This window comes from Parasteatoda tepidariorum, chromosome 4 (assembly GCF_982258835.1).
Source record: "Parasteatoda tepidariorum strain Cologne lab strain chromosome 4, Ptep-v5.0, whole genome shotgun sequence".
NCBI classification, from domain to species: Eukaryota; Metazoa; Arthropoda; class Arachnida; order Araneae; family Theridiidae; genus Parasteatoda; species Parasteatoda tepidariorum.
In genome coordinates this window covers 40,906,626-40,978,714 of record NC_141758.1, presented here as the reverse complement: position 1 = coordinate 40,978,714, position 72,089 = coordinate 40,906,626, and the positions used below count along the sequence as shown (strand labels likewise).

Genomic DNA, 72,089 nt, shown 5'->3' with positions numbered 1-72,089 from the left:
CTCCACTTGCTTTTGAAGTTGATTCTTGACCTGTGACTGTGAGTTTTTAATTTTCTGATGATTTTGATTGATTTTCTTTTCGTAATTTGTTTATTATTTTGAATGTATCTTGTTTTTCCTGGACCTCTATACAAAACCATCGGGGTACTGAGGGAGATATTTTAAGCTTTTGCTTCTCCCTCAAATAGAAATGGTTTTGTTTTTAATGGCTACCGAGGCCGGTACCCCCTGAAGACGTCGGCTTCGGTGGTCATATTTTTATTTTATTTCATTTGTTTCTTGTATTGATACTTTTTTCTGAAATTTCTGCTGCTTCTTAGTGCGTTTTTTTCAAAGAAGTTTTTTCAAAGAAGTTTTATCCTTTTGATCTTAATTATTTGTGTTTTCTTTCAGTAAAATTAAATAAATACGCATATAATATTTGAAATGCATCAAAAAGAATCATACTTAGATTAAGAATTTTTAAAAAAAATGCACGAGCCATAATTGATGTCTGATAATTTTTCAGTTTAATGTTTCAGTTTAATGAATAAATACTAATTTAATTTTCATCTACATTTTTTAAAGCCTTTGATGTGTATCACATGTAATTATTATGTAAAACATGATGTTATTGTTTATTAATACCTCGACCCGCCCTATTCAGGGCACACGAGAGTAGAACAAACATTCTACAGACAAAACATACATAAAACATACATAAAACACATAAAATTACAACAAGAATATATGACTTATACAGAGAACAGAAAATGAAGCTGAAAACAATGTTGAAATTTTTAAGGTAAGAATAAAAATTATGAAACTAAAAAGCATTCAAACACTTAAAAAAAGAAAAGGGAAATTTAGAAAAGAAAAGAAAAATTCTAGACTATAATAGAGAATTATTATTCTTTTTTTTTTTTTTTTTTTGAAAAATAAAAAAGAAAGTATTTTTTTTTTTTACATATAATTTTTCGAATATGAAATTTATCAAAAGCCTAAAATTGAATCCAAATTAGGAAAGTCTATTAGTTTAAAAAAGGATGGAAAGAAATATTATACTAAGATAGAGAAATTATAATAATTATCATTTATTTATTTTTCTTTTTTAATGAAGGAGTAAGAGCAAATAAGTTTATTTTTTTCTTTTGAAAAAGAAGGAAGTGTCAAAAGAAAAGAAAAAAAGAAAAACAGTAAAAAGAAAATTAAAGAAAAAGAAAGAGAAAAAGGAAATTAAATCTAAAATTATTATTATTAGTTATTTTTTCTTTCTTCAGTAGAAAATTTTGGAAAAGAATGCTTAAATACATAAATAAAGAGCAAGCGAACCTATGGAACGAATTGTTAAATTCGATGTTGAACCAAATTTTTAGATAGAAGTTTTTAGTGGAGACATTAAAATAGAATTAAACTTATTAATACCACACCTTATTTTTATAACCCTTGTCAAAAATAAAGATTAAAATCTACTTCAGTGGATGTAGTAAATTAAAATTTATAAGGGAAAAAACAAGCATATAAATTTAAAAAATATTTAATACAATATATTGATAATAATCTTTATAATAATAATAATAATAATAACAGGCCTGCTTAATTGCTAGGTGAATGTTAAAGTTTTTAATTTATAAAATTATTTAATTTGATAAAAAATCGTTAATCGCCTTTTTACACTCTCTTTACTCAACAGTGATTTGTTTTCGATTGTTAAAATTCTAACGTGTGACCTCTATCCGTTCTTTTTCGCGTTCACTTGAAACAAAATTTCTTTAAGTGCATATTAAGAGCGGTCATTCCGAATCACCTGCATATTATTAAATTGCATATTCAAATACATTAATGTTGTAATTTTGCGTATAAAAGATATTTAAAATAATAGAAGATCGTTACTTTCAGTGACTTTTATTAAATTAATTTTTCAAAAAATTTTAAGTTATTTTAGTTGGAAAGCTCGAGGCTCTATAAATTTAAAATTTTTTTACAATAAATATAAAGAGTATGTGACCATCATTTCTAGCACTTCATCGTAAGTCGATTTAACGTTTACTTTGACAAAAAAATTTAAAATTTACTTAAATGTTTCATAATTAAGTGCTTAAAAATTGTTTTTAACAATAACAAGAATAGATGGTACATATTTCTTAAAAAAGGAAAATCGTGAAAAAATTCTGATATAATATTAAATTAATATAAACTATATAATATAATTGAATATTATTGCGGAATGGCTATGAAAAATTAAAAAAAATTATTATAAAATCTATCTGATAAGATTGTGTTTTGTTGCACATTCAAAAAAAAAAATCGCGTTTTCTGCTGAAAATTTGACAAGAATTAGTAAGAAAATTTACAATTTTCATTGAATTTTAATGACCCAAGTATTCTTATCTCCCCCCCCCCCCAAAGAAAAAAAAATAATTAAAAAAAAAACTGAAAATTAAATGAAAACTAAATTTTAAAAAAAATTATTAACGTATTTTAAAAATAAGGAATAAATATTATTCTGTATTCAAAACCGTTTTTTTTTAAATTAAAAATCAAATATACATAAAAAAAATACTATAGTATTAAATCAAAATTTTTAGTGGCTCTTTAAAAGCGGGAAATTTTGTAAAATTGTAACTTTTGGCTCTTTCATTTCAAAAGGTTGCCGACCCCTGCCATAGCCCAAACCAGCACCATATCCGAGTCCAAGACCAGCATGGCCAATAGCTCCCCCGTAAGCTACTGGAGCAGCAGCAATCATTGGAGCGGCAATACCATGTCCCATCATGGGTGCAACATGAGCGATGGGTGCAGCATGAGCGATATCAGCTGGGGCGGCGTATGGACTAGCGATGACAGCAGCGGCTGGTGCACTGTGAGCGGTACCAGGTTCGTTGGTCTTGACAACAGCTCTGAATCCATGTCCATCAGCAACGTATTCAACCTTTCTTGCTCGTCCATCGATGTCAGCGAGAGTGTATGATCCCTTCTTGTTTCCATGAGCATCTCCTACTTCTGATCTGGAGTTGGTGGCGCCTTTACCGTCCTTAATGTCATATCCGAAAGCATAGTTTCCATGTTTCTAGAAGAGAAATTTTATGTTAATTGAAATTTTACTTAATACTTAGGCTGAATTAAAAATTTGCATAACAATATATTGATTTATAAAAAAAGGCAGACAGTAGAAATTCATTTTAATAATAAAACTTTTTATTAATAAAGTGTATTAATAAAGCGTTTTGTAAAAAGAAATATTCCTTTTTCATACAGACGAAAAAATAGTTTTGAAAATGTGAAATTTAATTTATTAAACTATATTAAATAAGAAAAAAGTTTATGAAATGAAGTAAATAAATTAAAAGGAATAAACAGGCATTCTTAACAACCCTATTATAGTTTATCATTATATTATTACATTTTATTTTTACGATTACATATTATTACTGCTACATTTTTATGTACTAATTTATTTTGTTATCATAAACAATGACGAATTTGTTCTTAATCTGAGTACAAAATTTTGATTAATAAAGCAAAAGAGAATAAATGTATTTAAAAATTGTCAGGATAGTAAAGTATATCAATTATTCAAATTATCGTATGTTTTTACAAAATATAAATATCTGCAATCACGTTGCTAATTGAAAGCATTATTAAATTTTTATGTATATATGTTATTTCTTTATTAAGCCTACTAATTCGACTGAACAATAACCCCCTTTATAAAAAAAAAAAAAGTAATTACTAAACTTACATCTTGTACTTGAGAACGAGCGTTCACCCCGGTGTTAATCAAATGAATTGGAGCCAATAGCACAACATTATTATGATTTAAGGATTTTCTAAATGCAGTTATCACAAATTGTAATATCACAATTTGAAGAGATATGGATCTATAAACAGCATATGTTAATGTATGGAAGCCAAAGATTGCCTCTTTTATTTGAAAGTAACATAAAACTTTTACGGATAGCTGTTATTTCTTTTCAAGTTTATTTGTTCGAATGTACAAATGACCTCGATCATAAAAAAAATCATTACTAAACTTACATCTTGTACTTGGGAGCGAGCACTCACTCCAGTGTTAATCAAATGAACTGGAGCCAATAGACTGGCGTTGGCAACTCCAAGGACTAAACAAAAAGCAGCTACCTAAAGAAAAGAAAATATATGTTTATATATATTAAAAATAGATCAGTTAGTACTTATTTATTGAACAATAATAAGATCATTGGGAAACAACAACAAATTCGGTTTCTGGCATCCCTTGTATTTTCTATGTAAAAATAATCAACATATCAAGTATGCTTGAATATGAGTACAAGTACTTTTTCAATTAGTTTGAGGGTAAAAATTGCAAAATTTGATGCAGTCAACTATGAAAATTGTATATTTTTAATTGTCTCGTAGAAATAATCAAAAAGCCCTTAATTTAAAATAAAAACATTAGTTTTAATCAGTCATATTTAAAATTTCTTTACTGATGAAAAATGACTAAAAGGAATTAAAAATTTTTGCTTTGCATATTGCTGTGCCACGTTTATCTCTCTAGTATTATAAGCTTTCTAAAATAACAGAAAATTTAAAATACTGTTTGACTAAACTTTATCGTTACATCACTTTCTCAAAAAATCAAAGCATTTAAAGATATTTCACTTAAGACTCTTCCGAAATAAGAATTCTGGAATTTAAAAAATAAACGGTCAATTTTTTTTAAAACGTACTTGTAGAGTTATTGACTAAACAAAACTTATTACAGTTTTAGCTAGTATATTTTATTGCTTAATAAAATATTTTTGAACCTGCGCAATCATTATTTTTTTTTAAAAAAGATCAAGTGCATTATTTATAGGTTCTAAAAAAAACAAGTTCTCATATTTTGCTTGCAAAAAAAGTCAATATATTTTAAAAAGTAAAACACGCCAGTAACAACAATTCATTAGCCAAAGGAGTAGTTGAGGGATAAGGTTCCTGAAATCCGTGATCAATGGCACGGTGATGAAAATATGTTCAACATTACACGCTGTCCGTTTTACTTTCCATACAGACTAGTACCCATCAATCTGAAGTTAGGTCACAAAACTAAGTCAAATTAGCTTGACCTCTAGCTCTTGAAGTTTGACGTTTAACATTAACTTTTATTGTGATTTGACGAAAACTGTTCATTGCCTTAACCTATGTGCCGCTGCGACTTAATTTAACAGTAATAAAAACGAGATTATAAAACCCACCGAAAATGCCGCCATGATTTGTGTGCAAATTGTAAACTCCTTTTATCGTTACTTTTATTTTTTAAAGATTTTATGTAAAATCAATTTACAATGAGAAAATAATTCTAGTAACATTGCCGTTCTAAATAGTAATGACATTTCTGGTAGAATAAACCCAAATTCTGGCTATTAAACTAAAATATGCAGTACTTAAACCCTTCCTTTGATAATTTTTCAATTCACATAGTAGCGATTTTCCGAAAATTCTGTTATTCAAAATTTTTATTACTATACAAAAATGAAAAGAAATATCTAACCAAATAAATGGTATTTATGTTACCCTTTAGGGAATCATAATAAAATTTTATATCATTTACCAAATTTTATCACGCATTATAAATCAAGTTGTATTATTAATTTTATCACAATCAGTACCAAAGCACTTTTGTAAAAATTACCGAGATATTTGGTGTTCCCAGACAGCCAGAAGGATGTAAATTTGACAAATTTTTTTCAGTTTTGACAGTACTTTTTTTAATTGTCAGTGCAGAAAAAATGATATTTTTATATAAAAATTCTTCGATTAATTATTAGTTTATAAAATATGTACTATTAAATGCGCAGGCATCTGCTATAGTAATTCTTAAGGTAAAATAAATTATCCCTAGTTATTGCGAGTGATATACATTTGTTGAACACTAGTTTTAATAGTAACAAGCAACCTAAACCTTATTTTAACAATTTTTACTGAAAGAATAATTAACTTCCAATAACTTCACGTTATTTTATATTTATCCTAAGATTGTCACTTTCGTTATAGTTTGAATCAGAAGAACGTAAAAGACTAATAAAAAGCTGTAATAATTATAAAACAGTAACTCTTACCTTTGAGAACATGTTTACGCAGGAATCAGTCTGATACTACGAATGAGGTATTTTTCTTATGCTTATATACTTAATGAGAAAAGCAAACAAAAACACTCCTGAAAGCCTACATAAACAAATTTCCCATATTTCTCCATGAAATTTAATAAAAAAAATTCTATAATAATTAGTGATTGACATTGGAGAAATTCCTATTTAAATTAGATAAAAATCTGCTCACTACACTATTCGAGGAAACAGAACAAGCTTCAAGTCCTTGGCGAACGTCGCTAACTAATTCGAAATCAATTAAGTAGTTAAGAAAATATTTAATTATCGTAGGAGTGTAATGATTTATCAAAATCAATGAAATGAAATAGAATATTCTGTTTTTTGTATGACTTTATTTTTTTAGTATTTTTTAAAATATTTTTATTTTAACTTAAATTTAAATTTATGTACTTTAATAAAAATTAATAAATAAACAGGCAAAATAAAACCCAAAATATCTATCAAAAATAAAATGCGTAAAATGACAAGTTGACTACATGATTTACTTGTTAAATAGGTCAAATTCTTTTAGTGTTTCTTATTTAGTATGGATATTTTTATTTGATTCGTTAATTAAAATACGCCTGTGACTAGACTTAAATACTTCTGAATAAAAGGTTTTAAATGGAATATAGAAGATGCAAATAGCCAAAAATTATAACGACAATTGTAAAATAATGAAATAAAGAGTTTCTAAATTTTCTATTATATAACATGTTTTCTCTTAAGTTAGAAGACAAAAAATTAGTTCTTAAAACTCAATATTTTATTTCAAAATCTTAATAAATGACAAATACGGAATATCGAAAAATACATTTCAATCCCATGATACACGGTTCTTTTTAAAGATATTTCCAAAAAAGTAACTCACGGAAACTAATTTTTTCGGAACTTACAGAGACTGATTTTAATGCATTCTTTACTATATGAAACCTAAATGCATTCAGTTTAAAGTTTTAATATTTATTATAGTTACGCCCCATTTTTGTATAAACAAGCCAATTTTTTATAATTCATAATTTATAAATTATGCATAATTTTTTTTTAAAAAAAAAGCTTTAATAAACAGGAACAAACCCACCTAAGAATTGAAAAATAAATTAGTATTTTATGGTTTCTTACAGTTCTCGTCCTTATCAGCAAAATTTCGTCCCGAGTAATGGACAACTATCTTGATAGAGGAATTTCAGGAATAAATCTACAGCACATTCTTCATATATACTGTAGTCAATCTGTAGTACTGTATCTACTTCTACTGTATCTACTGTACAAAGTAGTCAGGTAAAGATAATTACTATACAAATTCAGCTTAATCTAGCATAAATGTAGCAAATATTGCAAATATGTATTTAAAAATAGTTCTTAAGAGCTTTAAATCACTTAAGTTTTATTTGAATTTTATACAATGATGTTTAAAAAAAGAGTGAAATAAATCCTTTATGCAATAAAGACCTGTAATCAAGAAACAGAAAAATAATTGTTTACTATTTATTTTAGGGGCGTACTCTCAAATAAGTTTTGTAATTTTGATAGGAATTAAGATTCGAGATGTTTAGAAAAAAATGAGATCATTCATTTCCAAATGCTTTTTCTTTTTTCTTTTTTTTTTCAATTGTGAGATTTAAAAAAACCATCTGAAGATACCGTGGTAATTTAAAGTAATAATATTAGTGATTAATTCCTTAAAATGATATGCATGAACGTTTGAATGGCAATTACATTTTTTTTTTTCAAAAATGCTTTAAATAATGAATATTTAATGAAGTAAAATAAGTTATATTTAATAAATGTAACAAATTTAATGTGTGAAATAATTATTAATGTGAGAAATAATTATCAGACATAATTATTATAATAATTATTAGGCATTATTAGACATTATATATATGTATTTAACTTTAGAAATAATTATTTGGCATATTAGAAATAAAATAAAGATTCGTAAAGCTATGTGCTAGCCTTTTCCAATTGTTCAGAAAATTATCTTTACTATAAAATAGCTTTGAGATTTTTCCATAAAATCAACTACAGGAATTAAAAAACTTAATTTACAAAATAGTTAGAAATAAACATTTAGTTTTTTTGCTTTTTTTTTTTCAATTTATAATTATTGGCAAAACAACATCATATTTAAGGTATAATTTGGTTTATATGTTTGTTTACATACAATAAATAATTTATTATTACTAGCAAGACAACATCATGCTTAAGTTATAATTTAATATGCTATGCATTTATAAATTTTATAGTGTATAACATTGTTTAAAAATAAATTCAACACATCACTTTGCAATTTTAATAAAATGAATAATTAAGTATTGTTTTTCTTATTTCTTACACAGTACAGCCCTGTTCATACGTTCTTCATCTAAGCTTAATACATCGTTTCATTGCCTTTCATGTACATTATTAATACATGCGATGTTAAAATAATTCGAGTATACCATGGAAAAATACAAATTATCGGTTATACGTTGTTTTTGTTTTTTCATTACTTTCAATGCATAAACATTTGCTCTTCAGTCCTGGAATCCAGAAGCACTTAGTAATGTACAAAAAAAAAAGAATATTTTTTCCTAAATGTCAACAACGTCCTAAACAATTCCTAACAATTTCCTAAATGTTAAAATGTCTACAATGTAGGCAAGGGGTCTGAATCAACCTTTTTCCATTTCTCAGTTTCAAGTGTACAAAAAAAAAAAAATAGGGAAGAAATTTTGTTTAAAAAAGGTCAAAACATATCTGAGGAGCAAAAAACTGAGGAAAAATTTAGTAGGATAAGCTTTATTATTTTTGTATCAGGAAGACATATGAGCCACTATTTTCGAAAGTGGAATAAGTACATTTGAAGCAAAACAATCGTTTACCTATTTTTTTACTACAATATTTAATCAAATTATGGTCTTAAAAATATGCCGAAAATTGAATAATTGATTTGCCAACATTTTGAAATTAGTTGTTTCAACACTGATCCTCATAAAAAGCTTTCAAAATTTACTTATTGCTGCATTACTTTAAATATGGGAGAATTTCGGATGTTTGTTGATGTTGGAAATTGAAAAGAGTATAAATAAAAACACAAAATGTCAAAATATAATTAAAGAATCTAATTCACGAATGCTTTTCGACAAATCCATTAAACTAGTCGATAATCCTGATTTACAGATAAAATTGTCTATTTTGCGCACATTTTGCTAAAAAAGAATTTGTTTCATGTAGAAAATTTGCTTTACAAACCCTTTAAAATTAAAATGTGTAATGCAAAAATTGGAAAAATCATCATTAATAATAATACGTTTCTTTTTTCTTACTTGTATTTTCCAATCAAATGTTTTAATTTTTTAATTATATTTTTCTCTGTTAAATTAAACATGAATTATTCAATTAAAATCAATATCAAAATTCAACAACTAATGAAGGGTTTGATATTAATTAGCGATTTGTAATCATGGAAACAATTCTACTGTGGTTGATTTTGAAATCATGGAACAAACTCAGAGGTACATCATAAGGATTAAGAGTTGCATGGGAATCCATGACAGGAAATGTTATCAGGCGACACTAGGGGCGAACCCTTATTATGATCTATTTTTGCGTGTACCTCTGAACAGATACTTTTATTTATCAATATTTTTTTTAATTTAAATATTTTCTAATAATTATTCCCCTATATTAGAAATTTCTCGGGAAAATGGTTAAGTAACAATTTATTTAATTTCTATTTTACCATACTCAAGCAAAACAGTCAAATAACCGTAAATAAGATGGTATTCAAACTGTTAACTTTGAGAAAAATCGTTTATTAACTGCTTTCATCTAATACGGTTAAACAACCAGAATCTCATCTCACCAACTAATCCGAACTTATGAAGCCACTTAGTTCCTTGCAGCTGAGTACATAATTGTAGCCGAGAGGGCTATCTCTCGTTAATCTGTTAATTTCATGGCCGAAAGAATGGGAGTTCGAGTCCCATCGTTGACACCACAATATATCCACTATTCTCTGAAACACATGAAAAGTTTTCAGAGTCCTGCATTCCCAAATTTGCGACCCTGGACTATAAGAATATGACACTCTCTTTCATGCATAGATCCCAGCACTATAAAGTTGCTTAATACAAAATACTCTGCTGCAAAAACTGATTTCCCATCTCTCACGATAGGTGAAACAACTAGATAAACTAATTAAACCACATTCCATTTTTTATTTGATAAAACACATCTCAGCCACAACCTAACTCCAATGCCCATTAACCAACGAAAAGCCTACCACCGATTTAAATTTCTTTTTCGCACTTTTGGAAATCATCATTATTACGATTATATTTGTAAATGGTTAAAAAACCGTACAGTTTTGTATTTCTGGATTTTTTAACCATACAAGTTGTAAACAGTTTCAAAACGATAAAAGTGAAGAAAATTTTTTTTTTCTGTGAGCTTCACTGTTAATTAGATGGACAGACTGCTGCCGCTCATTTTACCGTAATTTTAGAATGAAAATTCTGAGTGTCGGAATTCGCATTTAAATTGGTACAGCGTTATCTGTTTTATCAAAATAAGTGTAATTATTTGGCGACTAACTGCACAAGTTCGCCAAATCATTAAATTACGATGATACAGCAATTTCTGAGTCTATTATTTGAATGTAAGTATTGACAGTTTTTAATAAATAAAAAAAACTAACAGAATCAAGATAGTATACATAAATAAAATTATCTCTTCAAAGGCACACTTAGAAACAATTCATAACACGGAAGCGCCCCTGGAAGCATTGACATTTCTGTCGATGATATACAATGACATTCATGTGACAAAGCCCTTCACTCCCTTCAAAGCTTCCCCATTATTTCAGAATCACCCTATAGATATGCAAGATATGGCTTACTTCTTAGGGATTTCAATTTGATATTTGAAATTTTTTATTTTAACTAGCATTCTTTATTGGAAATATATAAATTAATTTTGATATAAATATATTACAAAACTTTTAGCTTTATTAGATGAAACTATTTATATTTACTGCAAAATTTTCCTTGTTTTTTGTTATATTCAGTTTTTTCTGTAAAAAGAAACCAATATCAATTAGGAAATACTTGTTTTGTCTCACACGTAACGCATAAAATTAATTAAAATATTTGTCGAAAATATATCTATGCCTAAAATATTTCAATACTAATTGTGTATACGAAAATGATAATTTTGTTTTATTCATAAAAAAAATTTATGAGAACTTACTTTTTTTTATTTGTTTCTAATAGTTGCGCAATCACCCTAAAACTAATTAAAATCACGTTGTTCCTTTTCATATTCAGTTTTTACTGTTAAAAGAAACCAATATGGATTAAGATATACTTGTTTTGTCTCACACGTAACGCATAAAATTAATTAAAATATTTGTCAGAAATATATCTATGCCTAAAATATTTCAATACCAATTGTGTATACGAAAATGATAATTTTGTTTTATTCATAAAAAAATGTATCAGAACTTACTTTCTTTTATTTGTTTCTAATAGTTGCGCAATCACCCTAAAACTAATTAAAATCACGTTGTTCCTTTGAACGAATCTTTTAAATAACTCCATCGCTACTACAATTACACTTTGTTATAATTTTACCATTAAGTGCAATTATACTTTGGCGTAACTACATCACTAGTGTAAATTGCACTTTCAAATGTATAAATCTCTAACTTCAATCACATTTTCAAATGAATAAATAAATCACTAACAACAGAAGCACTTTGAATTAGCTGTATCACTAACTTCAATTGCATTTTTAAACAAATGCTACACTAACTATAATTACACTTTGAACTAACTAGATTACTTGAAAACTCACTTCATTATAGCTGCATCACTAACATCAATACACTTTGAAACAACTGTAATAACTACAATTGAACTTTGAAATATCCTCTACGCTAATTTCAATCACACTTTGACATAGCTAAACCTCTAACTACAATTTCACTAACCTCTACACTAACAACAATTTCATTTTGAAATTTCTAAATCACTAATAATGATTTTACTTCACACGGGGAAAAAAATTCTGGCAGAATTACTCTACCAGAATTCTTTGTAATGATATTTCTAGAAAAAAAAACATAATTCTGGTTTTAAAAATAATTATACGATATATAAACCAGTCATTAAGTAGTTTTTCCGTTCATATGGAAACGGTTTACCGGAAACTCTGGTTTTCAAAATGATAGCTCTTATTACCAGACTTTTAGAAAAAAATACAAAACTGAAAAGTAAATGTATCCAATTAAATAGTTTTTATGCCATAATCTAAGATAGCATGATAAAATAACCAAATTTCAACACATTTGCCATATTATATCATAGATTATAAAACCACATTTTATTGTTAATTTTACGATGATCACTCCTAAGCTCGATTAAAATTTCCGAGCTTTTTGGCGTTCTCATAGAAGCCAAAAACACGGTAAATTTTACCATATTCTGTTAGTTTTCATAATTTTTTTTTCAGTATATTGTAACTATATCGCTAACAGGAATTTGCTTTGAAATAACCTCATAACTGACTACAATTACCTCTTCGTTATAACTATAATTACTCTTTAAATCAAATGCATAACTAATTAAAATTATAAAAATAATAATAACGCTTTAAATCAGCTTCTAATAATGTTATTTAATTTCCGTTAATCTTTAAAAGAAATGGTTCAATAAATTAAAATTATTCAATACGTATCCTTCAAGTATATCTATCCTCCGGCTATCAATATCATCAACCATATAGATTACGCATAAAAAATAATAATAAATAGTAACGCAAAAGGAGATCGAGGAAAAATGGATCGCATATTTAATTCAATCTCAACGCTTTGCATGGGCGTGGACAAGTTTTAATGTTGAGCAAGGACGTACTTTCACCAGGTACAATAGCGGGATTTATTTCTTTTTTAAGAAATAAATAAATAAATATTTTTTAAGAAAGAAATAAACTGAATTTATTTCTTTTTTTTTTCAAATAGCAGGATTGAAATCGTATTTAAAAGCAACCAGGCGATGTTAATAGTTCATTAGTTCTAATAAACTTCATCAATTACTAATCATGTTCGTTAAGGTAAGTTCATGATTCATTTAAACTATATTTCTCTTCTAATTTTCAACCTCGTAACATTTTTTCTCATTACATTCAATTTAAAACGTTTAACTGTTCGTTAAGTTCATGATTCATTCAAACCATATTCGCCACTTAACATTCAACCTTAACAATTTAAAACATTAAAATGTCGTTAAGTTCATGATTTAATCAAGCCATATTCTTCTCCTAATATTCACCCCTAACAATTTAAAATGTAAAAATTTTCTCTAAGGTAAGTTCATATGTAGTAAATTCATTATGTTTACGATTTCAAGCATTTTCACCTTTTAAAATTAAATTCGTTATTGTACCTAAGATACAATTATTGCACCTCATCTAGTTTATCTACTGCTGCAATAGAACATTGAATACTCGTTGATAATAGTAATTAAATGGTAATGAAAATTTGTAATTTTCAATTTAATTACAATTTCAAAGCTTTTTATATCTTATAAATTTTATTAAACAATATATAGATGATATAAATTTTATAAATTAAGAACTTATTTTAGCGTAGTTCTTAGCAAAAATGTGACTGTAAAATTTCTTATTATTTTTCACAATGACTTGAAAGTCTTTAATTATCTGTAAATGATTTATTTATCTGTAAATTATCTGTACTCATTATTTAAATGAAAATGTGAAAATATTTGTAACTAATAAAAATATGAGTTAAAAATTGTTTAACTTATTGAATCTTTTGCTCATAAACTGTATTTTTTTTAATGAGGAGCATAATTCAAAGAAAGAAATAAAATTTTATCAAATTCGTAATTGTTGAACTCATTGTCATTGTTAATTTAAAAACGCTAAAATTTTGTTTAATCTTCCACGTGATGTGAAAGTTCATACTGTAACTGATTATGGAATAATAAATAATTTCTAAACATTTAAAATTAATATTCGGATAGTGAAACTAAATTGATTGGTGATTTTAGAACAGTTTTGTTCAATTTTCCTGGTACCAATTTTAAACTCGAAAGAACTATTTTGTTTTAAACGCAGAAGCTTAGCAGAATATTCAAAACCATCAAATTTTGAAAAATAATTATTTTTAAACTAAGCTATTGCGTCACTAATTCTCTTTTCTCCTTCAGGTTGTTGTTCTTTTTTTCGCTGTGGTTGCTGTTCAGACTTCCAGCATAGTCAGCCATGTTGGTTTAGGTGCTCCATTAATCAGTTCTGGCCTCCATGGCATCGCTACTAAATCTGTTTTGGTTGCTCCCGCCACCTTATCTACTCAAAAGGCTGTCATTAACCACGTTGCTCCAGTTGTTCATGGTTCTCCCGCTGCAGTTGGTTATGCTGGTCATGGTTTAGTTGCTGGACATGGCATTGCAGTTGCTCCTGCAACCATTGCTTCACAAAAGGCTGTCATCAACCACGTTGCCGCAGTTGCTCATGGTGCTCACGCTGCAGTTGGTTATGCTGGTCATGGTTTAGTTGCTGGACATGGCATTGCAGTCGCTCCTTCCACCATTGCTACACAAAAGGCTGTCATCAACCACGTTGCCCCAGTTGCTCATGGTGCTCCCTTAGCAATTAATTACGCTGGTCATGGTTTAGTTGCTGGACATGGCATTGCAGCAGCTCCTTCCACCATTGCTACACAAAAGGCTGTCATCAACCACGTCGCCCCAGTTGCTCATGGTGCTCCCTTAGCAATTAATTACGCTGGTCATGGTTTAGTTGCTGGACATGGCATTGCGGCCGCTCCTTCCACCATTGCTGCACAAAAGGCTGTCATCAACCACGTTGCTGCAGTTGCTCATGGTGCTCCTGCTGTAATAGGTCACGGATTACACGCTATGCCTGTTCTACCTGTTAAGGGAATCCACGCCGCTCCCGCAACAGTTGCTACTCAAAAAGCTGTTATTAACCATGTTGCTCTCGTCAGTCATCATGTGGCCGCTGTCCCTGTTGCTGCTCCCGCTGCCATTGGATACGGTAGTCATGGACTCGTTGCTGGTCTCGGGCTTATCGAAGCTCCTTTAGCTTCAGGGCATGGTTTGCTTTGATCTTCATACGACCTAGGCTATAAATCTACTTCTTTGAGCTTAGGATTAGGAAAAACTATTTTATAAATTATTAACTTTTAAACATAATGTAAAATAGGACTGTATAAATAAAATATTTATTTTTGAAAATATAAAGCACTTTATTCATTTTTAATTTTTATTTCTGGTGCTGCATAGTAATGCGACTGGGAACTAATAATGCTATTTGGGGATCACTTTCCGACGTTGTGCAGCAAGTCTTATTTAAGTAATTAACAAATAGCAAGCATATGTGAGACATATTTTTTAGGATACGCTTTGTTGGATTCGTATTTACATGAGTTATAAAATCTCACATTTATATGATAACATTTTTTGTACTCAAATCTGAGTTTTGTATACTCTTTACATATTTTTTTTTCATTTGTATTTTTCAGTAAGTAATATCGATTCGGATTACTTGGAAGTTAGAAATTCCCGAATTCGTATTCTTGCTGTTTTAAGAAATACACGAATCGAAAGTAGAATGTTTCATTCCTAAACTCTTGGTGATATGTACAAGCAGAGCTCTAATCTAGCAGGGCTATACAAGATTTGAAATAAAAGAAAAAAGCACTTTAATGATAATATACTGCCAACCCATTAATATTAAAATATCAATTATGAAATGCCATTAATTTGAAATTAGTTAAACCACAAGATGATCTTTAAAAATGTATACTAAGTCTGGCAAATATCCTGCTTGTTATTATAGGATTATTCCATATTATATATAGTAAGATACCAATGGAATATGGGAAATATAATTGGTTTTGTAAAATTTTTATGATTGCATTGAAATTTCTTTCTTTCAAGAAACATTAAAAATATTTCTAACACATTTTTTGCTCCATTGAAAATGAAACTACATTGAAAAATTAGTAATGCAAACACGCACATACTTTCTCCCATTCCGTAAAAGTTAAGTACCAACTGTTAAATGCTTGTTAACTTTAAATGATAATAGACAAAATATTAAGTAAATTATAACTGAGTAAAACAAAAAGGGAAGAAATATAAAAAAATAGGAAAATAAATAAAACAGTAGATCAATAGAAGAGTCTAAATTGTAAAATATGTATTTTTAAAAAAAAAAATTTCGTAAACTATGTTAATATCTCTCTTTAAACTTTTTAAATAATTATCGGAAAATGAGGTAACAGTTCAGCAAGCAAAGATATTTTTAAAAGGATGCAAAAGTTTCTTTAAGTTATTCGGCTTCTAGCTGTCTTGATATTATTTTATGAAAAGTTTTCAAAAGCAAGAATTGTTAGAAGGGATTTAAATAAAATAAAAATTAAAAGAATTCCTTTGAAATAATTGAAAGCTTTTCTTTACAACCAACGCAAATAAAAACTAAAAGGAACGATTAAAACTTAACTATAAAAATTACTACCATTACTTTATACTTTACATGTTAAAAAATGATGCAATGAAATTTAGCGAGTTGCTTTTGGAGAAAATTTTTATATGGAGTCTCTTTGCCAAAAGAAATCATTAACTATATAAAAACAGACATTATTTTCAGCTATAGCAGTCGAAACAAATTATGATGAATCTTAATTTTATTAATTTAGAACGAACTTTAAACAAGAAATTTAACTAGAAAATAGTTTACAGCACTTTCCGCCAGTACAATGATGGGTGGTATGGATTGAGTTAACCATCTGACAATAGAAAGTATTATAATACTAAAAAAGTTTCTTTTTAAAAGAAAAGAAGTTGTTTTTGCATTTCTTAAACTATCTGTTCCATCAATGAAAAATTCTGTCAGAATATTCTCTTCATCTCCATTTTCGCCTTTTTTTTATTAAGAATCGTAAACGTTCTCACAAAGAATTAAAACATCATAAAATACAAATGATCTGATTGGTACAAGTATGAATCACTCTTAATTATAACCAATTTTTTTCTCAGCGAAGAGAAACAGTTGCTGATATTTCGAACAAATAAAATAACAGCAAAATAAGTGGCAACAGTATCTCTATTCAATTAACCGTAAAGTTTACGATTAGAAACATTTCTTTACCTTGGCGGTTTTTTTAACCATTTACAACTGGTAGGGTTAATAAAACGTGATTACAAAACTCGCTACAACTCGTGATTTTTGCCAAACTCCTGATTACGGTTTTGTAAATATTTACTTCCTAGCATGGTTTCAAAACCGAAGCAATGAAATTTAACTGTACAATAGAGTTTAGTTAGGTTAGGTTTTTCGTATTAGATAATGGGCATGGGAGTTAGGTTACAAAACTACAAAAAATGCATTTACTAAAAGAGATATTTTTGAATACATATAATGGTATATGAGTTTGTTTTAATCTTTATTTATTTTTCATTTCTGTTTCACTCGCGGACACAGTTTTTGTAGTTTTATTTTTCACTTTTATTTTCCCTTTTGCCTTGGCAAAATAATATTATCTTATTAAAATTTGTTTGTTTTCCTCGCGATCGTCTAGCAAGTCTTGAGATTACTATATTTGAGCTCTCCTAAAATGCTGATTTTTATTATGATATTCATATTTTTTGAAGCAAAAGAAGTTATCATATTATCAAGTATTAACTGTTATGAACTTAGATACTACAACTTTAATCCTCTACACTTCACGGAAAATAGAATAGTAAAACAAAATGAGTCACGATACATATAAATTTTGAAATATTTATTGGCCAAATTATTACATAGTGAAAATAACATTTGCAAATTATAATTTTTTTTTTGTTCTACAATACATATTGTGTAACATTTTCCCAGTTATTCATTTTTTTATTTTGGTTTTCATAATTTTTTACTTTTTTTGTAAGAGACAAGGGGGGGACGATACGCCGACAATTTTTAATTTTTTTAAATTTTTTTGGTTGATTTTTGAATTTTACTGTTCTTGTAGAACTTTGAATACTGTACAGAGCTATTGTCGGAATATAATTATTTTTATTGCTCTATGGATGCATCTGTAAAATATTTTTCCACTTTCAATCTATTTCTGATTATTTCATTGCTATTCTTTTTTTCTATTTTCGATCTGTTTCTGATTATTTTATTGATATTCTTCCTTTCTATTTTCAATCTGTGTCCGATTATTTTATTGATATTCCTTTTTTCTATTTTCGATCTGTTTCTGATTATTCTATTGATATTCTTCTTTTTCCACTTTCAATCTGTTTCTGTTTATTTCATTGATATTTTTCTTTTCCGTTTTATTTTTAGAGAAAATATGATGTCGTCAAGGCTGCAATTTTTCCTCTTAGCGCTCTCCTCTTTTAAACTTTTACTTCCTTCTTTCTCTTCAAACTTCAAGCTGTCTTTTTTTTTACGGCATAGGTAAAAAAATACCTACGACTGCTCCAATCATATGCTGTTAACTAACTGCTTAAACGTCAGGTATATTACTACCACCAACGGTATACAACTACCCGTAACGCTTAGCAAATTTTTGAAGAAGTACTAATAAGTACAATTACTGTAAATTATTGATTTAAATATCTTTTTAAAGGCTATGTTTCCGTAAAAACATATGCATGACAATAAATGTAGATGTCAGTTAGTTGTTGTCTCAAATTTTGCAGATTGGTTCAAATTGCACTCCCAGAGACAGTTTTTGACGCTCGATTTTATTTTCTTCAATTTTAAACTTCTGTCGTTCAGTTTATTTCTATTGTGATTGGTTTTAAAAAGTAGCTCTTTGCTGGTTTTGTTCTAAATGTGGATGTAAGTTCGATATTGCTCCAAATATAGCAGATTTGTTCAAATTGCACTTTCAGAATCAGTTTTTAACATTTTATTTAATTTTCTTCAATTCTAAACTTCAGATATTCAGCTTATTTCTATTGTGATTGGTTTCAAGTAGTAACTATTTATTGGTTTTGTTCTGAAATTGCTCCTGTGCATAAATATATTTTACCAGCATGAAAATTTAGCATTTACATTTAACCGGAAAAAACAATGAATTGCAGAAATAAATAAATAACACTTAAAAAATTTAGAAGCCCCGTTTTTGAGCTGGATCTTTTGTATTCTTGGATTTTTTTTGTCGTAAAACTTTCTTTAGAAGTCGCCACTTTCTCTTGATGTAGTTCTTTTCAGGTGGAGTGAGTTCTTCAACACTCGATTCCTCTTCTCTCACACTTAATGGTTCTAATTTTAGATCGTCCGGATCAATTTTGATGTTATATTCAGCTATTTGTTCAGCTGCTCTGGTGGTATCAAACAAACAACTCTGAATGTATGAGTAATGGTTGTTTTTTAAGTCCTTCCATGTGTCAATATTAGAGTTCTCTTGGCTGCTAGAAGCTCTTCCCTCGCTCAGGTGTAGGGGAAACGGGGTGAGCTGTGAAACATTGTAGATGTCAGTTGAATTTTCATCACGTTTCATTTCGCCAGAGTCGATCTTATTCTCTATATTCATTTGGTCTACACTAGGTTCTCCATCCAGTTGTTGGGGGTAAAGTTGAAGAATATTGCAGTTGTTAGTCGCATTTTCTTCACTTTCTAATTCTGTGGGTATATCAGAATTGGTCTTGTTCTCTGTGTCCATTTCATTTATATACTTAACTCTTCTCCGACTCACTTCCTTCCGGATCAGGGCGAGCAGTGAAAGAAAGTAGGGGTTAGGAATGTTCTTTTCCCGTCCAATGTCAGAGTTGATGTTGTCCTCTGAATTCATGTGATTAACAAAGTAAACTCTTTCCTCACTCAATTCTATTCGGAGTGGGACGAGCTGTGAAAAATTACCGGTGTTTGGCACAATTTCTTGTGTTTCATGTTCTGTGGGTAGGTCAAAGTTGGTCATGTTCTCTGTATTCATCTCATTAACAAAGCAAACTCTTCCCTCACTCAGTTCTTTTTGAAGTGGGGTGAGTTGTGAAAAATCGCTGATGTTAGGCGCATTTTCAATAATTTCCTTTTCCTTGGAATTTCCTTGAACATTTTCTTCAAGATTTAATTCGTCTGTGTCAGTCTGGATCTCAATTATCTTTTGATTAACTCTTCCCTCGCTTAATTCTGTTAATAGCGGGGCGAGCTGTGAACTACTGCAGATGTTCGGTGCATTTGTTTCGAGTTCCATTTCTTTAAATTCATCATAGTCAGTTTTTTGTTCTTGATTCAATCAATGGGCATAAACTCTTCCCTGGCTCAATTCTGCCTCCTGCTGGGCGAGCTGCGAAATGTTGCAGATGGTGAATGCATTTTCATCAAGTTTCATTTAATCCAGATCGTAAAGATCGGTCTGGATCGCTTTATCCACTTGATTGTTAAAAACTCTTCCCTTACGGAAATTATGCGTTGGCCGGGTGAGCTGAGAAATTTTGTCATTGTCCACTGTTTTTTTGGATTTCTTCTTTTTCATGCTAAAATAATTTTTAAAGTAAACTTGTTAGTTAGGATGTAAAATAAAAATAAAATCTATTACATTTCTCTTTTTCTTTAAACATTTTAAGAAAAATGATAAACAAATAAATCTAACACAACAAAACAAATTCAGGCTTATTTCGAATATTTCTTCATTTTTTTTAATCTATAAGACTCATAACTTTTGTACGTGTATGGGCTCATAGAAATAAAAAAAAATCTCAATAATTTCATATTTTCAAAATCGAATTTGTGTGAGAAAACCTTAAACACGAAAAAATTGACCTTGCGTGGTTTTTCTTGCAAAATTAATTACCGTTAATATTTTCAAAATTGAAAATTTTGGAGACATAAAATTTCCACTTTTAATAAACAAGCTCTTTTCTAATTTTTATTTTTATTTCAAACTTTATTTGATTTATTTATGGCTATTTTTGCAATCTAAAAGGTTTTTTTCAGCAGAAACTTTTTTTTTTTTAGCGGAGACTTTTCAATTTATTAAATTTAGCACTCAATAAAGGAGAATAATATGATGAATTGTTTCTTCTAATAAAATTATTAATACTTAATAGTGACAATTAAAGTAATTAGAGTAATTACCTACCGAAATAAGAAAGTTTAAAACTAATTGAGTTTATTGGTAATAAAAACTGATTACCGAGCTATTGCTTAGATACATTGTTCAGTTAATTAATCAATAAATGAAATATTAAATCACGATTTCTGTTCTCGTAATTAATCAAAAAATGGGTTATTAAATCACGATTTCTGCTGAACTGTTCTTTGATTTTTTAGTTAGTCGCTGATTTCTTTTTAAAATTTGGAGAAGATATGCTCCGTATTTATTTAATAAATGTTTATTTTAATTTATGGGAATTTACAAACAATGCGTGGACATTGAAACAATTGATATATATATTTAGTTGCTCAGCTGAATAATTGTTTTTATATGTTTAAAGATTATTATGCAACAATAATTTTTACCATTTGTCTTTTTCGAACTCTTTCTGGGCAAAATTTATGTTTCTATAATCATTTTATTCCGAACATTACTTTTTGGATAATAATTCTGCTTGATTAGTAGTTAACTTTCTAATAAGTTATTGTATTTGATGTTCCACAATCATCATCCTGTTTTAGAATCCTGTTCAATCCTGTCATCCTGTTTGAGAATCCTTGTCAAAGTAGAAATACATCAGCAAAAGAATTCAAAATTCGATATTTAAGCAGTACAGAATCGTAGGCTTTAAGAAGATTTTTTTCAACTCATTTTTTAAAAAAGCAAATATTCGAAACATACAAACCTCTTTGATTGCTAGAAGGAACAAGAAGATGTTTTTGGCATTTAATTTTCTATTCCTGACACCACAGACTGTGATGATTTTTAGTCTCGCCTCTCTCTATAGTGATTAACCAAGTTTTTATTACATTTTTTCCTTTTTTTCTCTCCCTAAAATAATAACTTTTGTTCTCCACTGTAATTATTTTTCACTTATATTTTGACCAATATTGCAGAACGTATTTCATAGTCTGTCATTATGCTGTTTCAAATTATGTCGCTATTCATACATCGCATTTAACCCATGATGCTCCACGGTTTTCTTAAGGACTTCATAACCCTACTAAAGTAAATTTCAAATGTAATGTTAATTTCTGTTTTAGTGTTAATTATTTAACTACAACGGAATCTGTTTTTTTTTCCTTTAAATAAAATGAAACTTTTTTATCTGTTATAAATTTTCAGTTAATTTCTTTACATTTAATATTTTTCTATAATTCATTATGGTAAAACTTCAAACTGACAGTGAATAGTGTAATTTTCTTTAGTTCCAAAGCTTCTTAAAAAATGGTTTAGAGATTTAGCACAATTATTGTATATTCAAAAGATGTAAATGAGTTACAGTTAGATTAGATACAATTATAATTTTAAAAATAATGACGATAGAATAGAAAAATATTATACTTACATTTTTTTCCAGATGTAGCGGAAAATATTGGGCATGATTGCAGAAAAGTTGGTAATCGGTTGGTTAAAAGTTGGTAAAAGTTGGTAATGCAGAAAAGTTGGTAATCGGTTGTTTAAAAGTTGGTAAAAGTTGGAAATGCAGAAAAGTTGGTGATGCAGAAAAGTTGGTTTTGAAGAAAATGGACGAACTATATTGTTAGCTTGACTAACAAGGATTTGCCTCATTGTTAAACTTTGTTTGAAAATTTATCTCAAAAGAATATTAAGTTTTCATTGTTATTAACTTGAAATATATTTTAAACCAACAATACTTATCTTCCTCTATTTACTTAAAATTGAAACTCAGTGTGCTTAGTGCATGTGCATGTAAAAAAATAATGGCGAAAAACAAAATTAAATTAAATTAAATTAAATTAAATAAATGAAGTAAAATAAAAAATAATACAAATTTTTTTTTAAAAAAAAAACGCTTTTGACGTTACTATAATTTAGTTATATTCGATTTTTTCCTTTTACAAATACCCCCTTTTCCTTTAGAGAAATTAATTATTAATACAAAAAAAATATGTTATTTTTGAAATTCAATAGAACGATTTATTTATCCTAAATATGTAACTCTGGTGATTTAGTGGTTAAGGCACTAAATAGTCATTATGAAGAAGTGAGATTCGATCCTCAATCCTCGTTAGAAGCCCACCCAGCTTCTCTTGTCTGAAAAGTAAATGTGGCCTGTGTGCCATAATGACCACAAACCATAATCAGTGGTCAGTGAAGCGCTACAAGTAGCGAAACTACTGTAGTCGTTACTTTTTTCCGTAGTTCGTAGTATAGTGCGATACTTTTTAAAAGAAGTAGTGTAGTGAGTTGTGCGATACAAAAAAACTACAGTATTTTGTAACGATTTCTGGAAAATACTTTTAATGTTAGTTAAATAAAGATATTAAGTTCAAACGCAAAAAATATTTAGAATCTGATTGCCTGTGTGGCCGAGAGTTTATAAGATCTGCGTCTCATGCTCGGAAAAATCAGTGCGAAATCGATCAAGTTGTACCTGAGAAATCGAATATTAAATATCAGACTTTTTTGAAAATCAATTTCACAAGAACTATATTGAAAATATAGGAAATTGTTTTTGTGTCCAATTTGTAACTTAAAATATCATCTGCATTAATTAATTGGCATATTTTCGGTTACCCCCTCGAATCATTAAGATTGAGTCCTAGAATCTGAAGATCAGATCATTCGACCAAAAGTTATTCAGGAAGGTCCACTTTTTGTTTTTCGTATTGTACTTTATATCTTGAAGGATATAAAATAGAAAAACATATAAAAATATTAAGAAAAGCATGAAGTTTAAAAATTTAAAGAAAAAATTTGTTAAAAGTGCTATAGAATAAAAAATCATTTCAAACATGAATTAAAACTTCTTAATATCTCTTCACATTCCAAACCAATTTAAAATCATTTTGATTATTGGCGAAAATTAAGTTCTACAGTGAAGTTTCTCTTCTAAAAGTAGCAAAGTAGTGACAACATTTCGAAAGTAGTTTGTATTTGCTACATTGAAAAAAAAAGTAGCTGTAGTTAATTACAATCGTTACGAAATAGTTGTAGTTACAAAAATGTAATTTTTCCGACCACTGACCATAATCATGCAGCTGATCAAAAAATTGTGGAGTTTTAACTTCCATGATCCCTATGGTCTATTTTGTTAAAAAATACTTTTACTAAGTCGTAATTTGAAAAATGTTATTTCAATGTAATTGCCAATGGAAAGACTGGAGACGTGGTAGCTCTGGGAATAAAGCTCTCCCTTTCCAAAGAGGTGACCCGGGTTCAAAAATCCGATTGACAATTTGAATAATATTTATTCAAAGTGATTGTCAATGGATAGACTTTATTTGTTCCAACGAGGCCCCATGGCCCAACGAGGCCAGGCTTCTGGTGTTGTTGGGCCATGGGGATATGCTGAATATGGTGGCCCATGGATTGGAGCTCACGGAATCGCCCCAGCTACCGTTGCCTCACAAAAAGCTGTTATCAATGATGTAACAGCTGCTCCAATTGTCGTAGCTGCCCCAGTTCTTGGACATGGCCTTCTTGGAGCTGGACCTATTGCTGTTCATGGAATCGCTCCTGCACCATTGGCTCTTGGACATGGACTTGTCGGAGCTTCATTGGGTTATGGACTTGGACTTTGAAAAGCTTTTGATTAAAATATTTTTTCATTGCCAAAGAAATGAAATAGTGGAAGCGAACTAAATTGTAACATAAAAAAAATAAAATATTTATTTCTTGTTCGAAAATTGATTTTTTATTTCTAATGAATGTCAATAGACGCTTTAAAAGTGTACGTTATTAAAATCTAACTATCGATATTTTGCAATATTTTGTTTGTCGAGGTTTAATGTAAACTGTTTTTCGATTATTCCAAGCGTTGTTGAGAAAGGAAATGTCATAGGGTGATGAAAAATTTCAATGCTATGAGGAAAATCTTTGATATTTATATTTGAAAAAATATTAATTGAGAATTTTATCCCACTTTTATTTTCTCATAAATCGAAAATTAGAAAAAAGCCACTAATAATGTCTAAAATTAAAGCATGAACTGAGAAAAAAACTAGGGTCAAAACTATCAGAATGCGTGTGTGTATTTATATGTAACTAGCTGAATACCCGTTCTTCGTACGGGAATAATAAAAAATTGGTAAAGAATGAAGAACCATATTGAAAAACATTACTAAATCTTGCTCGAAACTATCGACACAATTAAAGAGCTTAATATATGAAACAGGCAAGTGAAATTTTTAGGGGAATTAATAAATCTGAGAAAATAACAAAAAGGGCTACATCATTATTGAGTTTAATGAAACAGACAGTTTTTGCTTTCGCCTAAATCTTGGCATAACTAATCACATCAGTTTTTAGTACGCGTGCATGATTTTTATTTCAAATCAGGCGGTGGTAAACAAAATAAAAACAAAAGATTATTAGTCCCTCCTTCTAAAAATTTCCAATTTGATAGTAAAATAGTTCGGAGGAAATCTGTTTTCAGTTCTGAAAATATCACTTACCGGTTTCTTCCACTGCGTTTTCAATTAATATAGCTAAAATATTTGAAAATTTTTATTTAATATTATTTTTTTCCCTTTTGGATGACTTTACGCTATGTAAATAAGTAAAACCAGTCTTTTGCAGTTTATCCCATTCGTATAAAGATAAAATCTATTTAACAAGTAATTTTCTATGATACGTATCTCGTTCAAGGGACCGTAAAACACTTATTTCCAAATTATCAGTTTCAAAACTTACTTTTTACTTATATTAGTGTATGTAGTACTTATTGCACAACCCTTCAACATTTAAGTTTTGTGCAATAAAAACACATGTGTCAGTAACAGCGAACTAAAATCGAAATCGTTTTTAAAAAGTAGAATTATTATTAGAACTTGATAAGGTTTTTGGATTATGGCCATTTATCTATCTGACCTTTAATTTACTGTTAAAATATTTATAAGTAGTTGTTCTTTTAAGTCTTATTCATTAAAATATTAATACACTATCCTTGCTAAAACTGAAAAAAGTATTTTCTGAAAGTATGGAAAAGGCTTTGTAGAATTCTTATCAAAACTGCCTTAATTACAACACCCGTAGTATATATTACAGTCAGTAGGGAACAATAAATGTGCGTCATCTGTAAATGGCGATTTTTTACGGTTTCCCTAAACTAATTTCCTATCAACCTTTTTACCTTTTCGCTTTTCAGCACATTGATTATTTTATTTCATTTCAGTTAATTCATATTATCAGTATTAATAAAGCATTAGTATAAATAATATCGCTTTTTTTTTACGGTTCCCCAAAATGAATAGGTATATTTTCTCCATTACTTTTGCTTTTAAGTACGTAAGTTTTGTTTTTTTATTTATCAATTAACACATTACAAACATTAATTAAGCATCATTGTCATCAATAATGGCATAACGATTGCTACCAGGTTTTCAAGATAAATAAATATTACACCATTGCTTTTTCGTTCTAGTACATAGCTTATTTATTTTTATTTCAGTATGCATATATTATCTGAATTAATTAAGCATCATTGTCGTCAATATAGAGATTTCTTTTACGTTTCATCTAAGCGAATTAGTATCACTTTTCCATTAATCTTGCTTTGAATACATAAATATTTTTTTTCTATTCAATTACAGTTTATTTTAAATATTTATTTTTCAGAAGCACAGTCTAAAATAATTAATATAAATTAAAAAAGGCGCGTAGTACCAGACAACTACATAAGTATAAATTTGGTGACGTAGACCACATGACCTACTACGTAATGTTCTTTATTGAATTTATCTGACACAGCGAATAGAAAAAAAATTAAATATTTAAATATGCGCAGTAAATTTTTTATTAAATAGAATTATAAGGAAGAAATTATCACAGGTGTTATCTTTAAAATATGTAAAAAACTGAATCGCTAAAAGTGAAATTTAAAACAATGGCTAGCGATTAACCATTAAATTCTATTACTTAAATTCCATTTAGTTTTTTGCTCATCCCACTCGAACAGTTCATCGTAGAATGTTTTAATGTTGACAGTGACCTTACTCGTGCTTGGAACTATTTATATACCAAATTTCATCGCATTAGGCTGGATGGTTTAGGAATCTATAAAAGAGAGACACACCCACACACAGATAATCATTTATATTTATTATGCGCATAGTAACAGTTTTATTTTGTTACTAGGAGGCTTCGCCCCCTGCTGGTTGGCGCTCGCCAACCCCCGGAACTGCTTTCGCAGTTCATTTCGGAATGCTTCGCAATCCGATGCTCGCTTTGCTCGCTCATTGGATACGTTCTTAACATCTAGCTTTTGTATACTTTTCTGAACTTGATACTTTTCCGAAAACTTTTCACTGTAGAAAATTCTAAACCTGTGCATTTCAATATTAATTTGAAATTGCAAACAGTTCACATATTTTTCTTAATCACACTATTCTAAATTTCAGTTGTTGAGAAAAGTAACTGTTGTAAGTTTTGTTTTAAAGTCTTTCCCACCAGAGGGCTTAAACCATGTGTTGTAAAACAATATGAAATAGTACTGAACGCCGGATGTAAAGCATCGGCTTCGATGAAGATAATTTTGTGAGAATTTTTTTGATAATTCGGTGAGAATTCACCCGATTAGACATATGATGCTCACTACGTGCTCTTGCGAGCCGAAGCCTATCAATTAAAGCGTATTAGCGTTTTATATAATACTAGGAGGCTCCGCCCCCTGCTCGCTAATGCTCGCCAACCCCCGAGAATTGCTACGCAATCCCATGTGGTTCACGCCGTGAACCATGGCTCGCTGCGCTCGCTCGCCAATGAACACAATGTTCTAGCACAAAGACATAGTATATTATCATCAAAGACATAGTATTTTATCATCAAAGACATAGTATTGTACTTGTGCAGAAGAATTCTATCAATGTTCTTATTGGCTTATAAAAAGGTATATTAGCTATTTAGATTGTACAGTCCGCAAAAAAAAAAAAATATCACCCTGAATAACTTTTGTTCTAATGATCGGATTTTCACGATCTAAGTGTCGATCTTAATGGTTCCCGGGGGTGACCTCAAATATGCTAATTAATTAGTGCTAACTATTAATTAAGTTACGAAATCAGACACAAAAACGTACTTTCTCCGAATAAACATGTATTTTTTTTTACATATTTGGATTTCTAAGCTTCAAAATATAGGGGGTAGCCGCAATCTGGGAAATATGGTCCCCATAGTTTGGTCAGGAGAGCGATCCAAAGTTCGTACCCGTTAATGTTAATTTCACTTTTTACGTTTTTAGTCATATTTTCAAAACTAATAAAGCAATTTGAAGAAAATTGCGCCCACTCATAAAACTCATTTACCCAAAGATAATTTCATGAAAAAAATAATTTTTAATAATTATTAATTATTTTTTATTATTTAATTAAATTGAGGATGAAAAAATTTTGAATTATTAGGTATGAATTTTTTTATACCATAATAATCTACATATTTTTCAATAGAAAAATCTAAAGTTTCAACTGTTTTTATTTATTAGAAGCTGAAAAAAATTAAAATTAATTATTTTTAAAAAAATAATTTGGCGACAATAAAAAAATGATTAAATGGGGCGATTAATATTAAAATGTGATAAACTTGCGAGGAACTTGACTTCTCGCGCGTAGTGTAAAATTTCATTCATATTTTTTTCGCTAATAATCGTTTGCTAATCTTTTTATTTTTATTTCTTTCAAACTATAAAATACGATGCTTCTTTTTAGTCATTTAATAATTTATTTGTAATTTAGTAAAGAAATTATAAATAAAACATTTTGAATAAAAAACACTTTATTCAACGAATGTCTAGTTTTATAAAGGCGTGCCTCTGATAGAATATGATTATGCACCAGATTGTGCTTACTTAATGTGATTATTTTTTAATTTTTGATTTTCTTTTTCAATAACTGATACAATTTCAATAATATACATACGTATGCATAGATTTGGAATGATATATTTATCAATTTCTTGAATATATATTTTATAATTATTAATACGAATTTGTAGTCAACATTTTTAATCATCTTAAAACTTCGTCCGGTGGCTGAGCGGTAGCGCTTCGCGCTGTCGTTCCTCGGTCCGGGCGAGGCTGACTCAGCCTTTCATCCCTTCAGTGGGTCGATAAATAAGTACCAAGCATGATTGGGAACTAAACACTGGGGGTTCCGCGTTCGGCTGACCACCTGACCGGAACATCTGCTCCTGCACCCCAGAGCCCTAGGTCCAGAAAACTGAGATGGGCACAGTAGGCCTTGGCCCTCCATGGGCTGTCGTGCAGCTGAGTTTAGAGTAGAGTTTTTTAAAACTTCTTTACATCTTATATATCGCCTTAATCTTAAAATAAATTTGTAAATTACCTGTCTGTGCGTGTTTCGCAGAATTATTTTTCTAACTTTTTTATTGAATTTTAATGCAATTTTTTTAAAATTCTATTATGTATATTTTTTTCCAATAATATACTAATCAATCGTTTAAGTACTTTAATTTATGTTTTTCCTTAAAGTAAAATTACTTTTTAAATTATTGCTAAGTTCTTATTGAAGGAAAAGTTAGAATTATTGCCAGGTATCTGAGAATTAAATCTTGTTAAGAAATTAAAAATATTCTACTGATCACACACAATATCATTCGAAGCAGAACAGCTGACTATTTACTAAAAATACTATTGTTTACGAAAACTGAAGATAAATTATTAATTTTATTTTTTTTATTGCTTCTTATTTATTCGAGTAATGAAAAGTAAATGCGTATGTGCGCACAGGGGAAAAATTTAACAGATTGTTTTGTTTTTTAAATGAACAAAAAACTATGGGCATGCAATTTTAATTCAACATTCAAAGAAATTCTTGTGCGCTAACCCTTTTAAGTTACCCTTTTGTCTTAAAAAGTTGAAAATATTTGCTTTAAAAGTTGTTTGTATGATTTCTCAACTTTTGCACAGTTCAAAAAAATATTGCTATATCAGGAAAATGTTCGATATGCCTTGTTTTGTTAAGCAACTACTAAAATAAAAAATTGTAAAAAGATTTGAAAAACGTGCTATTTTTAGAATCATCATCTCAAAAATTGTTCTTTTACACCATTTGACTTTCTTCTTCTTAAATAACTTATAATCATAGTTTTAACACACGTTTTGAAGAAATTATGTATACAAATTTCTCCTAATATTTCGTAATAAAAAAACAAGAATATTAATGATTTATTTATACAGTGAAACCTGCCAAGTTGACCACACTTGTAAGTTTTACACCTGAATAAGTTGACCTCAATTATCAAGAACGAAAATTTTCCTACATAATAAAGAAGCAAAACCTTTGTAACTTGACCACCTGTCTATCTTGTATGTTGACCACTGAAATAAGTTAATTTTGTCTAGGAGTATTATGAAATTCTATTCTAAAACCCTCATAAGTTGACCAGAAAAAAAAATTCAGAAAATTTTCTGTCATTTTGCAATGTATGTTAATATTTCACTTGTTTGGTGAAATAGTGTAAAAAGCTAATCTAAACCCTTTTGTGAGTTGACCATCTGGGGAAACTGTAGGGAGTCAGCTTTTGACCATTTCGTTCATTCATTCATTGAAAACAGGTGTGTTAGTTGAAAAGTTGCTCTTCCAGTTGCAATAGTGAGCAAATAGGCTTATATGTGTAGTAATAACAGAATAAATTTTGAAGTGTTAAAATAATTTTGTTTTGTTAAAGTTTTCAATGTTTTCGTGTTCTGATATTTTAAGAAATTATTTTTATTAAACACTTCACATGCATAACTAACAAAATAATTTTTTTAAAAAGTTAGTTAAATATTAAAATTATTTCTGTGTAACAAATTGAAGTTCGTTTAGGTTTAAACACATTTCTTGAGATATTCATTTGGCCATTTGCTAAATCTAATTTTTAAGTCAAGTAAAAAAAAAAAAATTTAAATGTATAGCAACATGTAGGAAACGAAAAAGTAAACAATGTCCCACCCCTTCTACAAGTTGACCACTTGTCTACGTTGGCCACTAAAACAAGGCACATGAAGTGGTCAACTTACAGAAGTTTTACTGTAATTGTTTCATTGAACCAGAGTAGTTAATTGTTTTCGTAATAATCGGCCTTACAACTATTTAACTTAGATTCTTTGAACTAGGCGTCACTTCATGCATGTCTTTCGAGATTGAAATTTCAAAGATAAAATGTAAAAATTACAGGAATGCGTAAGCTAGTTTCAACTAACAAAAAAAAAAGGGACAAAATCGTTCAAAAGAAGTTATCTCATGAAAAGAGTGTCAGAGTTGAAAAAGTATTGTAAAAACTGTAACAATTGTTACTCTTGTTTAATTAAGGGTATTATAAACCTAATTTTCTTTTAATCATGTTCTTTAAAGAACTAACAAAAGGAGTGTGTAAATAACATCAACTCGTAATTTTCATCGTGTTTTTTTTGTTTTTATTTATTATGATATATATATATATATATATATATATATATATATATATATATATATATATATATATATATATATATATATATATATATATATATATATATATATATATATATATATATATATATATATATATATATATATATATATATATATATATATATATATATATATATATATATATATCAAAATGCTTTTAAAATGCCATATAACATTTATTATGTTTTACAATTTTATCGAAAATAAATACCGTGATTTCTATAAAATTTTGCGATTATGCATCAGAATAGCTATCTTTTTTCAGGTCCACCTTTGCTTGATCACTTTTTTTTCCTTTCCTAAGAAACTCGAAGTGAAGGGCAAAAGCATTTAACCCTACAACTCTTCATAAATTTATGATAACTTATGAAAATTTGGTTTTAATTCAAAACTGTCATACTAATTACATTAAAACAGCTTTAAAAAAATAAATAATGTCAGATAAAAAGTCAAAGATTCTATAATCTTGGAGAATCAAAAATAATTTATTAATTTATTTAAATTTCCTTTTTAAAGGAGATTTAAAAAAAAAAAAAAAAGCCCAGAAAGCAACGCGAAAAATTCTTTTGGTTGCTTAGCAACGAGAAGCACTATCTTTTCCCATCTTGTCATTCATTCAGTTTCTTTATGGTTGTTATAAATTATTTCCCCTTCTATGGCGAGGTAATTTGGCATATTTTTAAACCATCGCCAGATATATAAATCCTTATTGCGACCTAATTTACAACCCATTTTTTTCGAAATTTTGTCTACCCCCCCTATTTTGAGGGTCAGGATTCCAAATATGTAAAAAAAAATGCATGTTTATTCAGAGAAAGTACGTTTTTGTGTCTGATTTTGTAACTTAATTAATAGTTAGCACTAATTAATTAGCATATTTGAGGTTACCCCCAGGAACCATTAAGATTGACACTTAGATCGTGAAAATCCGATCATTAGAACAAAAGTTATTCAGGGTGATATCTTTTTTTTTTTGCGGACTGTACATGGTGAAAAAATCAAAACATTAGCTAAATGAGAAGCATATTAGCAAAATAAATTTCCAGGAGGTGGCTTTATGCGTGCTCCAAATGATGCAAAAGCAAGAGCAGAATTATATTCCCAGATATAATTTCGATAATTTCGTGCCTCAATCGAATTATCACTTAATAATATTTGCAGCAACTCGGGAATGTCCATTAGTGTAGGCAAATTAATTTTTCCATCGTGGCAGCATTTCGTATATTTGCTAGAAGAATTTCTTTCTTTGGCCCAGAAGTAAGCATTACAATAACTACATTGTTCCGTCATTGAGCCAATATTATACTCTTCGACATCTACTGTAATATCTTGAACAGTTATTATTGCACTTGATCTCTGCAATCTACGTCTTCCATAACATTCCTCAACACTTTCTTGGGCTCTTCGAACGCGTTTTCTTTCATTACGTTTAAAAGCCCTAGCAGCTTCACTAATATTCTGCATTTTAAAGCGTGAAAATTCAATGCATAAATAAGCGCGAAATATAAAATTTAGACGTTTAGTTAGCTCCCAGTAGAAAAATATCAATTCAACAGCCGCCTTTTAAAGCATTCTCACTTCAATTAATTAATTAATTCCTAATTGAGTTTAAATTAAATATTGTCATGTTTTTAGGGCATGAATCTGAATTGAACAACCTGATAATGCTCACTCTGGTTATTGTTTCCGTTTTTAAAAGCGCTATATGTTGAGCCACCTCATTTAGATTTGCCATGTGACATTTTTAGCAGCAATCATTGGTCGATTTTCTAACGTTGCCATTCGGGGAGTTGTAATGAGGCTTTTTTTTGGTGCCGTGTAAGAGAAATATATATATAGATAGATTAGCCACATGATGCTCAAAACGTGCTCTTGCGCGCCGATGCCTATCAATTGAAAATGAAAACTGTTGCCAACGCCAGAAAAGAAATATCATCGGTTTTATTGATACATACGTATTAGCGTTTTATGTAATATAGATAGATTATTTGCATAACTATAACTTGTAAGAAAAGTTTTTATTTTTTATTTTATTATTTGCAAAAATGTATTTATAATTTTTTTCGTTCAGAATATTTTTGCTAATTAAAAAGATGAAATCCAGTTTAGAAGTATCTGAGTTAACTCATCAAAATAAAGATACTAAAAAATAGAAATTTAAGTGCATGACTTATAAAAGATCCAACTTTTAACAAATTTATGTCTCGAGATGGAGAAGATTTAAATTATACTAATTTTTGAAGTTGCGAAATAAGAAGACTTAACAATTTTATTACCGTTAATTTCCCTGCTTTCTTCTATAGTTTATTGACAGTGTTTTAACTTCTGCCTTAAAAGAAGTTATTAAAAATTTCTTTACTTAGTGAACAAAAAATTCTAACGAGAAATTTTAAAATAATCCTAATTAAAAGTTATGACTATAATGAGAAAAGAAATACTGAGACGCATCTTAAGAGTTTTATGATTGTTAAATATCTGCTTACGTACTTGTTTAAAAAATAAAATGTGCTTTGATTGTAAAAATAATCAAGGTCAAATTACGGTATAAAAAACCGGCCCAAAGGCGCCATTTTTTTACCGTAATATCCAGTTTTACCCTAAAATGCATTTTTACTTTAGAGCATAACGGACCAAAAAAAATAGATAAAGTGTTATTTCTAAGGCTATATTTACTAAATCACCTTAATTAAATAAATCTTACTTTAAAAGTTAAGGTATAAAACTTTTCAATAAGAATGAATTTTACGGTTTACGGGGGGGTTACGAACACAACACTACCAGCACTTTTTACTGTAATTTGAACCGAAAGCTTTTAACAGTATTGAGCAGGGAAAGTAAAGTATAAGCAATTATAATAGGCAAATTTTTTCTTAACAAAAAAAATCAATGAATTTTAGTATTTTATTCTTATTTTTCGATTTGCGTATATAGTAATAAGTAGATTTGTTTTTAAGAAATTATCCCCTTAAAAATCATATATTCTAAAAAGGTTCAAGAAATATTGCAGTAATGCATGAACACGAAGTTTATTACCAAATTTATTAGATTAATTACTCAAATTTCAGGGTTTAAAAAATCTAATTTCTTGCTTTTTAATGTTCTTTTTTTACCTGCACACAAATATATATATATATATATATATATATATATATATATATATATATATATATATATATATATATATATATATATATATACATGTTCGTAATATTGAAACATATGAGGAAACTTGATTAATTCGTATCATGGCCGTACTAAGCGTACTACTATCTCAATACTAGTGAAAGACTCAAATAGTCGTTCACCATGATTTGAATAATTTTCGATTGTTAAAAATATTACACATAGGTGAAAGATACAAAAAATAGCGGAAAACTGTGATGCTGTGAAAGTGTGATGCTATGATTCATAAAAGTATCACATAAATTAATTATAAATTCAAGATATTTTTTCTAACCAGAACAATTTTCCGTATTCGATATAAATTAATAATTTCCTTTAATCAAACAAGCACTACAATTTCATGAACCATAAAAGGTATGCCTACTTCAGAGAATAATTGAAGCAGAGCACAGAGAAAAAAAATTGGTAAAATTATCGTTCTGTATGGTAATGACTTTTTTGATTAGAAAAGAACAAATATAAAAAATAATAAAACTTTAAAATATTATATTTAAACCATTTATTTGGTTATTTTCTATTCATTTATTATTATAGTATACTAGTAATTCTGGTTTTCAAAATTACAGTTCTTATTACTACACATTTAGGAAAAAATACTGAACTGAAAATAAAATTTAAAAAAATTAATTATTTTTCATCCCATACTGTCATTATGATAAAATAACTAAATTTTGCCACATTTACCAAATTTAGACATGTTTTAGAAAACGATATTGTACTGCTAATTTTAACAAAATTATTACCGAAACTCTTAAAACTATACAGAGATTTCTATATCAGAAACACTGTAAATTTAACCATATTCTGGTAGTTCTGACAACACTATTTTCCCGGTGCAATGGGAATATAAACAACATGAATATTATCGTAACTCGACCTACAGCTGCATCTCCGGAGCTCATAATATGGTCAAGAGGTTAAGTTAATAGTTTATAGGAGGGTGCAAAATATAAATAATTCTGTTTGTTGCATATTAAAGATATTTACTAAAATAAATCAAGCAAAATATACAATTTACAATATTTATTTCACAACATAGTATACTTAAAGACCTTATACGAATAAATACCACAGCATATGAATTACCACATTCCTTTCATTCCAACTCCCATGCCTAATCCGAGACCATTTCCATAACCCAAACCAGCACCATATCCGAGTCCAAGACCAGCATGTCCAATAACTCCCCCGTAAGCTACTGGAGCGGCAGCAATCATTGGAGCGGCAATACCATGTCCCATCATGGGTGCAACATGAGCGATGGGTGCAGCGTGTGCGATATCAGCAGGAGCAGCGTATGGACTAGCGATGACAGCAGCGGCTGGTGCACTGTGAGCGGTACCAGGTTCGTTGGTCTTGACAACAGCTCTGAATCCATGTCCATCGGCAACGTATTCAACCTTTCTTGCTCGTCCATCGATGTCAGCGAGAGTGTAGGATCCCTTCTTGTTTCCATGAGCATCTCCTACTTCAGATCTGGAGTTGGTGGCTCCTTTCCCGTCCTTGATGTCATATTCGAAAGCATAGTTTCCATGTTTCTAGAAGAGAAATTTTATGTTAAATACATAGGCGCAATTAATGCTTTGCAAAACAATATATTGATAAAAAAGAAGGCAGACAGTAGAAATACTTTTAAGTATAATTAAAGATTTTAATAATAAAATGCTTTTTAAAAAAATTTTCCTATTTCATTCAGATAGAAAAATTATTTTAATAATGTGAAGTTTATTTTATTAAACTATATTAAATAAAAGAAAATATAAAATTATGTAAAAGTGAACAAAAAATTCTGTACGATCCTTTTATTTTATTATTACATTTCATTTTTACATTATCACTTTTTACTATATTTTTACGATTGCTACTATTACTGCTAGATTTTCATTTTACTAATTTATATGTTTTGATAAACTATTACGAATTTGTATTTAGTCTGAGTGCAGAATTTTGATTAATAAAGCAAAATCGAGTAAATCTTTAAAAAAAATTGTCAAGGTAGTAAAGTATGTCAATCAATCAAAATATCGTAAGTTTTTACAAAATATAAATATCTGCAATCGCGTTGCTAAGGTTTCTGTATGCATAGCATTGCTATGCCTAAAGAACTCTTTAAATACAACCTTCACAAATTGTAATATCATAGAAGTAGAGAAGTGAATATGAAAACAGCAAGTGTTAATGTATAGAAGCCTAAGATTGAATCCTTTATTTGAAAGCAGCAATAAATTATTATGTACATATTTTTTTTCAATTTTGCGAAAAAAAAGTAATTACTAAACTCACATCTTGTACTTGAGAGCGAGCACTCACTCCAGTGTTAATCAAATGAACTGGAGCCAATAGACTGGCGTTGGCAACACCTAGAACTAAACAAAAAGCAGCTACCTAAAGAAAAGTAAACATATGTTAATGTAATATATAGTATGAATAAAAATAGATCAGTTTGTACTTATTTATTACTCAGTAATAAGATGATTGAGAAACAATAACAAATTGGGTTTCTGGCATCCCTTGTATTTTCTAAGTAAAATTAATCAACATATCAAGTATGATTGAATAATATACTTTTTTAATTAGTTTGAGGGAAAAAAATATAAAGTTTGATACAGTCAACAATGAAAATTTTATATTTTTAATTGTCTCGAAGAGTTAATCAAAAATCTCTTTTTTTTTATAAAGAAAAAGAAGAAAAAAAGAAGAAAAAGACATTAGTTTTAATCAGTTATATTTAAAATTTCTTTTCTGATGAAAAAGGACTAAAATGATTTAAAAAAATTTGCTTTGCATATTGCTGTGTCCCGTTTTATCTCTCTAGTATTATAAACTTTCTAAAATAACAGAAAATTTAACATTGCTGTTTGGCTAAACTTTATCGTAAATCACTTTTTTAATAAAACCAAGTATTTAAAGATATTTCACTAAGACTCATCCGAAATACGAATTCTGGAATTCATAACTAAACGGTCATTTTTTTTTTCAAAAAAAAGAAGGCGTATTGTAGAGTTAATGACTTAAAAAAAATTCTTGTTTTTCTGTAAAGTACGTTGTTAGTCAAAATATTTGACTGCTTAAAAAAATATCTTAAGACTTGCACAGTCATTATTCAAAAAAAAGCACATTATTCATTGGTTCTAAGGAATGCAAAGCGTCATATTTTGTTGGTATAAGAGATTAGAATTCTTTCTTGTTGACTTTAAAAGAAGAACTCTGTAGTTTTTCTAAAAGAACATTGTTAGTTAGTGTGTCTAACTACTGAAGAAATAATTTTAATCTTACACAGTGACTATTTAAAAAAGAACAGATCAAGCCTCAACATTCACAGGTTTTAAGATAGCCAAACTCTCATATTTCCTTTGTATAAAATATTAGCGTACTTTATTATTAACTTCAAGAAAAAACTTTTGAAGTTAAACTTTTAAAAGAAGATTACTAGTTAATATATTGTGATGCTTAATGAAATATTTTTAAACTTTCACAACCATTATTTTTTAACAATAAATCAAGTACAATATTTATAGATTCTAAGAAAAGCAAGTTCTCATATTTTGTTTGCATAAAATGTCAATATATTTTTAAAAAAATAAAACATGCCAGCAGCAGTCATTTATTATCCAATGGCTTCATGGAGGATAAGGTTACCAAAAAACCGCAATCAGTGGCATGGTTATGACAATTTGTTCAGCATTACACGCTCTCCGTTTTACTTTCCCTACTGACTAGTACCCATCAATCTGACTTTAGGTCACAAAACTAAGTAAGATAAACTTGACCTTCTAGCTCTTGAAGTTTGACTTTTAACATTAACTTTTATTGCGATTTGACAAAAACTGCTCATTGCCTTAACCTATGTGCCGTTGCAACTTAGTTTAATAGTAATAAAATCAAGATTATAAAACCCACCGAAAATGCCGCCATGATTTGCGTGCAAATTGGAAACTCTTTTTATCGTTACTTTTATTTTTTAGAGATTTTATATTAAATCAATTTACACTAAGAAAATAATTCTAGTAACATTGCCGTACTAAATAGTAATGATATTTCTGGTAAAATAAACCCAAAATTCTGGCTAATAAATTTAAAATATAAGATACTCAAACCATTCCTTTTATGATTTGAAAATCTTATTACTATACAAAAAGGAAAATAAATATCTGACCAAATAAATGGTATTTATTCCACTCTCAAGGATACATGATAAAATTACCAAATTGTATTACAAAACCAGATTTTATGATTAATTTTATTAAACTCATTACCATAGACTTCCTGTAAAAATTACCGAGCTATTTGGTCTTCCCATACGGTCAGAAAGACGGAAATTTTACCAATTTTTGTCAGTTTTGTCAGTAATTTTTATTTATTCTCAGTGCAGAAAGAATGATATTTTTATATTAAAATTCTTCTGTTCAAATATTAGTTTATAAAATATGTACTATTAAATACGCATCTGTTATAGTGATTCTTAATGTAAAATAAATTATCCCTAGTTTTTGCGTGTGATATACATTTGTTAAACCTCAGTTTTAATAGTAACAAGCAACCTAAATCTTTTTTTAACAATTTTTACTGACAGAATAACTAAATTCCAATAACTTCACGTGGTTTTAAATTTATCCAAAGATTGCTACTTTCGTTATAGTTTAAATGAGAAAAAAGTGAAGACTAAGAAAAAGCTATAGTAATTATAAAACAGTAAAACTCTTACCTTTGAGAACATGTTTACACAGGAATCAGTCTGATACTACGAATGGGGTATTTTTCCTAAGCTTATATACTTAGTGAGAAAAGCAAACAAAAACAACTCTTGAAGGCCTACATATGCCAACATAAACAAATTTCCCATATTTCTCCATGAAATTTAATAAAAAAAATTCTCCAATAATCAGTGATTGACATTGGAGAAATTCATATTTAAATTAGATAATAATCTACTCTCGCCACCATTCGAGGAAACAGAGCAAACTTCAAGTCCTTGGCGAATGTCGCTAACTAATTCGAAATCAATTAAGTAGTTAAGAATGGATTTAATTATCGTAGAAGTGTGATGATTTATCTGAAAAAATTAAATGAAATGGAATATTCGGTTATTTGTATTTCCTTATTTTTTTAATACTTTTTTAAAAATTAATTTAAACTTTTATTTATGCTCTTAATAAAAATTATCAAATAAACATTTACAGTAAAACCCAAAATACCTATCAAAGATAAAATGTTTAAAATGACAGGTTAACAACGTGATTTACTTGTAAAATAGGTCAAATTCATTTAGTGCTTCTCATTTTGTATTCATATTTTTATTTGACTCGTTAATTAAAATACGCCTGTGACTAAACTTTAATACTTCTGAGTAAAAGGTTTTTAAATAGAATATAGAAGTTGCGAATAACCAAAAATTATAATGACAATTGTAAAATAATAAAATAAAGAGTTGCTAAACTTCCTATAAAATAACATATTTTCTTAAGTTTGAAGACAAAAAAATAGCTCTTAAGACTCAATATTTTATTTCGAAATCTAAATGAGTGGCAAATGCGGAATGTAGAAAAATATATTTCAATTCCAGTAATAAATGGTTCTTTTTAAAGGAATTTTCAAAAAGGCAACTCACAGAAACTGATTTTTTATGCATTCATTACTACTTATATGAAACTTAAATATACCCAATTTAATGTTTTATTATTTATTATTATTTCCCTTTTTTTGCGTAAACACGCTAATTTTTTATAATTTGTGATTTATTAATTGATCATAATTTTAAAAAAAAAAACCTTCATAAACGTGAACAAACCCATCTAAGGATTGAAAAATAAATAAATATTTCATGGTTCTTTACAACTCCTGTCCTTATAAACATCAACAAAAGTTCTTCACGAGTCATTGACCACTATCTTGATAGAGGAATTTAAGAAATAAATCTGCAGCACATTCTTCATATCTACTACCCCAACGAAATAATATAAAAATAATTACTGTACAAATTCAACTTAATCTAGCATAAATGTAGCAGAGATTGCAAATATGTGTTAAAAAAACAGGTCATTCTAGTTTTATTTGAAATGTATACAATGTTATTTTTTAAAAAAAACGTGGGAAAGATCCTTTTTACAATAAAAACTTGTAATCAAACAACAGAAAAATAATTGTTTACTACCCATTTCAGTTGCGAGCTTTCAAACCAGTTTTATAATTTTGATAGGAAGTAAGTTTCGAGATGGTTTGAGGAAAAAAATCTCATCAATCTTTTCCCAATATTTTTTTTTTTCAATTTTGAGATTAAAAATAATAATTTGCAGATACTGTCATAATTGAAAGTAATAATATTATTGAGTAATTTTTTGAAAAGGATATGCTTGGACGTTTGAGTGGCAAGTACATATTTTTTTTCAAAATGTTTTAAAAATGATCTCAACTGTAAAATAGCGTTGCATTTTTTTCTCTCCATAAAATCAATACAAGAATCAAGAAACTTAATTTAAAAATTAGTTAATAATAAACATTTAGTAGTTTTGTTTTATAAATTTATAATTATTAGCAAAACAACATCATGTTTTTGTTATAAAATAATCTGCCATGTATTAATAAATTTTAATTTCTACGAAAAAATTGTACCTTTTTTTTGGCGTAATGAAAAGACGGATCCATGAATAAAATTTAGCGTCTATAAAAATGATCCCAACTGACAAGGGGCGCGCTCAAATGATCAGAAAGTCGGGTCCACAATCGTGGTTGCCGGGAGAAAAGTGTTGCACCAAGCAGACTCCTCAATTCTGCTTTTAACATGTAAAGTCTATGGCGGGCTTGTCATACTTTGAATCGATTTTTCTTGTTCAAGAATCGGAGTGATCAATTCAAAAAAAATACTAATAATTTTTTCAATCTTTCCTATCCACGAAAATGTAGGTTAATTTTTTTAATCTTTATTACTTTTTGTAATATTGCCTTTGAAACACAAGTCACTTTCTACCTTTGAGTAAGGGAGGAAGGCAACTTCCAGTTCACTAATCTTCTCGGTTAAGTTCACTAATCTTCTCGGTGGGAGGTCTTGCTCCCTTTTGAAAGTCTTTTTCTCTCTCTGTCCTTCTGAAGAACTGATATGGGAAACGCTTTAAAAACCGATAGCTTTCTTTTTAGTAATAAGCTTGTAATTTATTATGAAAATTATATTTGCTGATAATTCGTTCATTCTATATACATTTTATTTATTTAGTAGTAATAATAGCAGCAGATTCCCTTTCTTCACTTATGAGCCTGGAGGACCCACGTAAACACCTCAAACTTATAGAAGACACCAAAGCTATGTGGAGTAGCAACTATAATATAAATTGGATTAAAGCACACTCAGGCATTGAAGGGAATGAAGAGGCCGACTGGGTTGCTAAGGAAGCCACTAAGCTTGGCCAGATTGATTTTGAGATCCCGGGTGAAAAATGCGAAATTAAATCTTACATTAAGAACATTACTTTTAACCGCTGGAGAAATGACTGGAGGTCTAGTGACAAGGGAAGACAAACCTATAAATTTTTTAAAGACCCAAGCATAAAGCGCCTGCAGGCCAATTTTTATTTAAACCAGCTCCTTACTGGCCACGGAGTGTTCGGGACCTATCAACAAAAATATTTCAAAAAATCAGCTTCATGCAATTACTGTGGAGTGAGACAGGACATTGATCATCTACTTAAGCACTGTCCAAGATTCCGGGCACTTCGTGGAACCCACATGAATAATTGCGAAGAGGAACATCAATTCTTCGCTATATTGACCTGCAGGAAAATTGTGACTCAAATTATTAAACAAACCCTCGAGGACATTCTAGCCCCAGATCAACTGACCCCAGTCATGAACCAACAATAGAGCATGTCATCGTTAATTTTTACTAATCAACTTTTAGCCTTACCTTTTGAATTTTTATCTACTCTTGATTTTAGACTTCATAGACTTCTAGTCAGACTTTTACTTTTAGACATTTACTATTTGGACTTTTGGCTTTCATTGATTTTAGTTTTGAGATTTTTTATCTCTTGTATCCTTATTATTATAATCATTTAATTCTCGACACTTACACCGGCGCTATTGGGTTTCATTGCCTTTAACACATGTTTTTAATTGTCAAACTTTATTGTTAATCCACTGTGACATTATGTCACAACCTAATTTTCTAAATATCCTGTTTTTTTAATCAAAATACTAATTCTTTTGACTTAATTTATAATTTTGTAATGCATTTTTTTATTTCATCATCTTTCTTTAGCCCCTTAAGCTTTAGGTGCAATTTGGACATTCTCCCCCTAAAATTCCTTACCAGCTCCTTGCAAACCCCCTTTTCTTCTAGAACATTCCACCCTTTTCGTTTCTGAGAATTCGCACTGGTTGTCGGCATATTTCATCTCCGCGTGTATGTTGTGTTTCTCAACCGTAACTTTTAACGTATAATCAATTTTTCGTCTCAACTCGTAATTTTTAGATAATTTAACTTTAACTTGCACAACATGTACTTCAACTTCAACTTTTAAGTTTTTGTCTCTTATAAAAAGAGCGCGCGAAAAATGACCGGTGCATTCGAAATTTTTTCATCACCCCCAACGTCACGCTGCTCCCTGGCAGTACGTTTTTTCCCCCTTCCTCTTTTTGAGGAAGAGAACATCTTTTAGGATGGCGTCACGTCTACCGCCATGTTGGCAAGTCAATCTGCTGTCCTTTTCTTTTTTCTCGGATTAATGTCTACTAAGTAAATTTCCTGATGAATCTCCTGCTTTTAATATGATATTGATGGGACGCCTTCGCTATCCAGACACCGCCATTGACGGACTTCTTCACCGTCATTTCTAGCTTGTCGTAATGCTGCTTTTAACTTTTCAAAAATCAAAGCCGAGAAGAATCCGAAATTCTGGGAAATGCTCCAACCGATTTTTTGTGCGGAAAGACCGGTGTTTCCAGTAAACTACTAAAATGATCCATCACCTACCAACAGTCGTCTAAATCTCATCTAAAAATTTCCTTTGCACTGAATCTCCTGCCCTTCACCCACTACTCCACCATTGGACACTATTTTCCTGTCTCTCAACATGGATCCACCTAATAAAAAGAACTATTGGTTTTTTATAAAGTGACTATCTTTCTTTGAGTGATTTATTCATATAGATTTTCTAGAAGATAACTCCAGGTAAATACTTGTTTTTTTTCTGTTTTCTCTTTTAGATATGGGTTATTCGGACACTATGCGTAATTGTATTAATTGTCTTTTTATAATTCGGCCATATTTCTTCTAAGTTCAGTTGTTATTTTTATATATGCTACTTTTTCATTTTTTATACCCAACCGTAACAGGGCATGTGGTGCCGTTCCGCTTTTCGGTTGGTGTATATAGTTTTTAACTATATTTATTTTGACCAGTGAACGAGTAATATTTCAAATTAAATTTTTACTATGAGTAAAGTAAGATATTATTATTCAATGTTTAATACAATTAATTTCAAAATTTCTTTAAGTTTGGAGTAGGAAATGAACTGTTTATTTCAATAGTTGTTGATATAATAGCCAAGTAAACAATAATAAATTATACAATGTAATCAATTTTTTAATAGACTTTATGTTTTGATTAGTTAATTAATATCTTGCTTTGGTTATTTACTAATTTGTTTCATACAATAACCAAATAGATAATTTTTTTAAGTTGAGTAAATAATAATTATTTGTCATAATTTCTGTAATTGAATGTTACAATTGTTTTATAATAATGATTAAAAATAACGATTTTGATTAGGATGATTAATATAAATATTTTTTGATTAAATAAGAAATAGTAATTGGATAAGATTTGGTAAATAATTTTTCACATAACAATTTAAAAAAATAAGATTCCTTTTATTCTATAAAATTGATGTTTACATAAATTGTTTGGATAAAAAAATTTTTTCACAGCAATTGGTTAAAATAATAATTATTATTTAATATTTGGTAAAGTTTATGTGAACTAAAATTTTGCTTCTTATGCTTTTGAAATAGGTCATGTTTGATAATTTAATTGATAAATTTTGTTGAGAGGTTATTGAATTGATTTTTAATATGAATTGCCAATGTCTTACTCTCCTATATTGATAAATTATTAGTGTTCTAATCTATTATACTACAATTACATATCTATGATTGGTTTGTTTTTAAAATTTTTTTGGGTGTTTATTTGCACTTTGAAATAGTTAATAGCAATATTGTTTTTTTCTAATTGTTGATATTTCTTGTTTTATGCAAGTATATCGTTATATGATTCACAGTAATTTGAAGGGTTAAATAATTTTTTAATTGTGTTTTTCTTGATATTTAAATTTATTATGTTTCAATGTTTACATTATTTTCATGAGGTTATCAAAAGGTTACAATTAGTAATAATACCTGTGTAATTGATACTATCATTACTTAATATTTTTCATTAGATGACCCCAATTCAAACCCGTAATAGAACTTATTCTAATTCAATAATTATGCCTGACAACGTAAATAACATAGAGGCCAATAGGCAAACCCCTAAATTCAATTTCAATAGTCCAGAATTTTCTGGAAATTCTCAGAACGTAGAGTGGTTTCTGAACCAAATTAAAGATCTAGTAAAATTAAATCAGTTTGATAACGAGGCTGCATTATATTTGTTAAAATCAAAATTGTCTGGGGCTGCTCTCACTTTTTTTCAGAATTCACCTGAATGTAGGGTGGTCACAAAGTTCGAGGATGCATGTCAGCTGCTTCAAAATTTTTTCAAACAAGAAGATTCTTCCTCGGCTGACTTGGCAAAATTTCAGGCAATCAGCCTTTTGCCCTCTGAAACTATCAAAAATCTAGAATATAGGATAGATTCTCTTGCCCATAAGGCATATAACTTTATAAATGACCAATCAGCTTTGTCTCGGATAAAAGCCATGCAGTTCTTATCTGCAATCCCTTTGCACCTTAAGGAGACTATTCTCATTGAGGGAATACAAGACTACCGCGAGATGGTCAAAAGGGCCAATCATATCGTGACAATACAGCAATCGTTAGCTGGCTCGGCTACTCCTTTAGTCGCAGCTCATGCGGTGACTCAGTGTGCTTCTGCTGCACCTGATCAGCTCACCTTAATTTCAAAACAACTCGAAATGCTGACAACAAGAATTGAGACTATGCAGTCTAACTGTAATATATGTCAGAAACCCCACAGCACTAAATTATGTCCCCTTTTAGTTCACCCTGTACAGAACCAGGATCGGGTTGGACATGAACAACCTCGCCCAACTCCAAACCTTAACTGTGCTTTCTGTAATAGGTCTGGGCATATCATGAGTGTGTGTCGAACGTATCTCAGACATTTAAGACAAAATTCAATCGGGCCATTGGCGATGCATTCTTTTCCGCCACAGTTCCCCATGGTTTCTCCCAGGTTCACTGCACCGCAGTATCCACCGCCACCGATTCCTAGTCAAAATGAACAATTTAGACCGAGGGTTAATAGTACTAATTATAGAGGTAACAATCCTTTTAAACTCTCGCAGGAGGCAGTAGGGGATGGCCCTGTCTTCTCATCCACCAAACCATCCAAAATTTTTGATATAAATGAGTTTATGTCAAAATCGATGCATAATTCAAATGTTACCATTAGGGAGTTTTTGACTAACTGTGACTATAAAGAGAATACTGAGCACATAAATATTGTTTCACATGAAATTAATCTTCCTACAATTGCATCTAACTTTAAAAATGTTAATGTAAATTTTCTACTGGATAGTGGGTCGTCAGTCTCATTATTGACATTAGATACTTTCAATGCAATCAGGGCTCATAATAAAGTAAAATTCTTATCAAGAAAAGTCCAAATAAGAACAGTTAATTCTCAGCTACAATTCTCGGCTTGTGCTGAAATTTCCTTTAAAATCCATAATAATTTTTTTCGACATCAATTTTTTATTGCAGATATTAAGAGTGATACCTTTCAGGGAATTCTAGGTTTTGATTTTCTAAGAACACATAATGTTCTTATAAACTTCCAAGAGGAGTCTGCGCAATTTAGTAATTTTTGTATTCCTTTAAATAATTTTGATAAGTTAGCTTCTAATCATACCAATAATGAACAGATTGATGTAGTTTTAAAAAATAAACTCACAATTGAGCCAGGCGAGACTGCCATTGCCCATTTAAGAATTAATTCTTTTGCTAATCAAACAAATAAAGAAGTGTATTTCACACCTACTTATAATTCAAATATTATAATTCATCCTTCTATTAATGTTATTGACAATAAGTCTTTTAATACAATAATCCAAAATAATTCTGATAACACTGTTCATTTAAATAAAGGCTTGAATATAGGTAATATTATTTGTAATTTTGTTGTCCAAAATAGTAATGATGGTAATAATGTAGATTTAAATGATTGTACTCATCTAGAACAGTGTAATTTAATTACTGCTTCTCAGGATATTTTAAATTTAAAAAAAGATGAACTAAAATCTACTGATTTTGATTTAGCACATTTAGACACTGATCAAAAATTAATCCTTCAAAACATTTTATTGGAGAATTTTGCTGCATTTTCTAAAACCATAAAAACTTTAGGATGTACTGATCGGGTGGTTCCCTCTTTAACATTGAAAAATGACAATGCAATAAAAACCTTACCATTTGAAATTCCATATGCTTTAAGGGATGACATTAAACAAGAATTAGATGAATTAGTGGAAGCCGGTATTATTCATAGGCATGTTAGCCATTGGGCTGCTCCACTAGTCTTAGTCAAAAAGAAAAACTCAGAAAATAGTCAGGGAAAACCTAAGTATCGTTTAGCTTTGGACTTAAGATTACTTAATGCAGTGGTAGAAAGCTCCACTTACCCTTTGCCTAAAATAAGCACTATAATTAATGAAATTTCTTCTTATAAATTTTTCACAAAGTGTGATATACGAGAAGCCTATAGGCAGGTTATGCTTCCTGAACACCTACAGGACATACTAACTTTTACTTCTCCTTTTGGATCCTTCGCTAATAGACGACTCGTTTTTGGCCTCAAAACGGCAGCGAGTACTTTCCAGGCTTTAGTAGACCTAATTATTGAGGAATTAAATACTGAGGGTATTAAAGGTATCCATGCTTATCAAGATGATTTTCTCATCGGAGCAAATTCTTTTGAAGAAATGACTAATAGAATATCAGCGTTACTTAAAATTTTAACTAAATACAACTTAACTTTAGCTCCTAATAAATGTTCTTTCTTTAAAGATTCTGTTGAATATCTCGGTTTTGTAATTTCCCATAAGTGTATAACCCCTACTTCATCCAATATAGCCAAAATTACTTCATTTGCTACCCCTCGTAATGCCAAACAGGTTAAGAAGTTTATAGGTGTGTGTGGCTTTTATCGCCATTTAATTCCAAATTTCGCCCAATTAATTGCTGTTTTGACTAAAGTTGCTACTAAGCAATCTAAATTTAAATGGAATGACGAACAACAGCGGGCATTTGATGCATTACAGAATGCATTTTTTTCGAACCCTTTTGTTCAGTTACCAGATTTCAGTAAACCGTTTTTCCTAAATACTGATGCGAGCAAATTAGGCATTTCAGCAGTTTTAATGCAGGAGCATGAAGGATCTCTTCGCCCTGTCTCTTTTTTTAGTAAGGCTTTGTCCAAGTCTGAGAAAAACTATCCCGCCATCAAATTGGAGCTATATGCAATTTTTAAGGGTGTTACAGCATTTAAATCTTACCTCTATAATAGAAATTTTACAATTCTGAGTGATAGTAAACCCCTAAAACATTATCGCAAGGTTACATCACCTGCTGATATTATCACACGTTGGTTGCTTGCTTTAAGTGAATATACTTTTGAGTTTATACATATACCTGGTCATGAGAATGTGTTAGCCGACTGGTTTAGTCGTTCTCCTGATCCAAATTTTTGTCAACCTGCTTTAAATAGTAATGATTCTGAACTAATTTTACCTTTCACTGATATAAACGAAGACCATGCAATTCATGCTTTAACTAATAATGACTCCCCTCTTGAAATTTCTTTGGACACATTTAAATCGGAACAATATAAAGATCAAAATATTCAGGAAATTATTTCTCTTTTAAACAATCCCACGTTAATTAATCAATCTAAGACTGAACATTTCTTTTTAAATGATGGTATATTAATGTATGCCACTGAGGTTTTTCCTCATAAACACAGAATTGTAGTTCCAAATTCATTAAAATCTAAAGTGTTAAATATTTGTCATGTTTCCCATTCTGGTATTCAAAAGACGTATGAGCTTGTGTCTAAAAGATATTTTTGGAAAAGTTGTTACAGTGATACCTGTAATTATGTTAAGTCTTGTGAATTATGTATTAAACATAAACAGTCTGCGAGCAAGCCTGCTCCTTTAAAATCAATGTGGCTACCTCAGAGGCCTGGACAATTTGTCTCAATGGACATTGTAGGACCCATTAAGAATTGTGGATATATTTTAACTTTCATAGATCATTTCTCTAGACATTTAATTTTAAACCAACTAGTCAATTTAACCACTGAGACTGTTTCTAAACATTTAATGAATTATATTGCTCATTATGGTAGAATGTTATACCTATTAACAGATCTAGGCACTCAGTTTAAAGCTGAGGTTTTTGAATTAATCAATAAAAAGTTAGGCATAAAATTAGCCCATAGCAGTGCAGCTCATCCTCAAAGTAATGGAATGAGTGAACGCATTAATCAAGCTATTAAGTCTTCTGTTTTAACGTTACATGAGAAAGGTGTGTCATTTGCAACCAGCTTATTAATTCACCAAAATATATACAATGGTTCAATTCACTCTTCAACCAAATTCACCCCTAACTTACTTCATTTTGGTCGTAATTTGGCCTTAATTTTTGATTGTTTTGAAACTAGTGTTGAACCAATACATTTGGATAAATCTCACTATTTATTGGAGACCTTAAATGAGCTCAATATTGCATATGAAAATGCTTACCATAATTCTGAACGAGCACAAGTCAAACAAAATTCGAGACAAGGTGCGAAAGCAAAATTAAGATCACTGAATATTGGTGATATTGTTTACTTAAAACATACTAATGTGTTTAAACCTAAATTTGATGGTCCGTTTACTATTTTGTCAAAATTTAATGATGTGGATTATGTAATCCAACTTTTGGACAATACAAATGCACATAAACTAACTGTTCATATAGACCGTTTACGTCTATGTCCTCATAGGAGGCAAAATTTGCTTTTTCATCCCTCTTTGGATACCTCCCCTAGTGTAATTGATAGTGATATCACTCTCCCTAAGGCTTGTCCTTACAATTTAAGAAGTAAATAATTTTTTTCTAATAAAATTTGTTTGAATGTAACATTGATATGTGTGATGGGTGTTATTTGGGTATCGGTGTATATGATGCTGGCCGTCATATCCGCGGAACATCGGGATCCTGTAGTACTTGTCAGGCAATACCAGTGATTTTTGGTTAAATTTTTGGTAAAATTTTTTGTGATATCCAGTTCTTGTAACTAATTTTGTCAATGGTTCTAACTGTTTTTTTTAATTGAATGAGGTATTCAAATAGTGATATGGTTTCTTTTGGTGGATGATGAGCAGTGCCCTCCTTTTTGCGACTCTACAACCTTGTAACTATGGGTTCGTGTTTGATTTTGGTTGTTCATGTCTAACTGATTGCAAATTTTTTTAACAAATATTTCATGTTAATTTTTGTATTTTTAAATTACTTACACACATAGTTGTAATTAATTAATGATGTCTGATTTCGAATGCCAATTTTTTTGTTTTTCGACCCTGTAGTTCTGTACAGTATAATTTTTTTTCCTTTTCTAGTATGTCATAAGTCACTCTTATTACATACAAATTTTTTTGGATTTTTGCAGAGTGTGAATTCTCTTTGCAAAAGTAAGGTATAAATGTACACCTCATTGTACATCTCAAGGTGTCACAACGTTTGTTATGATTTTTTATTGTTTTGTGTTATGTTGTTTTATACCAATTGTTGATGCTGAGTTTGTTAATTGTATATTGTTCAGCAATTTTTTAGGGAATGCTTTTTGTAAGCAATGTGTCAAGGCCTTGTTTTTGTTTTGTTTTAGCAGTTTTTTTTGGTCAAAGTTCTGTGAGCCAATTTGTTGTTTTTTTAAGTGTTAAAATTCCTTGCAGTTTTTGTTAAGTTTAATGTTTTGCCTAGGCTTTTCCTGTTACAACTAGTAAGTTTAATTGCAATTTTTTTTTAACTTCCTTCAAGTCTTAAATTAATTATTTTTGTGCACTTATTGCTCTCACTAATGACTTTGATTTGTTTCAGGTATGCACTTTGATGTGTACTAATTTTTTTGTCGTTTTAACTCGGATTACTACTTATCACTCTTGTTCGATTGGTTTCAATTTTTTTCTCAAAATTCACTTAATGGATTGATGTACAAACTGTTGTACAAAGTTTTTTCGTTTAAGCTCGGAGTATTGTCAGTCTACAATGGTAGCCTGATTTTTTCGTTTGTTTGCAATTTTTCAATTTTTTTCATAATAAATTCCAGCAAACAAATCAATTTTTTTTTTCAATTCCTTCTTACAAGGAATAATTTGAGTTAATGTCCTTTACCTCAAAAATTGTTTTTCCACTATTACTAAGTGAGATTTTTTTTGAATAATCAATTATCCATTTTACCTCCTTAATGTTATTTTCTTTGGAGAAGATTTTCTCAGTCTACTTCATGTAGCCTGAATTTTTTATACGGGTGTTATGGCACTTATAGGCATTCACATGCATCAAGGCATATGTTGTTTAATTTATATTACATGTGTTGACGATTCATTGTCAAAATGTTTGTTTTCATGTAGCAAACAATTAAGATTGTTTTGTGTTTTTCGTCCATTTATCAAACAATTAACATTGTTTTGACATTTCACTAATCAAGATGCAGCCATGTAAAGCTGCTTATATGTATGTGTCGTTATGTGTTACTAGTTCTTTGTATGTCTTATTTTTGAGGCACAGCTTTTCTCATTTCAGACTCTTACTATCAAAAATTTTGATATATAGATTGTTATGTAAACATCTGACTATTTGTAAGTGGAGTAGTGGTGAACTGAAGTTGCAGGCTGTTAGAACTTAATTTCATTTATAAAAATTTTTTTTGGATTAATATCGCTTTTTTGGCAAAAAAAAAAAAAAAAAAAAAAAAAAAATTTTCTTCAAAAATTTTTTTCTGCATGACATTATGTCACAACCTAATTTTCTAAATATCCTGTTTTTTTAATCAAAATACTAATTCTTTTGACTTAATTTATAATTTTGCAATACATTTTTTTATTTCATCATCTTTCTTTAGCCCCTTAAGCTTTAGGTGCAATTTGGACATTCTCCCCCTAAAATTCCTTACCAGCTCCTTGCAAACCCCCTTTTCTTCTAGAACATTCCACCCTTTTCGTTTCTGAGAATTCGCACTGGTTGTCGGCATCTTTCATCTCCGCGTGTATGTTGTGTTTCTCAACCGTAACTTTTAACGTATAATCAATTTTTCGTCTCAACTCGTAATTTTTAGATAATTTAACTTTAACTTGCACAACATGTACTTCAACTTCAACTTTTAAGTTTTTGTCTCTTATAAAAAGAGCGCGCGAAAAATGACCGGTGCATTCGAAATTTTTTCATCACCCCCAACGTCACGCTGCTCCCTGGCAGTACGTTTTTTCCCCCTTCCTCTTTTTGAGGAAGAGAACATCTTTTAGGATGGCGTCACGTCTACCGCCATGTTGGCAAGTCAATCTGCTGTCCTTTTCTTTTTTCTCGGATTAATGTCTACTAAGTAAATTTCCTGATGAATCTCCTGCTTTTAATATGATATTGATGGGACGCCTTCGCTATCCAGACACCGCCATTGACGGACTTCTTCACCGTCATTTCTAGCTTGTCGTAATGCTGCTTTTAACTTTTCAAAAATCAAAGCCGAGAAGAATCCGAAATTCTGGGAAATGCTCCAACCGATTTTTTGTGCGGAAAGACCGGTGTTTCCAGTAAACTACTAAAATGATCCATCACCTACCAACAGTCGTCTAAATCTCATCTAAAAATTTCCTTTGCACTGAATCTCCTGCCCTTCACCCACTACTCCACCATTGGACACTATTTTCCTGTCTCTCAACATGGATCCACCTAATAAAAAGAACTATTGGTTTTTTATAAAGTGACTATCTTTCTTTGAGTGATTTATTCATATAGATTTTCTAGAAGATAACTCCAGGTAAATACTTGTTTTTTTTCTGTTTTCTCTTTTAGATATGGGTTATTCGGACACTATGCGTAATTGTATTAATTGTCTTTTTATAATTCGGCCATATTTCTTCTAAGTTCAGTTGTTATTTTTATATATGCTACTTTTTCATTTTTTATACCCAACCGTAACAGGGCATCCACTTTTAACTGATCACCACCACTGTCATTTGGTGAAATTTTACTGTAACTTTAGTTTTTAGAGAAATTTTATTGTAATAATTTTACTTTTATCTCCGTATACCCCCCTGGGGTGGGTCGGAGTTCAACCTTCTTATTTAGTAGTAATAATTTTCTTGTTTTTATTCATTTTGAGAATGGAATTTATTTTTTAAATACATGATTCCCCTTTTTTTAAACTTTGTTTCTCGTTTTTTAGAGATGTTTCAGAATTAAAAAAATTAGATGCTGAATAAAGTGAGATTAATTAAAATCGAATAAATGACGTAAAGATCTTCCAATATACCATAAAGCATCACAAAACTGCAGTTTTCCTTTTTTTTTTAAAAAAATATATCGTACACTCATTTGTAGGTTTAAAAAAACATTTACATTAAAAAAATTTAAAAGGTTCCAATTTTTTCATTCCGTAAATAGTTTTAATTACTCCAATAGCTGGGATAGTATGTTTTTTCACGGTAAGGAAAAAAAATAGCTAGTACACAAGACCACGCATCATCCAAACATGAACAAGCACTTAACCCTGTTTTTAGGGCTTTAATGTAAATACACAAGAACACTAAAATATTATGAAATTTTCATTTTAATCAGCAAATGAAGAAAAATATGAAAATATACGCATGTATTGTAAAATTCTTTAAAAAAAAAGGAAGTAAAAGAACATTAGTGGTCATAATTAATATTCACGAGAGAAAAATACAAACGGTATCAAAATATAATGAATCGATGCTTAGGAACGCAGCACTGAAAATATTGAAACCAGTTTGATTGCCAGATGAAATAGAAAGAATGAGAAATGTGATTATTATAAACACCACGAAATTTCATCACGATAAATTAAAAAATAAAAATAGGCTGTAATACTTAGAGTTAAGCTACTCTTTGTCACTTCAGACAGTCAAACTGGTTTTGATGTTTTCAGACCTGATTCCTTAGTTGATTCCCTGATCTGTAGTTCCTAATTAATACACTTTTTAAAACTTTTTTTCGCAATATTCTAAAAATATATATTAAGAGTAGTAATTATGCAATATCTTATGTATTTAATAACGAGAAATTTTTCGAATTCATATTAAAAGTGCATAATGTAATTTTTATTCATAACTTTTTGCTAGAACAAAGTATGTAATCAGAGTGTTATTTTAATTTCTCTTCCCTGACCCTCTTTTGCCATTCATGGAGAAGAGTTTTAGTAGAAATTTCTATACTGCAAACTTTAATTAGTGTAATTATAGTTAATTAAAATATAAGAAAACTAACCGTCATTAGCATTACATAGAGAGGAAAAACACGAAAACCTCCCAGGGTTAGCCAGCATGCCATCTATATGAATATATCTCCTAGATAACCATAATTTTCTGTATTTTTGTATTTGATAAAATTTTGTAAAGTAAACTTGTCTCAATCTGTTGTTATGTTGTAAGTTTTAATCAAAACCAATAAATGCCTTTTCTTTCAAAAATTTCGTTATCGTACTTTTTATAAATTAATTTCGATTATTTTGATAAATCTTTATATTAATTACAGTGAGCAGTCTCACAAATCTATGTACTAAAATGTAAAATAACATAGAATTGTTTTATTTTGTTGTTTTTAATGATCCATCGAAATGATCTATTAGAAAAATAAATTTAAACTGTCACTTCAGCCTATTAGTCGAAAATGTTATAATTTATTTTTACGACAGAAATAATGGTATTTTTTTATGAATCCTCAAAACTGAAATGAAAGAGTTACATCAATTTTCTTATAATATTACTTCTACGTTTAGAAAATTATAAAGCTTATCAAAGATAGTTTTTAAGGAATTTCTTAGAAATAAGTTATACTTTTGTAAGTTATTTATTTGTCCTTTTATTTACGACATTTACAAATAAAATGCGTTCATTACCCACTTTTACCATTTTTCTTTGTTATTAGGGTTATAATAATTTAATTAAAAATGAATTTCCTTTATTATATAAAGTAATCACAAGATATTACTTGATAAAAATTGTTTGATAAAATATAAATACCTTTTAAAAAGCAAAAGCTGATAAATAAAATATATTCACTTTTTAATAAGTTATATTTTCCTTTATTCCCTTAAAATTAACTTCATATAAAACTGCGCTCTCAAAATATGCAGTTTAATAAATTTATACTAAATAACTGCTTTAGATCAATAAGGAGTTTCTTTTGTATTATTGTTAAATAATATCTCTGGCGATAAGTTTTTAAAGTAACTATAACTGAGAAGAAATAATGTAAGTAAAAATGATGAATATGAGTTTGTGGGTGAAGTTTTAAATGTATCCGAGCTAAATTATTTGAATAAGTTTAGTGATATAATCGGAAACTAGATCTGTCTTAATATGATTTAAAATTTTGTGATAATTAAATCGAATAATTTTCAATTTTGATGTTTCAATTTGTTTGTGACAAATAACCCCGGTGTTTATTTTTTAAGATCGAATCATAATTCCAGTTCGGAGTTATTTATACAATAATAATTGTAGTTAGCAAAAGTAATAATTAAAATGAAGTGAGTTTTTACTGAAGGTTAATTTAGTTCATTCAAATTGCGAAATTCAAATATTTAAGTCTAAATCAAATTTATATAGTAAGCAACCATATTTGCTTAAACAATGGATTAAATGTTAACATAGTTTTTTAAAGTGGTAGAATTTAATTAGTTTCAAAACGGTGTAACAATCTTTAAAAAAAATTAATTAAAATTAAAAAAAGATTGTGAAAAATATTTGTATTTGAATTGTAATTGAAAGAAGAAAATTAAATGCGTAATAAAAAAATAAAATCTTGAACTCAAAGTTTTACTTTAACATAAAAAGTTTTAAAAATTAGCAAATCAATTTTAAAAAAATTAACAAGCTTTATTTGATCTATAGAGAAAATATAAATTTATTTTTAATGTAGTTACTTTATATGAATTACTTTCATATGACTACATAGTAAAATTTTATAAATTTAAATACTCTGGTTATTATTAGTTCTCTAAATAATCAAATCAAAATAATAAACAATTCAAGATATAATTAGAAAAAGTGCATGTTAAATAAAATGATAAAACTATTTTGAAAATAAATAAAGTCGTTTTAGAGTTAAAAAAAATATTTTTTAAGTTTTTCTTAGAAAGAGAAAAAGCATAATATAAGATGAAGAGTGAGTTTCTTCTGATATCTTTTGAAAGCTAGTTGACCCCCGCAGGTTGCAATCCCCCTTCTGTGACAGTGATTAGTTTCGGGTTACTTAACACACGCACCCCCACAAAAAATGTAGGGGAGACAGTGGAACGGGTTTTGGAGGTGCAATATATTTCGTCCCTTTTCGAACCTATCCTTACTGAAGGTTAGAATTGAAATGAAAACAAAGTTACCAATTATGAATGATAAAACCATTTTAAATAACAAAACGATTATGTTTTTGTTTAAGTTTGCATTTAATTCTATATCATAAAAATTAGTTAGCTTTAAAAGATGAGACAATGTTTGTTTGTATTATATTTGTTTGCTTGTATAAATTAAATAAAAAAATAAAATATTAAAAAATTAATAAATAAAATAAATTTAAAAAAATGAAATATTAAAAATTAATAAAAAAATTTTGATGCCCTTATAAGTATAAACAAAAAATTAAAATTTTTGAACTAATTTTTCTAGGTTTATAATCACAAACTGTCATTCAGTGAGGTTAGAGTTACGATGTCAAGACCGTAATCAGACGCAGATCTGAAAAGTAAACGTTAAAATCAATCAAAATTTTGATCACAAGTATGTCATTGCCTAATTTACTTTCTGTGTTGTGTGCATCGCATTGCGGTGCATCTGAGTAAAGTTTTCGATCTATTCTCTAGGTTGTCCAGACCGTAACCCTCAGGATTAATTAATTGAATTTAACAAATCAGAACTCAGATTTTTCCCTATGTTTTTTAATTGAAGATATTTTTTGACTGAAAATAATTAAAGTAAGCTTTTTTATACATTTTATAACAATTTAACTTAATATTAAAATTTTCCAATTCATTTATCATACTAATAATTTTTAATGAAAAATAAAGGGTAAATATGTATGAAATTATTAAAAAGAAAAAATTACTCAATAAAAGAAAAATAGGTTCAATAAGTTTATATGTTTATTAAGTAAATGATACTTTTGTCGTTTTTATGATTTTTAATGAAATTTATATAAACCTAGAAAAGTTAGCTCAAAAATTTTAAATTTTTGTTTATACTTATAAGGGCATCAAAATTTTCGATGTTCGCGATTATTTTCTGGTATTTTATACATTTTCAAACAATTCTGAAGGTGTAAAAATAGCGTGCCTATTATTTTTTATTGTTTTTTTTTATTATCAAAAGTTAAAGATTTTAGAGATCTGCCCATATAATATATAATATGAGAAAAATTAAAACCTCAATTTAAGAATAATATTTAAGAACCTTTCAAAAATTGGATAGTGAAATTTAATTAATAAAAAATATTCATTAAGGACTTAACATTAATATTTTCTAAGTTCAATAATTTACCTCATTTGTAACCAGTCCTTGAAATTTTACCACTGACAATCTGACAACTCTGTTAACTTAACAATGACAAAATTATTCTTATTTAATTTTTCTTCCTTTTTACTGGCATCAATTTCGTTTTATTTTCTTATTTTTCTTTACTAATTACATTTCTGCTATACAATTCAAATTGAAAACAACAAACTACTTAACTTGGAATTGATTCTGTACTTGTATCCATTCAACATATGTTTAGTAATTAAAAACATATTTATTTCCGGAACAAATTCTTTCTTTCTTCTTGTAAATTCAATCCATTTTTAAATGCTATCCTTTTTTACAGTAAATCATTTCAGGAATGAGGTCAGACTTAATTACACCGGTAATATAAAAAGTTTCTTCTTTTAACCGTTTAAATTGCTATAATTAATTCCTTACGATAACTTGAACAATTCCATTTTAAGAAATTTATACGAGTACTTTAAAGTAAAAAGATTTTGCAGAATAAGTCTTTCAAAAATGCGTTTTTTAATTTGGTAATGAGTGCTTATATCATCAATAATGGTTTGATCCAATTTTGCAAACCCTTTCATTTTTCAAAAGTTAACATTTTATATTATATTGTGGAATTTAAAATCATGTAATTATTTCTATGCATTATTTGTAAAAATATATTACATAAATAATGTTTTTTTTATGAAAGTATTCATGAAATTAAGAAGAGTATTAATAACAACACAAAATGTCTAAATATTATTAAGGAGTTCAGTTTACGATTGCTTTGCAATAAATCCATTAAAATAGTCAATAATCCTGATACATAGATAAAATTGTAAATTTTGTGCCACATTTCGCTAAGAAAGAATGCATTTCATGTAAAAAATTGACTTTAGGAACCACTAACATAAAAATTTGTAATGTAAAAATTGGAAAAAACGTCTTTAAAAATAATACGTATTTTTCCTTAATGGTATTTTCTAATCAATTGCTTTAATTTAATTATATTTTTCTCTGTTGCATTAAACGTGAATTATTAAATTAAAATCAGTATCAAAACTCAAAAATTAATGAAGAATTTAATTATTATCGATTTGTTATTTAAAATCATGGAAACAATTCAGCTGTAGGTGATTTTAAAATCACAGCACAATCCTAGGGGGAAGGTAGCGCACGTCATTAGGATTAAGAGTTGCATAGGAATCTATGACAGGGAACGTCATAGTGGGACACTAGGGGCGAATCCTTATAATGAACTATTTTTGCATGTGCCTTTGCAGGCACTTTTATTTATCTATATTATCTTAATTTTAATGCTTTCTAACAATTATTGTCTACCATTAGAAATTTCTCGGAAAAATGGTTGAATAACAATTTATTTAATTGCTATTTTACCATATTCAAACAAAACAGTCAAATAACCTTAAATAAGATGGTATTTAAACTGTTAACCGAAAGAAAATAAATTTATTAACTATTACGGTTACTTATTAACTAATACAGAATTTTAGCACAATAACTAAGCCGACCTTATGAAGCCACTTAGTCGACCTTAGAAGTCACTAATCTATCACTCTTATGACCGGCAGTATGGGGGTTCGAGTCCCTGCGTTGACACCACGATCTTTCCACTATTCTCTTAAACACAGGAAAAGTTTTTCAGTGTTCTGCATTGTTTAATTTATAACCCTGGACTATAAGGATATGATACTCTCATTCATACATAGATGGCAGCACTATAAATCTGATTACCCCAAAATAGTCGAGTATTTCCCATCTCTCGAGATAGGTGAAACAACCAGATAAACTAATTAAACCACATTGCATTTTTTAGTTGATAAAACTCGTCTCAACCACAACCTAACTCCAATGCCCATTACCTAAAGTATAGCCTACTTCCGATTCAAAATTCTTTTTTACATTTTTGGAAATTATACCAATGTAAAGGGTTAAATAGCTATGAATACGAAACGATACGGTTTTTAAAACGGTATCGTTCCGTATTCATGATTTTCTTAACCATACAAGTTACAAACGTTTCAAAGCGATAAAGGTAAAAAAAAATGCTCTTTACCGTAAACTTTATGGTTAATTGGATGGACAGACTGCTGTCGGTTATTTTACCACAATTTTAGAATGAAATTCTGACAGTGTCGAAATTTGCAATTAAATTAGTATAGTAATTAGCTGCTTTATCGTAATATAATGATTTGGCGACTAACTGAATAAGTTCGCCAAATCATTAAGTTACGCTTATATAGCTAATTCTGAGTAACGTTGAATGCAATTTTGGGCAGCAGTTAATTGAAAAAATAAAACTAGCATGGTATTAATATCATTTAGGTAAATAAAATTACCTGTCCATAGGCACACGTAAAACAAAAAAAGATTTGATAAAATGTACCGTTTATTAAAGTTTTTTCCAAAACACGGTCATTTTTATCATATTCTGATAGTTTTCATCATACTTCTTTTCTCAGTGCATTATAACTGCATCACTAACAAGCATGTGCTTTGAAATAACCTCATAACTGATTACTGATAATTATAATCGCTCTTTGAATGAAATACATAACTAATTAAAACTATAAAAATAATAATAACACTTTAAAACAACTTCTAATGATGTTATTTAATTTCCATTAATCTTAAAAATAAATAATTCTATAAATAAAAATTATTCAATACGTATCCTTCACATATATCTATCCTTCGGCTATCAATATCATCAACTATATTGATTACGCATAAAAAATAATAATAATTAGTATCGCACAAAGGACATCGAGGAAAAATTGGTCGCATATTTAATTCAATCTCCACGCTTTACATGGGTGTGGACACGTTTTTTTATTGAGCAAGGATATACTTTCACCAGGTACGACAATGGCGGGAAATATTTCTTTTTTAAGGTAATGTACGCTTCTAATTTGAATCTGAAATTGTATATAAAAGCAACCAGGCGATGTTAATAGGTCATTAGTTCTAATAAACTTCATCAATTACTAAACATGTTCGCTAAGGTAAGTTAATGATTCATTCAAACCATATTCTTCTCCTAATTTTTAACCTCGTAACATTTTTCTAACATCTTCTCATTACATTTAATTTAAAACGTTTTGCTGCTCGCTAAGTTCATGATTAAGCAATTTAAAACGTAAAAATTTTCTTTAAGGTAAGTTCGGGATTCATTCAAACCATATTCTTCTCCTAATGTTCACCCCTAACAATTTAAAACATTAAAATGCTCGTTAAGTTCATGATTCATTCAAACCATATTCCTCTCCTAACATTCAACCTTAGCAATTTAAAACGTAAAAATTTTCTTTAAGGTAAGTTCGGGATTCATTCAAACCATATTCTTCTCCTAATGTTCACCCCTAACAATTTAAAACATTAAAATGCTCGTTAAGTTCATGATTCATTCAAACCATATTCCTCTCCTAACATTCAACCTTAGCAATTTAAAACGTAAAAATTTTCTTTAAGGTAAGTTCGGGATTCATTCAAACCATATTCTTCTCCTAATGTTCACCCCTAACAATTTAAAACATTAAAATGCTCGTTAAGTTCATGATTCATTCAAACCATATTCTTCTCCTAACATTCAACCTTAGCAATTTAAAACGTAAAAATTTTCTTTAATGTTAGTTCGGGATTCATTCAAACCATATTCTTCTCCTAATATTCACCCCTAACAATTCAAAACATTAAAATGCTCGTTTAGTTCATGATTCATTCAAACCGTATTCTTCTCCTAACATTCAACTTTAACAATTTTAAAAGTTCTTTTAAGTTTACGATTTCAAGCATTTTAAGCTTTTAAACTCTTATTGTATCTCTTGTTCTTGTAGTTTATCTCCTGTTGAAATACTCATTGGTAATGGTAATTTAATGGTAATGATAATGGTAATTTTTAATGGTAATTTTCAATGATAATGGTAATTGAATTTAATTACCATTTCAAAGCTTTTTATATCGCATTGTTGAGTAAAAAAAAATTCTTTAATTATAATTTTTTAATTTAAAGCTTACGATAACATATTTCTTAATGAAAATGTGATTATTAAAATTTTTAACTATTTAACATAGTAAAATTTTTCAAATGTCTGCAAAATATGAAATAAAAATGTTTCTAACTAATAAAAATACAAGTTAAAAATTGTTTGACTTATCGCATCTTAAAAAAAGTGTTATATTTTAGTGGAAATTATAATTTAAATTTATTAATTTTCAGTAGTAATTTTGTAAATTTCATAAATTAAAAGTTTATTTTAGCGAAGTTCTTATTGAAAACGGGATTGCAAAAATTTCTTATTGTTTTTCAAAATAACCTGTATGTGCTTAATTATCTTCAATTTGTTAAATGAAATTGTGAAAATGTTTGTAGATAGTAAAAGTATGAATTAAAAATTTTTCAACTTTTAGAATTTTTTGCTTGAAACTGCGTTTTTTTTTTTAAATAAGAAGCATATTTCGAAGCAATAAATAACTTTTCATCAAATTTGTAAATTTTATCAAATTTGATTTCATTGCTATTGTTAATTTCAAAAAGCTACAATTTTGTTTAAACTTCCACATGCTACGGAAGTTCATACTGTGTAACGGATTATGGAATAATAAATAATTTCTAAAGATTTCAAAATTAATACTCGGATAGCGAAATTAAATTGATTGGTGCTTTTAGAACAGTTCTGTTCAGTTGTCCTGGTACCAATTTTGATCTCAAGAAAACTATTTCATTTTAAACGCAGAAGCTTAACAGAATATTCAAAATTATCACATTCTGATATGTAATTATTTTTAAATTAAGCTATTGTGTTACTAATTCTCTTTTCCCCTTCAGGTTGTTGTTCTTTGCTTCACTGTGGTTGCTGTTCAGGCTTCCAACATTGTCAGCCATGTTGGTTTAGGTGCTCCATTAATCAGTTCTGGTCTCCATGGCATCGCTACTAAATCTGTCTTGGTCGCTCCCGCCACCTTATCTTCTCAAAAGGCTGTCATTAATCACGTTGCCCCAGTTGCTCATAGCGCTCCCGTAGCAATTAGTTACGCTGGTCACGGTTTAGTTGCTGGACATGGCATCGCAGCCGCTCCTGCCACCATTGCTACACAAAAGGCTGTCATCAACCACGTTGCCCCAGTTGCTCATGGTGCTCCCGTAGCAATTGGTTACGCTGGCCATGGCTTAGTTCCTGGACATGGCATTGCAGCCGCTCCTGCAACCATTGCTACACAAAAGGCTGTCATCAACCACGTTGCCCCAATTGCTCATGGTGCTCCCGTAGCAATTGGTTACGCTGGTCATGGCTTAGTTGCTGGACATGCCATTGTAGCCGCTCCTGCCACCATTGCTACACAAAAAGCTGTGATCAACCACGTTGCCCCAGTAGCTCATTATGCTCCAGCTAAAATAGGACATGGATTACTCGCTATGCCTGTTCTTGCTGTTAAAGGAATCCATGCCGTACCCGCAACAGTTGCTACTCAAAAAGCTGTTATTAACCATGTTGCTCCTGTCAATCATCATGTGGCCGCTGTCCCTATTGCTGCTCCAGCTGCCATTGGATACGGTAGTCATGGACTCGTTGCTGGTCTCGGGCTTATCGGAGCTCCTTTAGCTTCAGGGCATGGTTTGCTTTGATCTTCATACGACCTTTGCTATAAATCTACTCATTTGATCTGAGTATTAGGAAAAGCTATTTTATAAATTATTAATTTTTTGAACATACTGTAAAATAGGACTATATAAATAAAATATATATAAGACAAAAAGCACTTTATTTATTTTTATTTCTGGTGCTGCATAGTAATGCGACTCGGAACAAATAATGCTATTTGGGGATCACTTTCCGAAGTTGCACAGTAAGTCTTATTTAAGCAATTATCAAATAGCAAACATATATGAGTCATATTTTTTAGGTTACGCTTTGTTGAATTTGTATTTACATGAGTAAAAAACTTTGCATTTAAATGATAACCGAGTTATGTATACACTTTACATATTTTTTTTTCATTTGTATTTTTCAATAAGTAATATAGATTTGGATTGCTTGGAAGTTAAAATTTTCAGAATTCATATTCGTGCTGTTTTAAGAAATACATGAATCGAAAGTGTTTCATTCCATATTTCTTAGCTATACGCACTAGAAAAGGCTCTAATCTTACAGACATAGCAGGGCTCTACAAGCCATTTGAAATAAAATAAAATAAAAAACTCTTTAATGATAATATATTACCAACACATTAATATTAAAATGACAGTGAGATTAAATACCATTAATTTGAAAATAGTTAAGCCACAAGATGTTCTTTAAAAACGTATTGTAAGTCTGACAGATATTCTGATTATAATTCTAGGATTATACCATATACTAATGGAATATGGGAAGCATAATATGTTTTGTAATTTTAATGATTGGATTGAAATTTATTTATTTTATGCAACATTAGAAATATTTCTGAAACATTTTTTTACTTTTTACTCCATTGAAAATGAAACTGCATTGAAAAATTAGTAATGTGAACACACATACTTGTAAAAGTAAATTCTGTAAAAGTTAAGTACCAACTGTTAAATGTTTGTTAACTTTAAATAATAATAGACAAAATATTAATTAAATTATATCACAGCAAAACAAAGAGGGAATAAAGATTAAAACAAATAAAAAAAAATAAAAAGTAGGTCAATAGAAGAGTTGAAATTGTACGATATGTATATTTGGAGAATTACTTTTTATAAACTATATTAATATCTCTTATTAAAACTTTTAAATAAGTGTCGTAAAATGAGGTAACAGTTAAGCAAAGCAAGATGATTTTCACAAGGCCATACACGTTTCTTTAAGTTATACGGCTTCTAGCTAACTCGTTATTATTTTGTGAAAAGTTTTCAAAAACATGAATTGTTAGAAGCGATTTAAACTTTTAAAAAAATAGAAGAATTCTTCTAAAATAATTGAAAACTTTTTTTTTACAACCAACGCAAATATAAACTAAAAGGAACGATTAAAACTTAACTATAAGAAAAACAACCATTATTTTATATTTTATATGTTCAAAAATTATGTAAATGAAATTTAGCGAGTGGCTTTTGGCGAATATTTTTATATCGAGTCCCTTGCCAGAAGAAATCATTAACTATATAAAAGCGGACATTATTTTCAGCTATAGCAATCAAAACAAATTGTAATAAATTTTAATTTCATTAATTTAGAACGAACTTAAAACAGAAAATTTAACTAGAAAATAGTATACTGCACTTTCCGCCAATACAATGATGGGCGGTATGGATTGGGTTTACCATCTAGCCATAGAAAGTATTATAATATTAAAAAAAAAAATTTTTTTTTTAAAGGAAGTTGTTTTTGCATTTCTTAAACTATTCTGTTCCATTAATGAAAAATTCTATCAGATCATTCTCTCCATCTCCATTTTCGCCTTTTTTATTAAGAATTGTAAACGTCATCACAGAGAAATAAAACATCATAAAATACAAATGATCTGATTGGTACAAATATGAATCACTCTTAATTATAACCAATTATTTTCTCAGCGAAGAGAAACAGTTGTTGATATTTCGACCAAATAAAATAACGGCAAAATAAGTGGCAACAGTATGTCGATTCAATTAACGGTAACGGTTAGAAACTTTTCTTTACCTTGTCGGTTTTTTAACCATTTACTACAGGTAGGATTAATAAGACGTGATTACAAAACTCGCTACAACTCGTGATTACTGTCAAACTCCTGATTACGGTTTTGTAACTATTTACTTCCTAGCATGGTTTCAAAACCGAAGCAAGGAAATTTAACTGTACATTAGAGTTTAGTTAAGTTAGGTTTTTCGTATTAGGTAATGGGCATGGGAGTTGGGTTACAAAACTACAAAAAATGCATTTACTAAAAAAGATATTTTTGAATACATATAATGGTATATGAGTTTGTTTTAATCTTTATTTATTTTTCATTTCTACTTTACGCGCAGACACAGTTTTTGTAGTTTTGTTTTTTACTTTTATTTTCCCTTTTGCCTTGGCAAAATAATTTTATCTTATTCAAATTTGTTTGTTTTCCTCTCGTTCGTCTAGCAAGTCTTGAAATTACTATATTTGAGCTCTCCTAAAATGCTGATTTTTATTATGATATTCATATTTTTTGAAGCAAAAGAAGTTATCATATTATTAAGTATTAACTGTTATGAACTTAGATACTACAACTTTAATCCTTTACTCTTCACGGAAAATAGAATAGTAAAACAAAATGAGTCACGATACATATAAATTTTGAAATATTTATTGGCCAAATTATTACATAGTGAAAATAACATTTGCAAATTATAATTTTTTTTTGTTCTACAATACATATTGTGTAACATTTTCTCAGTTATTCATCTTTTTATTTTGCTTTTCATAATTTTTTGCTTTTTTTGTTAGAGACAATGGGAGAGACGATACGCCGACAATTTTTAATTTTTTTTAATTTTTTTGGTTGATTTTTAAATTTTACTGTTCTTGTAGAACTTTGAATACTGTACAGAGCTATTGCCAGAATATAACTATTTTTTTTGCTCGATAGATGCATCTTTAAAATATTTTTCCACTTTCGATCTGTTTCTGATTATTTCATTGATATTCTTTTTTTCTATTTTCGATCTGTTTCTGATTATTTAATTGATATTCTTCTTTTCTATTTTCAATCTATTTCTGATTATTTTATTGATATTCCTTTTTTCTATTTTCGATCTGTTTCTGATTATTTAATTGATGTTTTTCTTTTCTATTTTCAATCTATTTCTGATTATTTTATTGATAGTCTTTTTTTCTATTTTCGAACTGTTTCTGATTATTCTATTGATATTCTTCTTTTTCCACTTTCAATCTGTTTCTGTTTATTTCATTGATATTTTTCTTTTCCATTTTATTTTTAGAGAAAATATGATGTCATCAAGGCTGCAATTTTTCCTCTTAGCGCTTTTAAACTTTTACTTCTTTCTTTCTCTTCAAACTTCAAGCTGTCTTTTTTTTACGGCATAGGTAAAAAAATACCTACGACTGCTCTAATCATATGCTGTCAACTAACTGCTTAAACGTCGGGTATACTACCATCAACGGTATACAACTACCCATAACGCTTAGCAAATTTTTGAAGAAGTACTAATAAGTACAATTACTGTAAATTGTTGATTTAGATATCTTTTTAAAGGCTATGTTTCCGTAAAAACATATACATGACACTAAATGTTGATGTAAGTTCGATGTTGCTCCAAATTTTGCAGATTGGTTCAAGTTGCACTCCCAGAGACAGTTTTTGACGTTCGATTTTATTTTCTTCAATTTTAAACTTCTGTCATTCAGTTTATTTCTATTGTGATTGGTTTTAAAAAGTAGCTCTTTACTGGTTTTGTTCTAAATGTGGATGTAAGTTCGATATTGTTCCAAATGTAGCAGATTTGTTCAAATTGCACTTTCAGAATCAGTTTTTAACATTTTATTTAATTTTCTTCAATTCTAAACTTCAGATATTCAGCTTATTTCTATTGTGATTGGTTTCAAGAAGTAGCTATTTGTTGGTTTTGTTCTGAAATTGCTCCTGTGCATAAATATATTTTATCAGCATGAAAATTTAGCATTTACATTTAACCGAAAAAAACAAGGAATTGCAGAAAGAAAAAAAATAACACTTAAAAAATTTAGCAGCCCCGTTTTTGAGCTGTATCTTTCGTATTCTTAGATTTTTTTGATCGAAAAACTTTCTTTAAAAGTCGCCACTTTCTCTTGATGTAGTTCTTTTTAGGTGGAGTGAGTTCTTCAACACTCGATTCCTCTTCGTTCACACTTAATGGTTCTAATATTGGATCGTCCGGATCAATTTCGATGTTATATTCAGCTATTTGTTCGGCTGCTCTGGTGGTATCAAACAAACAACTCTGAATGTATGAGTAATGGTTGTTTTTTAAGTCCTTCCATGTGTCAATATTACCGTTGTCTTGGCTCCTAGAAACTCTTCCCTCGCTCAGGTGTAGGGGTAACGGGGTGAGCTGTGAAACATTGTAGATGTCAGTTGAATTTTCATCATGTTTCATTTCGCCAGAGTTGATCTTATTCTCTATATTCATTTGGTTTGCATTCGCTTTTCCTTCGCTCAGTTTAGATAGTTGGGGGGCAAGCGGAGCAATATTAGTTAGTCGCATTGGGTTGTTGGTCGCATTTTCTTCACATTCAAATTCAGTGGGTATATCAGAGTGGGTCTTGTTCTCTCTGTCCATTTCATTAATATGCTTAGCTCTTCTCTGACTCACTTCCTTCCAGATCAGAGCGAGCAGTGAAAGAAAGTATGGGTTAGGTATGTTCTCTTCCCGTCCAATGGCAGAGTTGATGTTGTCCTCTGAATTCAGGTGATTTACAAAATAAACTCTTTCCTCACTCAATTCTATTCGGAGTGGGACGAGCTGGGAATAATTGCCGGTGTTAGGCACATTTTCGCCAATTTCCATTTTATTTGATTCTTTAGTGTTGTTTTTGTCCTTCTTTCTTATTGGGCTATCTCTTCCTCGGCACAGTTCTGTTTGTTCCTGGGAAAGATGAGGAATAATGCTGATGTTGATTGCATTTTCTTCTGGTTCATCCTCTGTCGGTATGTCAGAGGTCTTGGTCTCTGTATTCATCTCATTAGCAATGCAAACTCTTCCCTCACTCAGTTCTTTTCGAAGTGGGGTGAGTTGTGAAAAATCGCTGATGTTAATCGCATTTTCCATAATTTCCTTTTCCTTGGAATCATCAATGTAGATCTGAGAAACATTGAAATTATTCGGTAAATTTTCTTCAAGTTTTAATTCGTCTGTGTCAGTCTGGATGTCAATTATCATTTGATTAACTCTTCCCTGGCTCAACTCTATTTCCTGATGGGCGAGCTCTGAAACGTTACAGATGGTGAATGCATTTTCATCAAGTTTCATTTCGTCCAGTTCGTCAAAATCGGTCTGGATCGCTTTATCCACTTGATTATATGAAACTCTTCCCTCGTGGAAATTGTGCGTTGGCCGGGTGAGTTGAGAAGTTTTGTCATTGTCAACTGTTTTTTTGGATTTCTTCTTTTTCATGCTAAAATAATTTTTAAAATAAACCAGTTAGTTAGGATGTAAAATAAAAATAAAATCTATCACATGTCTCTTTTTCTTTAAACTTTTTAAGTATAATGATAAACAAATAAATCTAACATTCGCAAATTCAGCTTATTTCGAATATTTCTTCCTCTTTTTTTTATCTATAAGACTGATAACTTTTGTACGTGCATGGGCTCATAGAAATTTAAAAAAGAGCTCAGTAATTTGATATTTTCAAAATCGAATTTGTGTGAGAAAATTTTAAGCAGGAAGAATTTGATCTTGCCTGGTTTTTCTTGCAAAATTAATTACCGTTAATATTTTTAAAATTGACAATTCTGGAAACATAAAATTTTCACTTTTTATAAACACGTTCTTCTTTAATTTATTTTTTATTTAAAACAACTTTATTTGATTTATTTAAAGTTATTTTTGCAATCTAAAAAGTTTTTTTAGCGGATACTTTTCAATTTATTGAATTTAGCACTCAATAAAGGAGAATAATATGATGAATTGTTTTCTCTTAATAAATTATTAATACTTAACAGTGACAATCAAAGCAATTAGAGTAATTACCTAACAAAATAAGAAAGTTTAAAACTAATTGAGTTTATTTATAATAAAAACTGATTACCGTGCTATTGCTTAGACTTGTATGACATTGTACTGTCATGAATTTCTGGTTGAACAATGATTATGGTCTGACAAATTTAATGCTGTTTTTGTATAAATAAATAAACCATAATTTAAGCAAAAAAAGTTTCTATTTAATTTTAATCACAATCATTGTCAAGGTAAAAAGACATACATAATAATGATCATAAATTTAATAGTAGGCAATATAAATAAAAACAAAAATGCATGACACAAAACACTAAAGAATAAGTATTAAAGTTAATTAATCAATAAATAGGTTGTTAAATCACGATTTCTGTTCTGCTAGTTAATTAGTAAATGGGTTATTAAATCACGATTTCTGTCTGTTAATTAATCAATAAATGGATTATTAAATCTCGATATCTGTTCTGTTAGTTAATTAGTAAATGGGTTATTAAATCACGATTTCTGTCTGTTAATTAATCAATAAATGGGTTATTAAATCACGATTTCTGTTGAACAGCTCCTTGGTTTTTCAGTTAGTCACCAATTTTTCTTTCAATTTAAAGAAGATACGCACCGTATTTATTTAACAAATATTTAATTTAATTTACATGGATTTACAGACAATGCGAGGACATTGAAAGAACTGATGTATATTCAGTTGCTCAGCTGAATAATTGTTTTTATAAACTTAAAAATTACTATGCCACAATAATTTTTATCATTTGTCTTTTCCGAACTCTTTTTGGGCAAAACTTATATTTCTATAATCCTTTTATTACGAACATTACTTTTTTGACAATAATTCTGCTTGATTAGTAATTGACATTTACGATACCTTCCTAATAAGTTATTGTATTTGATGTCCCACAATCATCATCCTGTTTTAGAATCCTGTTTAATCCTTTCATCCTGATTTAGAATCCTTGTCAAAGTAGAAATACATCAGCAAAAGAATTCAAAATTCGATATTTAAGCAGTACAGAATCGTAGGCTTTAAGAAGATTTTTTTCAACTCATTTTTTAAAAAAGCAAATATTCGAAACATACAAACCTCTTTGATTGCTAGAAGGAACAAGAAGGTGTTTTTGGCGTTTAATTTTCTATTCCTGACACTGTGATGTTTTTTAGTCTCGCCTCTCTCTATAGTGATTAACCAAGTTTTTATTACATTTTTTCCTTTTTTTCTCTCCCTAAAATAATAACTTTTGTTCTCCACTGTAATTATTTTTCCCTTATATTTTGACTAATATTGCAAAACGTATTTCATAGCCTGTCATTATGCAGTTTCAAATTATGTCGCTATTCATACATCGCATTTAACCCTTGAGTGCTCCACGGTTTTCTTAAGGACTTCATAACCCTACTAAATTAAATTTCAAATGTACTATTAATTTCTGTTTTAGTGTTAATTATTTAACTACAACGGAATCTGTTTATTTTTCTTTAAATAAAATGAAACCTTTTTATCGATTAGAAATTTTCAGTTAATTTCTTTACATTTAGTATTTTTCTATGACTTATGGAGAAACTTCAAACTGACAGTGAATAGTGTAATTTTCTTTAGTTCCAAAGCTTCTTAAAAATGGCTTAGAGATTTAGCACAATTATTATTTATTTAAAAGATGTAAATGAGTTACAATTTGATTAGATACAATTATAATTTTTAAAATAATGTCGATAAAATAGAAAAATATTATACTTGCATTTTTTTCCAGATGTAGCGGAAAATATTGGGCATGATTGCAGAAAAGTTGTTAATCAGTTGGTTGAAAGTTGGTAAAAGTTGGTAATGCAGAAAAGTTGGTAATCGGTTGGTTAAAAGTTGGTAAAGCAGAAAAGTTGGTAAAAGTTGGTTATGCAGAAGAGCTGGTTTTGAAGAAACTGGAAGAACTATATTGTTATCTTAACTAACAAAGATTTGCTTCATTGTTAAACTTTATTTGGAAATTATTTAAAGAAAATATTAAGTTTTAATTGTTATTAGCTTGGAATATTTTTAAAACCAACAATACTTTTTTCCTTTATTTACTTAAAATTTAAACTCAGTGTTCTTAGTACATATGAAAAAATAATAACAAAAAACAAAATAAAATAAAATAAAAAATAACAAAAAAATTCTAAAAAAACGCTTTTCATGTTACTATAACTTAATTATCCTCGAACTCTTCTTTTTACGAATTCCCCCTTATCTTTAGAGAAATTAATTAGTAATATAAAAAATATACACCGAAGAGTCATTACATTATGACCACCTTGCTAATAACATGGAGCACCACCTTTAGCCCTCAAAACTGTTAACACCCGCAGCGTAATTGATTCCACAAGGTGCTGATAGGTAATCTGAGGTATTAGGTACCAAGCGCTGACCAACTGGTCCTGCAAATACCTCACATCGTGAGGGGTTAGCGTGGCAGCACGAATTTGGTTTTCCAAGTCGGACCACAAATGCTCTATTGGATTAAGGTCAGGTGAATTTGGGGGCCAAGACATGACTTGAATGTCACTGGAATGTTCCTCGAACCAATCCATGACGATTCGACCCTTATGACATGGTGCATTATCCTGTTGGTAAACGCCATCCCCCGCAGGAAAAACTGTTGCCATGAA

At 29.2% G+C, this 72,089-nt stretch overlaps 3 protein-coding genes and 1 pseudogene across 4 annotated transcripts; 2 read left to right on the top strand and 2 right to left on the bottom strand.

The window, feature by feature from the left end:
- Positions 1–2,548: 2,548 nt before the first annotated feature.
- On the bottom strand, positions 2,549–6,074 carry LOC107444964 (adult-specific rigid cuticular protein 15.7 pseudogene; annotated as a pseudogene). Its single transcript, XR_015433405.1, has 3 exons — positions 6,063–6,074; positions 4,018–4,119; positions 2,549–3,049 (listed from the first exon to the last, which is right to left on the bottom strand). The product of XR_015433405.1 is annotated as an adult-specific rigid cuticular protein 15.7 pseudogene (transcript).
- A 7,036-nt stretch (positions 6,075–13,110) lies between these two features.
- On the top strand, positions 13,111–15,290 carry LOC107444963 (uncharacterized). The gene is made up of 2 exons (XM_016059252.5): positions 13,111–13,190; positions 14,309–15,290. The coding sequence occupies exons 1-2, from the start codon at positions 13,179–13,181 to the stop codon at positions 15,227–15,229; spliced, it is 933 nt and encodes a 310-aa protein (XP_015914738.1). The 5' UTR covers positions 13,111–13,178; the 3' UTR covers positions 15,230–15,290.
- A 20,486-nt stretch (positions 15,291–35,776) lies between these two features.
- Positions 35,777–39,666, bottom strand: LOC122268292 (adult-specific rigid cuticular protein 15.7-like). Its single transcript, XM_043056199.2, has 3 exons — positions 39,520–39,666; positions 37,098–37,199; positions 35,777–36,352 (listed from the first exon to the last, which is right to left on the bottom strand). Exons 1-3 carry the CDS (start codon positions 39,529–39,531, stop codon positions 35,897–35,899), a joined length of 570 nt encoding a protein of 189 aa, XP_042912133.1. The 5' UTR covers positions 39,532–39,666; the 3' UTR covers positions 35,777–35,896.
- A 21,064-nt stretch (positions 39,667–60,730) lies between these two features.
- Positions 60,731–63,514, top strand: LOC107442963 (uncharacterized). The gene is made up of 2 exons (XM_087160366.1): positions 60,731–60,798; positions 62,622–63,514. The coding sequence occupies exons 1-2, from the start codon at positions 60,787–60,789 to the stop codon at positions 63,417–63,419; spliced, it is 810 nt and encodes a 269-aa protein (XP_087016492.1). The 5' UTR covers positions 60,731–60,786; the 3' UTR covers positions 63,420–63,514.
- Positions 63,515–72,089: the final 8,575 nt, after the last annotated feature.

Coding starts and splice junctions, on each gene's coding strand:
- LOC122268292 (XM_043056199.2), bottom strand. Junction 36,353..37,097: donor CTCGCTCTCAAGTACAAGAT/GTGAGTTTAGTA, acceptor TTTCTCTTCTAG/AAACATGGAAACTATGCTTT.